The following is a 72,089-nucleotide window of genomic DNA, read 5'->3' as shown; positions in this document are numbered from 1 at the left end:
CTTCTGAAGAAGAGAAAGTTGTTAACATTGAGTATAGATTTAAGTGTCAGGAAGTCTCTTCTGAAAGTATTTGTATGGAGTGTAGCCTTGTATGGAAATGAAACGTGGACGATAAATAGTTTAGACAAGAAGAGAATAGAAGCTTTCGAAATGTGGTGCTACAGAAGAATGCTGAAGATCAGGTGGGTAGGTCACATAACTAATGAGGAGGCACTGAATAGAATTGGGTAGAAGAAAAATTTGTGGTACAACTTGACTAGAAGAAGGGATCGGTTGGTAGGACATGTTCTGAGGCATCAAGGGATCACCAATTTAGTATTGGAGGGCAGCGTGGAGGGTAAAAATCGTAGAGAGAGACCAAGAGATGAATACACTAAGCAGATTCAGAAGGATGTAGGTTGCAGTAGGTACTGGGAGACAAAGAAGCTTGCACAGGATAGAGTAGCATGGAGAGCTGCATCAACCCAGTCTCTGGCCTGAAGTCCACAACTACAACAAATTGCCACATGTGGAAAGTTCCGCCTTTGGTGTGTCATTTGACGGTGGATTTTTCATATGACCCAGCATGTGATCGGCGCCCTGACATTTGAGGTTTTCGGGTCATGTCTACCCCGACTGTGTACGCAGTTTGCTTAACACAGGCGGGTCGCGTCTCATTGATCGCCGGATTGCACCACATGTATGTGTGTGTGTATGTATGTGTATGTGGGCACGGGTAGCCAACGGGCAATAGGCGCAGGGGCCGTAGGCGCTAGGCCTACCACCACCACCAACAACTGTAGTCCCCTCCGTTCACGGAACAGTTCTCACTATTGTGTGTGACTTTGGATTACTGGCTTGCTGACAGTGACGCATAGTCCTTCAGCTGATTTGCTACCGTACCCAATCTCTTCTTCTTCTGCAGTTCAAGATTTAGGCAGTCACGTCCGTTCCGCCTTCGTTACCGACTGTCACTTCGTTGTGTATCTTCCTGCGCTTTATTCCCGACAGTCGTTTCATTAGTTTTGTTATATTCTCATTACTTATGTGGTCTTACCCGGTAAACTTTTAACTTTCCCGAGAAAACTCGTTTCTGCTGGTTGTATACGATTATCCAGTATTTTTGAGGTCCATGGCTCACTTCTGTATAGGAATACAGGTGTTTTCATGGTTTTATAAAATTTTAATTTTTTTCCTTCCGTATTTTCTTTGCAACGTTTTGTTTAGCATTTTTATTGATATTTATCGATCTTCTTATATATCTCTTTGTCCATATCATATCTTATATCGCATGTAAAACAAACTAAATCACGAGATCTGCTCAACTGGTGTACTATACATTATTATTTTTGAGCTGTTTTGATATTTCCTACGACGAGCTATGATTTTGATTACCCTAAGTGATATAGATTCTACCCCGCTTTTTGCAACTTACCTTCACTTCCTCCCAAAATTATTAAATCACTTGCAAACGTAAGGAAATTAACATATTTATCTCTATTAATCTGTATGCCTAGAGATTTACTTCCTGTCTCCAGTTCTTAAACAAATCGTTTATACACGCATTAAGTATGGTTGGTGACACGACACAGCCTTCTTCACGGCCCTTGTTGATGGTGATTTTTTCTGAGTTATTATAGCCAACTACTATAATTATTTCCGTGCATTAACTTTTTATACAGTAGTTCCAATAAAATGTATGAAGTAACAAGATTTGGTAATTATGTTCCATATTATCTTTCCGTTTGTCTCTCTCTGTTTCATATTTAACTTTTCATTCATCTGTGACTACCCCACCAAAATCATTTCTATCCGATTGTTGTGTTGTAATCTGGGTGTACCGCTGTATCTTTTGTCCACAACTGATGAGTCTAGTGCCTTGGTAGCAGTAGTTAGAAAATTCAGCTAATGTCTTGTCTTATTTCTGCTTCTTCCAAACAAAACGTTTACTGTCTACTTCTTTTAGCGCTTTTACAGTAGTTTTACATACTTTCCTGTGGTTCAACATTGACACGCAAATCCTTACCTCCATTAATAATGGATTACTTGTACCTGTATTGCCGGCCGGTGTGGCCGAGCGGTTCTGGGCGCTTCAGTCTAAAACCACGCGACCGCTACGATCGCAGGTTCGAATCCTGTCTCGGGCATGGATGTGTGTGATATCCTTAGGTCAGTTGGGTTTAAGTAGTTCTAAGTTCTAGGGGATTGATGATCCCAGATGTTTAAGTCCTATAGTACTCAGAGCCATTTGAACCATTTGTACCTGTATTCCCCTTTCTTAATCTTCTGTGGGAGAAAACGTAGGCTTTTTTCCGATGATAATTCTTTATCATTAAACTGCATTTCAATTATCACATCCCTTAAAGTGGAAATAATCGACACTTTCAGACCACGATAAATTCTATGTCACGACGTGTAATTTCCTATTTAAAATAGGTGCTCCACACATTCTTCTTCATAGTCCTCGGGTTGCTGCGTCTGTCCTGGCCTGGCAATCATTACCAGTGATTTTCCGTTGAAGGAAACATTGAAAATCTACCCATAGAACCACGAGAAAAATGGAAATTAAGGGTTTGTAGATTTGCATGTGTGTGTGTGTGTGTGTGTGTGTGTGTGTGTGTGTGTGTGTGTGTGTATGTGTGTGTGTGTGTGTGCATGTTGGGGGGATAGGTGATGGGGTCTGGACGTTAGGCATCGAGTACTTGAGGTAGCAGCAACACAGTAACAACTTACATATTGAAATCCAACATAATAACGAGAGAGACTACTGTATAACAATATTTCGGTCCAACACTGCTGTTTTATGGTATCTTAGGCACAAGATGAAACTTTGGTTGTCTACCGGCTGATTCTCCACAGAACGGTGCTATAAGAAAATTTAAATTATTAGTTATAACTCAAAAATTTATGTTAGGGTTAGTCATAAAAGTCGTTTGTATACCGAATTTATTGAATACTGATTGCAATAACGTTTTCTTATGGCGAGTTTGGGCTCCTTAGAAGGAAAGAAAACGCTTGGACACAGAGTAAATGCAGTGAATATTTCTGGCAAGTTCTCAACTAGGTATCATGGATATAGCACAGTAACGTTTACTCTTTGCACTTGAATTTATTCCATAGGCATTAATCAAAAGCGCCCGCTCGTCTATTCACACAAAATGAGAAGAAACAATTCGAAAGTGGACAACAGTATTTATACAATGGACAACAATCACATTGACTAAAAGTACAAACAGCGAACACAGGGGCACTCACTATGGAAGATAACGCTCCTGTTTGATGGAAATGGGAGGAACGTAAATGTACCAAAATAGCAGCAATGAAACGCAGTCGCTTAGAGGAAAGCTCAGTCATAATACGAAGCCAATGAAGACTGACACACTAGCAACAGTGTGGAGCAATATGGTAACAAGATGTAAGAAGCACTTATGCCGATTTGATGTCCGCATGTAAAACTGTCGGTGACTCGTAGTTTCAGTGGTGAATGTGATGTGCTCTAGCTCTGCAGCAGTCAATAACTCATATTTGGTAGACTGTACGGGTGCAAACAGAATTCTTCAGCTCTGCAGCAGTCAATAACTCATATTAGGTAGACTGTACGGGTGCAAACAGAATTCTTCAACCTCTTGAGCTTAACATACGAGTATATATGTGTATATTTGACTATCTCGTGAAAGATACAGTCCGGTGATATATTCGTGGTGAATTTTTCGCATAGGCCTATAACTAACTCCAAAACAAACTGTACATTAACGTCTTCCAGTCCAACCTCAAGCCTCTCCGAGACAAGCAAAAATGTTGTCAAAAGTTCCTGCAGTTAGGCTGTGCCATAATCCTTCACTTACCGAGACGGTCTTCGAAGTCATGAGTCCACGTCTACGGTAATTATCACGTTGCAGTGTACAGTGGGCATTCAAACGAGTTACCAGTTCCCTCCGCACCGGATGTTGTCCTAAATCGCTGTATGCATTAAATTACAATTCCTGTAACTTTATGCCTATGGACAATGCATAAATCCATCATCTTTAATAGAAGACGTCTGCTATCGAAAGTTGATATCAAAGTAAGACAGAGTTTCCTGCAAGTGTTACTCTGGAGCGTGACACAGAATAAAACTAAAATACAGAAAATTAATTTAAGTTAGAAACTTATGAAATGCTGTACTGCAATAGGATGAAAAGTAGACAGATGAGGAACTAACATCACGTATGAAAAACGACTTCGGCTATGGCGTCCAAGAACAGTTATCTGCACGACTGTTCTGCAGTTCACATTCAGCTCCCTGGCAGACGGTTCATCGAATCACTTTCACTCAATTTCTCTACCGTTCGACTTTCGAACAGCGCGAGGAAAAAAGCGAACACTTAACTCATTCCGTGTGAGCTCTGATTTTTCTTTATTCCAATGATCATTTCTCTTTATTTAGGTGGATGTCAACACAATATGTTCCCAATCCGAGAAGAATGTAAGAGATTGAAGTTTCGCGAAAAATCTCGTTGCAACGATAATGCATTCGTTTTAACGGCTGCTACTCCAATTCGCGTATCATATTCATGACAGTCTTTCGCCCATTTCGCGATAGTACGAAAGCTTATAATACAAAACGCTTAAAAGTGAAAAAAGGGTAAAATCGTCGACATATAATCAATAACGCATACGAATTAGATATTTAAGAATGTTGGGTTTAATAGGTATGCATAAGTTATTCTAAGTAGGCTGGAAGAAACTGAGGACAGCATCATACCGATCAACACACTAACGACCTTTAAAAATATGAGAGACTTCTGCATCATGTCCTGCGCAGAAATTTACACCACATGCCTTGCTTGAAATGAATGTCGTTAATATAGTGCAAGTATCTAATGTGTGACGGATTATTTGGAAGTTTACAATGTGTCAGGTGCACTGCCAAAGTATTTGCGTTAGATTTAATTTGATCTTGTAGTGCTATCAAGTCTACCAAAACAGAAGAGCAATTTATTCAAAAATACCGTTGCTCTAAACTGTCAGTATTTGAAATAGCATTGCTTGCTTATGGCACGCTGAATTTAAATGAAATTACCTGGTTCACAGAATTCCCTTTCACGTCCAACATTCGTCTATGAAGCAACTCACTACTTATTTACCAGCAATTACAAACTCATTTCATTTGGTTGGGGAAACAAAAATACTCCGGTATTCAACGCCGTAAGTTGATTACCGGATGGAACAGAACAATACGAGTACCACTGAATACATCAAAGCCCGTGTATTTTTGTCTACGCCCGCGCAGAGTTCATCCTCGTTTTGAAAAGTAGAATGCTAATGTATGGTAGAGCGAAAGAGACGTTTTCATCACGTTTAATTGTATCCTACAATAACGACAATGTTTTGAATGTGAAACAATGCTCCGTTCACGGAAAGCAATCAGCGTGCCTGGAGCTGGAGAACGCAAGTCAGCTGCTCTTTAGAAACACTTTCAAAAGAGGATCGCGTATTTATTCACTATTCCGTTTGGAAAATTTATCAGAAGGCTACTGACTCCTGTACTCCAATGATGCAACACATGTACATCTCGAGCGTTCTTCACAAGTTTTTCAATCAGAATAGAATATTTAGCAGTGGATACAGCCATACACTATTATCGCTTGAAACTGTGTGGCATTTACCAGTGCAAGATCTCGGACGTGTAACTAAATATTTTCAAATACGAAAACACAATTGTGAACCCCGCAAATCATGAGCAGCACATTTACAGCCATATACTGAATTCAGGCGGCCTCCGCTTGACGGTGTTGCAGTCATTCGCAACTACACAGAGTTCAAGCAGACTCTGCTTGGCAGTCTCGTAGTCACAGAATCCTAAATAGCTTGGACGGAAATTCTAAAATCCAACATGTTGGTGGTGGGAAATTCACAGTAAAAGATTGCGCCATGTTTAAAAGCATCTGAACTGTATGAACGGAGTAAATTACTGCCATGTTCAAAAATATCTGAACTATCTGATTTTTTTGAAAACTGGGGTCGGTTTCAAAAGTATCTGAATGATCAGATTTGCAGAAACATGCACCATGTTCAAAAGTATCTGAAGTATATGATTTTGAGTAAATTGACACCATATTCACAAGGAAACATATAATCTGAACTTTTCATGTTTTACAGCTTCTGAAGAAACCGAATTTTGTGTAAATCAGCAGCATAATCAAAATTATCTGTATAAACTGAATTGCGTAAATGTGTACCATGTTCAAAGGTATCTAAACAGTCTGAAATAGGTAAATGAAACGTCCAATCAGCTTGTAGCCCAGAGCAGTCTGTAACAACAACGACGCTGTCCTATTGTACATATAAGTTAATTTTTTTTCCATCTGATTTTTCGATAAACTAGTGTAATTGATGTTCTGATTTCATTTCTTTTCTTTATTTTTTTTTTGTTTAATGCCATTGTGTTAAGAAAACGGTAAACAAGTTTTAATGTGAATGTTAATGTTTATGTCAAATGTCAAGCAATATCTTAATAGAATTGAAATGTAACAAATGTTGGGACTGTTGAAAGATGTTTAAAATTGTAACTGTGCATCTGGTCCATACGTAGGCAATGTGTTAGGATATGTAGAATGCAAAACCTCGGGTGAATACCCGGCCTGTCAGGGAGCGGTAAAAGGTGGATGGCAGGCGAGCGCGGGGATATGTACACGGGCACTGCACGGCACAACGGGCTCAGCAGTGGTAGTTGGAGTTTGGCATTGGTCTCAGCAACACCTTCTGGAGCGAGGAGGCTCTCCTGGAAGACGTAGTTTCACTGAGCCTCGGGTATGCTGTTCCAACACCCTCACAGCATGGCAAAATTCCATAGGCACTAAATGGAAAAGTATTACGACGCTAAGAAGAATTAAAGTGCCGATACGTCAAGAGCCATAGCTGTGGTGGTTGTATGTGTGCTCTGTGCCTCGCCATCTCGCCGCTCGCCAACCGCCGCGAAACTTTTAATACTGTATTCATATGGACCATAGAGTGAACTGTTCAATAATAACCCAAATTTTACCAGAACTTTCCCCTCATTTAATTATCCTCACAACTAACCTAGACAGGGTCCTTTCCAAATGTTGTGCAATCCGAGTGTCCCGAAATGAAAAATTAAATTTTGTGTTAATAATAATTACTTGCAGACCGAGTTATGTTAGAAAGGTGTTTAAAGAACTGTTTGGTTAATGGACCAGTAAATGAATAATGAAGGTCTAACGAAGTTGAAAGATAACTTTAATATTGATATAGTAATGAAGTTTAATTATTTCGAGACAGATATAAAGGTATTTAAATGAACAATAAATAAGAAAAAAAAAGAATAGTAACTCATATACTGGAAATCTTGAACGCATAATAATTTCAGTAATCAATTTTTTTTATACAGTTTCAGAGTCCCCACCCCCCTTTATTCATTTGAATTCTGAAGTGTTCTAAATTGATTTGACCAGCAAAAGTTAAAGTCAATATAGAAGTCAAAATTTATCAGTGTTTTATCTTTATCAAAATTGACATTTTGTGTGTGGCTCCAAAGTGCTATTTCTAGGGTAACCTATGCCCGATTTTAATTAGATCAATAGACAGTACGAAGTTTTGTGGTATACATTATAGTGTAGTGTTATGTATTCATGGTTTTTCCATATCAGTACAGAACGTGAAACTATCAGTTCAATAGATTTTCTGGTTCTAAAATTTTACTCTATTATGCAGTGTTGTTTTGAATGAATATACAGCAACTTGTATAGGGAAGAAGCTCAGTTAATGCCTAATTAGGATGGCGACCGTATTATTATTAAATGGGTAGCATCTTAAGTGTTGCTTTTGGTCCATACTGACGTGTAATTGCATTTTGAACTTACTTGACGGATCATTGTTATTACAGAGTGGGTGTAAGTCTGATTCGCCACCATTCAGATACACGCGGTCAATATCTATACGAAAATCCTGTCTCGTAAGATGAAACCCGCTCATTTATCATAGTACAGGCTTTAATGAGTATTGTGTGACCTACGCGCACGTACAAGTCGATGCCATTCTCAAAACTATCCAGATGTCCCAAACTGTATAACGAAATAGTAATTCAGGTACATCTTCATGCATGCGCCGTAAGCTAACTGTGGTAAGTAGACTTGCCTGAATTCGCGGAAACCTGATAAACGAATATTTTATAACGTCTGCATGCGAATATCTTTATGCAGCCAAGATCTCACTCTGAAAGGTTTTACATTGTGTAACTTAGGCAATGCATGAAGGAGACTGAATATGCTATCTATTATGGGAGTTCAAACAGGTCATGGTAGCTACAGATCATAAGAAAACATATAGATCTGTAGCTGAGTATATTATGGAACATTGCATTGTCATGAAATGTATGCAACCAGTAGGTTACAATCACATTCCCATAATATATCTACAAAATACAGATAAAAATTTCAGTCTTTCCTTTTCTAATATGGACATAGTTATCGAAATTAATATGACAATGCCTGTTACTTAAAACGTCATCATCTTCGTTTATAGCCAGGAAGCTGACACATTAAAAGATCCTCGCTCACAAACGTGCAAGCAATGCAGACTCAGTTACTGCTGTACTTTGTAATGGTTTTGAACTGCCTCGTGCAGAAAAGAGTACCTGACGAGTGGAACCGAGCAGATACAATAATAATCAAAAGTGGTCGACCTCCAGTTCAGCGAAATCGTCCCCGATATGCCTCTGTAGAAATGGGTCGGTGGTGCAGTGATGGATGTGACGATGGAACCTAATATCTCTCACTACACTCCCGATCAGTCCCAGGATTTTTACCTGTCACTTGTCACTTCTCTCATTTCTGGCAACGTTGTTGACTTGAGCAATGCTGAGGGGTGGTTCGGCGGCCACGTCAGACCGAAGGTTCTTTTGTTACACATAAAGAAATATGCAGCTATAAAACTTTTGGACAATCCACTCGTTGAAATAAAATGTCTAATAGTAAAAGTATTTTCAGATGTCGATTAAGGAGCTTAACTACTCCTTCTGGGATGGAGCTAATTAATTATTAAAATAACTCTAATGGCCAGTTTGGTCCCTTATAAATATAACCTTTTATTTTTTTGTTAGTTGTATATGAGTCTTATGTGTTTGCTGTATTGACACGTTTCACATCATAACGTTCACCGCGAATTTGGCGTCTAGACCAAATAAATAAAAGGCTGTGTAAGGCAGTGCAATAGGTCAGAGGAAGGAATGGTATAACACATACGAAGAACCATACCTAAAAAAGCACTGTAGTGTTAATAGGGTTCAAACGAAACTTCGGTTTGATGGCCGCTTACCATTTTACGTGTTTTCAATATTGTAAATAAAGTCCACGAAACACGTGCTTACTTAACCAAGATAGCTGACAGATCTGACTCGTAAATGATATCGTTGCCCGAGACAAGATTAACTGACCGGGGTCTCGGAATCTCTTACGAGATCGGCATCTCGTTAGCCCGTAGTAATTATGATCGAGTTTCGAGGGACTTCATAAACGCTATGGTGATTTTCGTCTCAGGTCAGGATTAACTGTAGATAATCGTAAGCATTATTTACCCAGCAAGATTCCTGTTAAAACTGAAAATTTTAATAATTTGCTAGACAAAAATAGAATGAAACGTCCTAAAGGCTGCAGACCGGGATCGATCTGTGAACTTACTTTCTGAGCTGTATGTTAAAATTCCATCTTGAACCCTGAAGTTAAGATCTAACCACACTTGTGGCGTGTCCAGACCTGTTGGTTATCGCCTGACGGAATTACAAAATATAGCTGGAAAATGAGTCTAGTGAAGCATCGTCCCTAAGACAAAGATAATTGTTACGCAAGAAACTACTATTTGCTACAAAGAAAAATAAGAAAGGAATGAACATTTCCGGAAGACCAGCTGTGTATGGCATGGAATCTGACTATTAGGCTAAGTAGTATGTCAATCAAAAGACTGTAGCTCTCTCCATGCAGAGTCCTGTCTTGCTGAAGGCCAGAAAACAGGCTGATTGGCCGAGTGGTTCCGGGTGCTACAGTCTGGAACCACGTGACCTCTACGGTCTCAGGTTCGAATCCTGCCTCGGGCATGAATGTGTGTGATGCCCTTAAGTTAGTTAGGTTTAAGTAGTTCTAAGTTCTGGGGGACTGATGACCTCAGAAGTTGTCCCGTAGTGCTCAGAGCCATTTGAACCATTTTTGCAGGCCAGAAGTTTCGTGTCCACATGAAAACAACGTTGAAATTAAACTAAACTTTATACACAAAATCGCCAATCATGATCTCAGTTCGTTACACTGCATGCTTGACAGAGACGGTATCATTATGAAGTTCTGACGTCTCTAGTTCCTATTGCAGCGAGTGTCTGAGCGCGTAAACTGACTCTGTAGAGCTTCTGAGAAAAATGGTGAAAGGAATAATTTTCCTCCCTACAGGTGCGTAGGGATCAACGTCGATGCAGACCACAGTTGTCATCTTGGTAACGTACGCTAGAGACCACCTGATAAGAGGGAGAAGAATCCGTTACCGGCTCCGAAGATAAAGTTCAAGAAACGTACAGACCCGAAATGGAGATTTGCTAGATGGTCTAGAAACTACAATATGGTTCGTTTATAATATGCCACATAAAGAGCAAGCACTCGGTTCGAACAACTATACTGATCCACTTCATCTCTGGAAATGGGTTCCGTCTACTTTATTCAAACTTCAGAGCAACGTTGATCAATATCACATCTACATCCTCGAAGACATGTCTGTTTACGAACTTGTGTGTTTTGGAGAATCATGTCATGCGCTGAAGTGTCTTCCATATAGAGAAGCGAACACACTCCGACGACAACGGCAGTCAGCCAGAAGATCGACATCCTGTCACTGCGACAACGCTTTGAAGGCAGTGCGAACAGCAGCATTATAGGAATGAAGTGGCTCTCACATGAGCGGAGCGCACAACAAAGTGAACCATATCTTTAAAAAAAAAGTTTTATGATTTACTGAAAGAAGACCAATTTGTTATCAGGAACGGAAACTGTACCAGGGAAACTGTTTTGACATTGAATTTACTAGTGGAAGGCAGAGTGAATAAAAACGTGGTGCCTTCCCATGATACGGGGACTTAGAGAAATCTTTCCAATATGTATGATCTTTTCACTACGTACTATGTAATACTTCATAATTTTCAGACAATTTCAGTGGAAATGCAGAACCTAGGAATAATCTACAACATCTGCAGAACCTAAATTGGAGCAATACAAATGAAAGCTGAAGGAGGCCAGATTTATGCGTGTTAAGGACGTAACACAGAGCTGCAGCTTGTCACCACTGCCGTTCAATTTGTACTGTACGTCCAAAATGCAATAATGAAAATGACAGAAGAGAAATAAACTTTCATAGATCCCAATGCTATGGTTCACAGACATCATAGCTTTTATGGCCGGATTCGAGGATGACTTAGACATATGTAAATATGGTTTCTGGAAAAGAGAGCAAAATCGAAGTTTATGAAGACTATTTGACATGAGAGTAACGGCTTGCTTATCATCAATTCTCGAAACGACAAGTTAGTGGAAGAATTATGTCCTCTAGGAAGTAAGATTACACAGGGCTATCTAAGACAGAAACACTTTCTTCAGTGAATGAACTACTGGCATCACTTGTTGATACGAAACCGAGGAAGAAGTTGCTGGAAGTGTACTTTTGCGGTATAGTACGAAATGAAAATGAATCGTGGACTGTGGAATTCCGGAGAAGAATATACTGGAAGCATTTTAAATGTGGTGCTGTAGAAGAAAGTTGAAAGCGAAGTGGATGGTAAAGTATGGAATGTATTAAAAACAATGGATGAGAAAATAGTTTTACCAGAAGATTGAATAAGTTAATCAGACAACTGCTCTATGGCGTCATCCAGGAGGTAGAGATGAAAAATAGTAGGGGAAAGATCAAGACCAGGATGTGAAAAAGAGGTTTCTGGCATCCACTCCCGATGGCCATACTCGTATTTAATTGTATTGTAATAAACTGGGGACCTAAAAACGACGGAGAGGCTTCGTCCCGCCGTAGCCCTCAGTGCTCAGTGGTTCACAACCCCACAACAGGCCACAGCAGTCCACCCACCGCACCACCGTCCCACCCCACACCGAACCCAGGGTTATTGTGCGGTCCGACCCTTAGCCCCCCAACCCCCCCCCTCCCCCCCGCAGGAATCTCTCGTACCAGACGAGTTTAACCCCAAATGTTTGCGTGGTAGAGTAATTATGGTGTACGCTTCCGTGGAAACGGTGTTTGCGCAGCAATCGCCTCACAGTGTAGCTGAGGCAGCAGAAGGGGTACCAGCCCGCTTTCGCCGAGATAGATGGAAAACCGCCTTAAAAGCCATCCACCGGCTGGCCAGCACACCGGTCCTCGACACTAATCCGCAGGATGGGTTCATGCCGGGAACCGGCACGCCTATCCACTCGGGAAGCAGCACGCAGACGGCGCGGCTAGCCTGGCGGGCCACACTCATATAGAACTGCCAAAAGAAAATTCTCTGCGTAAGATGTAAGGAGATGGTGACTATAGGTGGTCACATGGGGCGACTGCTTAGGAAGAACTAGGAACAGATAATGGTGATGATTGGTACGGATTTAAAGACATTATACTCTTACTCACCCACCAGAACGAAATATGTATATCTCTTCTATCTGCGTCTGCAGTATCTCATGTGCAAGTGTGAGACCGTTGCATCAGTGGCGGGAGTTGGCAACTGTCCAGTATTTTGGAATGTGAGAAATAGGCTAAAAGTCACATGCAAGCTGGCCGTCATCGTTAGTCCGAGAGACGAAAACTGAGAACAGAGCGGAGTGCCTCCATTCTAATTACTCTACAGACGACGAACTCTTTCATGTTCACTTTCATACACCACAGTCACGTGGCACTATTGATATCATAGACCGTGTACTTTAATCGACGAACGGAATGTACTGGAAAACTCAAAAGTCTATCAAATTGACGTAATCGGCAGAGTAAGTAACAAATGAGGAGAAATATTCCCAGAGCGGCATATTGATGTGCGCAAGTTAAGATTGTGTTTATTTTGAAAGTATGCGTTCTACCATTACACTTTGTTTTTTATTTTATTACGTATTCAATCTTTGTAACTTGTTTCGTGGTCACAGTCTCATTCTGAAGCAATAATTCCTGCACTCATCTTACTGGCATCCGGCACCACCAGTCTTCAAAGGTAATAGGGAAGATCATGAAGAGACTAGAACCGTTATTATTTTATATATATACTGTAAACAAGGTAAAGAATATTATGTTAATAATTTAACAATAACAATCAGCAGTTCTGCATTCAGGCCGACTGGGTCGCTATAGCAAATGTCAAGCATTAGGCAAGGAATGACTTTATTGCTCATATGACGCCTTTCGGAATTTATCTAATATCAGATACCTACAAAAAATTAGATACAAAAATATTTTATAACATTGTAATTTATGGCTACGGCATTACACTTTGATTGAGAAGCACGTAGCACAAACTATAATACATCTAACCAGGAGCCATTTTTGCGTGTAGATATACGTTTGCAGTTGTACGTGAAACAAACAGTCGCAGACTAATGACAGAATTCTGCCGAGTGTGGGACGCGAAAAAATTTTTGCCACCAAGTAGCATTACAAAAATTTACGGCGCTTAGGCGCAGTAACTACTGCACAGTTATTATACTGTGTGTCTGATTACTGTGAACCACCTTATTATAAAATAGATATTTTCTTTGTACAAGTGACACCGACTTGGCAGTGATAGGAACTTAGACAAAATATTTGTTAAATTCAGGAGTATTACATGGCGCCACTCATCGTCAAAACTAAAATCGCAACAACTGTGCTATATAACAAGCGACATAAAGTTGAAATATACAATAGCAGTAAAAACATATGCCACAAATTTGAATGTAGCAAGTAAGACAGGGGAAGGAAAATACAATATGTTAGTTATGACAGCCCGTCTGTCAGACTTAAATCCAGTATCAGAAAATACCAGACAAGCTTTCTGACATCAAAGCTAAAGACAAATTTCTGCTAATGAGCACAAGCAGTTTCTTATTTAACTCTTCGCCATTTCTCGTGAGAGCGGTATAGGTGGTGCAGCTTGTATCCCCCACGATCTGGCTCATGTATTCTAGTCTCGGTCTGCCTCTTGTATTTTTCCCTTCTACTCTGCCTTCAATGATATTTTTAATGATACCATCATGTCTCAGCAGATGGCCGACCTATGTGTCGCTTCTGTTTGCCTTACCTTCAGGAGCCAAAGCTTCTCTTCCTTCGTGGAGTACCTCTTTGTTTGATATTTTGTCTACTCAGGAAATTTTGAACATTCTGCGATAGCACCAAGTCTCGAAGGCTGTTATTTCATGTTTTTCTGCTTCGCCGAGTGTCCATGTTTCACTTCTGAACAGTAGCACAGTCCAAACAAATATCTTTTTCAGGCTTTCCCTGAGATGTTTGTCTGTGCTGCTGGAAGTGACGAGTTTTCTTCTCTTTTTAAAAACATCTTTCTCGTGGTGTATTCTGCTTACAGTATCCTTTCTTGACCTTCTGCCTGAGGTAATTTTACTTCGTAGGTAGTCAAGGGATTCAACGGTCGCCAGTCGCTCATTGTTAAGTAAGCAGCGGTGTTTTGTCTGCTTACCGATAAGATTTCTGTGTTACCTTTATTAATTTTCATTTTATAGGAAGAGCTGAGGGTGGTTTCCATCTGCGCCAGTATCGCTACTTATTGTTTTGCGTCTTCACTTAACACTTCAGATACCATCAGCAAATCTCAGCATGTCTATTTTCTTTCCATTACGTTTAATTCCTCCTATGTCTCCTGGTTTCTATCTAACTTAATCCATCCATTAAACAAGACAGAAGAGAGTGAGCAGCCCTGTCGTGCACCCTGACTAACACTAGCTTCTTCCTGACGTTCTCCTTATTACAATCACCTTTCCTCCATACAGTCTCCCCGTTGCTCTTCTGTCCATATACTTTATGCCAGTCTGTATGAGCATCTTAAAATGCTGTCACCAATCTACCCTGTCGAATGCATTTTCTAAGTCGATGAGGGCAATATGTGTCTTGACCCTTCTTTAGTCTTTTCTCCAGAATTAACTGTAAGCTGAGTATTGCCTATCGTGTGTCCAGATCTTTTGTAAAACCAAACTGGTCGCCTGCTATCGTTGACGACAGAGGTCAATATCTTCGAGGCGTTTGTTACCAAACTGAGTGTCCTATATTGTTCACATGTGTTTGCAGATACTTTCTTTGGTGTTGGCAGTGTGATACATTTTTCAAAATGTGTTGAGAGCTCCACGGTTTCATATATAACTTGTGTGAGATGGAATAGTTCTTCATGTACCTGTTCTCCAGCATCCTTGATCTCTGCTGGTATATGATCAACTCCAGTGACAATACCAGGCTGCCTGACTGCAAGGATGAGTTCATTAAGCAAGATATAATCCCCCTCTTATTTCGGATCGTTTTCCTCAGCCTTCTCCGGTTCCAGGTTTTCGTAATTTCCTTCACACAGTTTTTGAAGGTGTTGTTTCCACTTTTCTACTATGTCTTTTTGCTCATACTATTTCATCTTCATCCTGGAATCCACTGCATTTTACTTGTTTCCAAAGAATTATAGAATTATATGCAGGTTTCGGCTTTCCTACCTTGACCATTTCATTCCTTCTTTGCATTTGTCCTCCAAATATTGCTGTTTAGTCTTTTCTGACTCATGGTTGATTTCATTCCTCCGTGCTTTATATGCCTTTGTCCTTCCCCAGTGTTGTCTTGTTTCAGGTTAGTCTTAAATTTATTTTTGTTATTATTATTTCTGTAATACATTCTTTTTTATGCTTTATCTTCTGTCTCCTACTGCTTCGTTTGCTGCTCGTACGATGTTGCTTTTCTGAGGACTCCCATCTTTGTTCAATATTTCTGATGTAGCCATTTTTGCTTGTTCCTCGTATGTTGACCTAACCATATCATCCTTTAGTCTATTCAGACCCCTTTTCTCACAACCTCTTTTCTTACGGTTTCTGAATTTCAGATCACATAACAATTTCCCCTATCACAAGTTTCCTTCTTAAGCATTTGAATATTCAGTCTTATGACTCCAAAGTCTCTTCAACTGGAACGTTTGTATACAAACTGGTTATGTTCAGGGACGCCATTTACTGTCTTATGTGGAACCGTGGTTTGTCTTAACATCTCCATCTCGTAACTATTTGTGACGGATCACGATTGCTCAGAGGTAAATAAATGTAAATGTCGTGTGACTAGGGCCTCCCGTCGGGTAGACCATTCGCTGGGTGCACGTCTTTCGATTTGACGCCACTTCGGCGACTTGCGCGTCGAGGGGGATGAAATGATGATGAATAGGACAACACAACACCCAGTCCCTGCGCGGAGAAAATCTCCGACCCAGCCGGGAATCGAACCCGGGTCCTTCGGATTTACATTCTGTCACGATGACCACTCAGCTACCGGGGGCGGTCTGCTCAAAGGTGAATGCAGCTTTTTGCTCGGCATGGCAAAAATTGTTATGTTTATAATTAGGATCTTGGCATCCATCCACAACTGGACGTTTTGGTAAATCATTGTTGTATTGCTTTACTTTTGACCGAAGAACTGGTAGTTTAGGATGCATGGGGATTTGTCTGCGTTTCGTATTTTCGAAGGCAAAAAGAAAGATGGGACCTTTCACACATTTATTAAACTCAGTAACAAATTTAGGAAGAGGATTTCTTAAGCTTCCACTACGTCATTAGAATGAAAGAAATCGAGTGTCTTACATACAATCGGCACCCGATATAAGCTTTTTGCGATGACTACCTTACTCTCAAACAATTTTGAACTCAACGTTTTTACACTGCCAGAGAGAGAAAATGAGGTCCAGCCTGTTACATCAGATTTACAGCGTTTTTCGAGTAGCCTGGCCACGCTGTGGCACTTTCACCATCTTGCTTACGTCTTTTACTTCAGCCGCAGTACTTTTAGTGGTACTGGTATCTACTTTTGTGGGAAGATCGAAATTTTTGCATTCTTGAACAAACAGTTTTCATCATGAGGAGGATTCATGTCGGTATGATTAACTACACTATCTGCAGTAGAGTGTTTGCTGGCCCACAAGTGTTCACAGTTTGCTGTCATGCCTTTTGGCGATAACATTTTCTTCAACGAAAAGACAGTCACTAACCAAATCACAAGGATCATGAAACAAAAAACCAGGAAGAATGTGTGATAAGTAATTAGACTAGTCAGTACCTGCAAACTCAGTCAGGTGTTTGGATCTGTACGCTATGCGGATTTTACTTTTTATCTTGACACTAAGTGCTCTTAATGCCACAGAATTAAGTTCTAGCTTTGCATATTTTGGAATGACAACACTCTGTAAATAGTTTATATTTAAATAAATTAGTATTAGATGGACAACCTCTTTTCTTGTAAAGTATACAATACTAAGTTAACCTTTTAACGAGACACTCAAGTAATTAAAGATCTGTACAAGTTATTATCCTACAGTTAATTATTATCACAGTGTGCTGGACCGATATCCAGTTGCCTCTCATGACAGAGTACAAACTATGGTATAAGTATTTGTGAACTACACGTTATCGATTGTTTCAAAGTGTACACTACCGTAATGCGCGTAGTTGGAGGTGCAAAAGGGGAAGAACGGCTTTAGAAAGAATTCCAAAATGCGGGAGTGTACACAGTCTTGCCGTACATTCCTCCTTGCTTACACATCAACACAAATTTCAGTTTTACTTGATTCAGGAACATGAGAAAAATATGTGTTTTTAGCTCCATGTATGTCAGTGTGCACGAATTTTCTTTTCCGCATTGATGATTCACCCTTATTTTTCCCAGTAAATTGAAAGTACGTGCGTGCACTTCTGGCTGAAGAGCCATTTTGCCTGCAACCAACTAGACAACGTGGGAACTGATATCAAAATTAAGAAAAAAACTTAGAAATCAGTTTCCGACTCGCTTTGCCAAGATTATCAAGTAAACTAACTGAAGAATAAATAATTACGTTCCAGTTGCACACCCGAAAATTGATAACAAGTTATTTCTTCGGTAAAAACCGCAAGAATCACAATCATTGGCACATTTGTTAAACATTTACTTTCAGTGTGACCTTGGTTCATTTCGGTGTATATGCACATGTGAATTGCTTGAGAGGAAATTCTTTGCCGTACGAGTAGATCAGTTATTTGTGTTCTGCAGTGATCTTAATTCTATATATGACTTCTAGTATTAACATTGGTGTGGTTCTAAACCCCATTCAATAGTACTGCTTTACATTTACCTTCTTGACGAAAGTCGACACTCTTGAGCAAATAGTGAACTTTATGCCGGATACAAGAAACATAGCAACAATGCCGTTGTAGCGAGAGTAAATCGTACCACCCAACACAAAAGTTTTCTACTAAGTGAATAAGAGACAAAACAGATCCTCCGTGGTACACAAAATCGGTCAGGACAGTGTTGTGGAAGCAACGGCAACAGCATTCCAGTGTAAAAAGAACACAAAATATCTAAAACTGTTCACTGTTTGCAATATTCTTTGTATGACGTGGCACAACTTGCACTACAGCGTGCAGTGAATACACAGAACTGCCGAATTTGGGGTACTGCTAAACCGCGTGTTGTGCACGAAGAGTCATTATACTGGCCATATGTGAGTGTGTGGGGTGGATTCTCAAGCATCTTTATTCTAGGTGCGCTCTTCTTTGAAGAAGGCACACCCAGAGGACGTGTTAGGTTTGTCTGCACGTTATCGAGACCTCCTTGTCAGGCATGTGATTCCTGCTTTGGAAGGCATCAAGTGTGTCGACACCAATGTTTTCGTGCAAGATGGTTAATAATAGAATCAACACTATGACTTTCTCACCTATTTGACCTTTTCAGCCCGTTACATTCACAGGGCCAGATTTGCACCTGGAGGCCAAAATTGGAACAAATTTCTTTCCTAGCGAAAATCAGTTCTGCATTAACGCATTAACATATTTGTCTAGTTTCCCTGCAATACGATAATTACAGGCCACAGTGTATCTCCATGAGTAGCTGCAATTTAATTACAATCATCCGGTACTTTTGAAAATCCCTCTCCTGGAAACACGGCCTTGTCTGTAAAAACACGAAAGCAGGAAAATTGTGGTTTGCTGAACACTGCTGTGCGAACCAGTTCGCAAAACCTTATGCGTCATGGGACATCTGGTGGCTGCAATGACTTTCTTGTTACAATTCTGTAAAGTGTTATTTATCTTTTGTTCTGAACTCGTGGAACCATCCGACTACCGTCATAAACTGCTTGTATCACATTCTCTTCCGTCAGCTTCCAATTCAACAAGAAAGCACAAGATGGCTGTTGTTGCTGGGGGAACTTCTCGGCATAAATTCGTTGTGTCGCTGTTCCATTACATTAAGTGAATTCGTAGACACAGCGTGTACAGGTCCACTCTTCATCAATACAACTATCCATTCTGCAGTGTTAATGTACAAATCAAACTGCTGCGAAACAAGCTCGAGGCAAAACCGAGTAGTACTGACTGCAAGGTTGAGGGCGAAGAGTGTCAAAAGCAAGAACCGCGAGTGAACCGAACAAGTTTGTTTCCAAACAACTCACTCATCTTGCTATGGTACTTTCGCGTTCTCGTCAATACGGTACCAGAACGTTTAAGTTCTACCACTGTAAAGACGGAAGATCCGCGATTCGGAGTGTCAGAACTGATTAGTAATTAGCAGCAGCACCACCACCACAAAATCAAGCAGCACTAACACTCCAAACCATCGACTCTCGGAGAGAGATTTTAACCGTGTTGAAACCAGTGGTGAAGTATCGAACTATTTTTCTCCTAATCATACAGTTTGGGGGAAAAGCAGTGAGAATAATTACTTTTTGGAAACCTTTTATCAGACGAAGCCTGTTATAACAATAAACTGTTTCGCTTAATAAAACGGCCACCAGCCCAAATCGGGCACAGTGTCTACACAAAAAGATTAAGTCAATTTTCGACACTGAATAAATAACTACTTCCATTTACTACAGTCACTTGGCAGTAAGTACTATTAATCCCACTTTCTGTTACTTATGGAATTTATCGCTATACTTCGGTAATTATTTAAAGAAGACACACACATGTTTCAACAAGGATACCAAAAAAATATTAAACTTATAGCTCTCATTCATATGGCCAAAAGTATTATTTAACACGCCTAATTTCATTTCTTTAGGACTGTTATTTGTTAACGTTTTACTAACACTAATATTTGTCTGGCTTTCTTTGACATGGAGAAGCAACAAGAACAATTACTGTTAAGACTGTTGCAGTTAAACAATTATGTTACTTCACTTTCACAAATACTATTGAAAACTTATCCTCATTCCCACGCAAAGCGGTGGCCCTTAAAGTGATATGTGCAAACTTTAGTATTTCATAATGATTTTCAGAATTTACTACCAAAACAGTACTCTTGCCAGTAATTTACTATTACTATTTATTATTTAACACTTATATTCCACTGATTGAAGATGGATGGTTCATACTGTGATACACTTCTAAATAAAGTACTTTGCCTGTCACTGATGTCGAAGGTGGCGTGAGGCGGTGTTGCGTAGTAACACTGCGCAGGTACAGCTCTTGATGTACATAGCTCTGTCTTCCTCTTGGTGGCGACGATAAAATTACAAATTTCTGAGCTATTAATTTATTGCCGTACTGCGCTAATCATGTAGAACACGTCCGAGGCCAAAACCTCAGTCTTGCAGGTAAATTCGAGGCATCTAGTGCTTGACCAACGTAATGCGTGTTCACCACTTGCAGGGCAGCTACCGACTCTGTGCCACTTGCGCACCAATTCTCACTCGCGCGCCCCACCACCTTTTCCATTCTACCACAGAACGGAGTTCCGTTCTACCTATGATCCCTACACCTTTTCAATTTACACTTCTGCTTACAAAAACCCTAAGTATGAACCATCTACAATTGCATGACAGCACACAAATACAAAATTTACATAATTAATTACAGTTGTACTTGAAATATTATATAATTATTTACAAAATATGTTTTAATACATTTATTCCACCTACGTCAAAGAGATTATTTTAAATAGAGAAACTACACTTGACAAAAGCTTACTCTCGTTATAGTAGTTTCTTAATTTCTCAAAATTATTATGGAACAAAAAATTTTAAAATATATAGATTAATGACAGTATTATATTTAGAATAGCATTACAGTATCTTACTGTACTGTTGTACAGATATTTTCACTGTAATAGAAGCACAAAGAGGATAATAAGTGAAACGAAATATAATTGCTCTGGAATGTGTCACGTAGACCACGTTTTCCTAATACAATAGTAAGCAGAAAACATCCCTCAGGAAACCTTTGAAATTTTATCGGTGAAATTCGAGTTGGAGCGATCGCGGATTCTCCCTTCATCTACGGGAGAACTCACGGCTTTTGAAGACTCGTACGCCACTTAGATACAAGTTGGTTCACCGAACTTACTAGACACATTCTACATCTACATCTACATCCATACTCCGCAAGCCACCTGACGGTGTGTGGTGGAGGGTACATTGAGTACCTCTATTGGTTCTCCCTTCTATTCCAGTCTCGTATTGTTCGTGGAAAAAAGGATTGTCGGTATGCCTCTGTGTGGGCTCTAATCTCTCTGATTTTATCCTCATGGTCTCTTAGCGAGATGTACGTAGGAGGGAGCAATTACTGCTTGACTCCTCGGTGAAGGTATGTTCTCAAAACTTCAACAAAAGCCCGTACCGAGCTACTGAGCGTCTCTCCTGCAGAGTCTTCCACTGGAATTTATCTGTCATCTCCGTAACGCTTTGGCAATTACTAAATCATCCTGTAACGAAGCGCGCTGCTCTCCGTTGGATCTTCTCTACCTCCTCTATCAACCCCACCTGGTACGGATCCCACACTACTTCCTTTGTTTCCAGATTGCATTTCCTTAGGATTCTTCCAATGAATCTCAGTCTGGCATCTGCTTTACCGACGATCAAATTTATACGATCATTCCATATTAAATCGCTCCTAATGTCTACTTCCAGATAATTTATGGAATTAACTGCTTCCAGTTGCTGACCTGCTATATTATAGCAAAATGATAAAGGATCTTTCTTTCTATGCATTCGCAGCACATTACACTTGTCTACATTGAGATTCAATTGCCATTCCCTGCACCATGCGTCAACTCGTTGCAGATTCTCTTGCATTTCAGTACAATTTTCCATTGTTACAACCTCTCGATATACTACAGCATCATCCGCAAAAAGCCTCAGTGAACTTCCGATGTTATCCACAAGGTCATTTATGTATATCGTGAATAGCAACGGCCCTGCAACACTCCCCTGCGGCACACCTGAAATCACTCTTACTTCGGAAGACTTCTCTCCATTGAGAATGACATGCTGCGTCCTGTTATCTAGGAACTCTTCAATCCAATCACACAACTGGTCTGATAGTCCATATGCTCTTACTTTTTTCATTAAACGACTGTGGGGAACTGTATCGAACGCCTTGCGGAAGTCAAGAAGCGCGGCATCTACCTGGGAACCCGTGTCTATGGCCCTCTGAGTCTCGTGGACGAATAGCGCGAGCTGGGTTTCACACAATCGTCTTTTTCGCAACCGATGCTGATTCCCACAGAGTAGATTTCTAGTCTCCAGAAAAGTAATTATACTCGAACATAATACGTGTTCCATAATTCTACAACTGATCGACGTTAGAGATGTAGGTCTATAGTTCTGCACATCTGTTCGAAGTCCTTTCTTGAAAACGGGGATGACCTGTGCCCTTTTCCAATCCTTCGGAACGCTAGGCTCTTCTAGAGACCGCTGCAAGAAGGGGGGAAGTTCCTTCGCGTACTCTATGTAAAATCGAACTGGTATCCTATCAGGAACAGCGGCCTTTCCTCTTTTGAGCGATTTTAATTGCTTCTCTATCCCTCTGTCGTCTATTTCGATATCTACCATTTTGTCATCTGTGCGACAATCTAGAGAAGGAACTACAGTGCAGTCTTCCTCTGTGAAATAGCTTTGGAAAAAGACATTTAGTATTTCGGCCATTCCTGTTAAGGTTAGAGTGTTCATTATTATGGAGCATACCATGGAGCTGTAGGTCACAATAAAACTTGAGCCAGATCTGAGCTAACAAGTGTCCTGCCTCGCCTTTCGCTGCGCCATCTCCAGCTTTAATCATACTCATAGACTTCCCACTGCCGACAAATTTCAGTCGCAGCGGCACGTGGCAGATTTAGAGACGGCTGTAGTAAAATTCGTTTCACGAAGTAGTCCAGTCAATCGCCATTCTTCTTCGCAGCCAGTGGCGAGCGCGCCGTATAAAACAGCTTTCCAGTGCTGTCTGTACAAAGGTCTGAGAGGAGAGCGAGGACAGCGGGGTCCTTTTCACTCGCCGTCGCTCTCACCCGAAGGGCCCCGCCGGCCCACGCGCCGCTCGGACCGCTTTCCAATTAATCTCACGGCGCCTCGAGAGCTGTGCAGTCAACAAAGCCGGCGCCCGAAACATAAAATTCTGTTTGAGCTCTCAGGGGCGGCGCCTCCGCAGAGATCTCGGCGGGCCCTGCGCCTGGCGCCCTCCCACCACCGCCCCCCCCCCCTCTTCCTACCAGGCCCTCCATCTCGGCCCGCTCTTGGCCGCCGATAAGATTAAAGAGCTCGTTACCGAATGCAGCAGCGCCGAAAATTGTTTGTTCCACTTGAGCCGGGCCGGCCGGCCGGCCAGCGCGGACGCTGGCTATAAGGAAAGCACTTGACGGACGGCGGTGCCGCGCCCGGCCCGGCGGTACACCGTCTGTACAGAATGCCCTTTTCCAGATACCGAGACTCTGGTAACTTTTCCTCTCCGACCTTCACCTTTCCCCTTGACCCACGAGCAACTGCTTTCTAATTTGACTTTCCCTCTCGCGTTCGTTTAAGATTCGTGTCTCCGCTCAGTCGTAAAAACTATGCGTCTCCTACCGTAATAAGAAACACTCTGAGTTGCTAAACCAAATTAAGAGTCATTATACGGGAGACCCTCAGCATCTTCTATTGCTGAAATAATTATAATACCTTCTTCAACTTCTCATCGCAGTTTGGGATAATTTGTTTCTAGTTATTTCATGATATTCTTTCCTACTTTTGAAAGGGCAGTGTTGTCAGATCCCAGGCTGAGGACTGTGTAACTGCAGGAATAATTGCTAAAAAGCCGGCCGCTGTGGCCGTGCGGTTCTAGGCGCTTCAGTCTGGAACAGAGTGACCGCTACGGTCGCAGTTTCGAATCCTGCCTCGGGCATGGATGTGTTTGGTGTCCTTACGTTAGTTAGGTTTAAGTAGTTCTAAGTTCTAGGGACTGATGGCCACAGATGATAAGTCCCATAGTGCTCAGAGCCAGCCAATTGCTAAATAGTACAATTGCACTAACGGAACAAGTTATAAGAATGAAAGAACAACACAGTCTGAGAAAAAAAATCAACAAAGTAATTATCCGAACTGTACGGAAATCGGTAGATACTTTTTACATGTGCCGGTAAACAAATTATTACAATTTAAGATAAATTGGATTACTTATTCAATAGACCAACAATAACGCGTTCTTCCATCTCTTCCCCTTATGCAACCACTTATTCGGCTTAAAATATATAGAAAGAGTTGTTGGACTTGCTCGAGAAGGATATCGTGCCACTTTCTGTCCAATGAAAAATTCTGTCCAGCTGTCGCGTTAGATCGTCCGATCTGGTTGGAAGCCCCTGCCTATAATGCTCCAAACCTTGGCAAATTGCTGACCAATGAAGGGCTTGGGAAGCGCGAAGACAAGCAGTAGAAACTCTTCCCGTGAGTGGGCAACCATTATCTTGCTGAAATGTAAGTCAACCATGGTTTTCCAAAAACATGGCTCTGACTTAACATCTGACATCATCAGTCCCCTAGAACTTAGAACTACTTAAATCTAACTAACCTAAGGACATCACACGCATCCATTCCCGAGGCAGCATGGCTTTCCATGAAGGGAAAAGAAAAGAAAAAAATGAAGAAAAAGAAGTGTAGAATTTCATCAACATACCACTGCGCTGTAAGGGTGCAGAAGATTACAACCAAAGCAGTCTTTCTATAAAAAGAAATGGCACCCCAGAACTTCATTCCTGGTTGTTAGGTCTCACAGGGAGGTTGCTACCCCACCGCTGTTCAGAATAGTAGTGTAACTAGACCAGTAACAGCCCACTGACATCATCCAACAAGGCGGCCGTGACGTCAGCTTATGACGCGAGTACAATTATCCAATAAGGAGGCTGTGGAGTCATCTGATGATGCGAGTACCATTACCCAAGATGGCGGCTTTTGGTGTGAAAGTGCCATACCTACCTGCCATGCCCTGCTGGCAGCAAGATTATATTTTGGCGGGGAAATTGAATTATCTATTTCTACGCGTTCCCACACCCCCTTCCTTTCCTACTTTTTGCATGATGTTGCGTCATGCTCTTAGAAAATGAGCAGGAATTTCGAATTTTGGAGGGAATTTTGCTCTAAGAGTTTACTCAAACAGCTAAGGGGAGTGAGTATGGTGTTGCCTCCCTAGAGGCTGCTCATGATCTCATTCGATTTCAATATCATTTATTTAAATTTGTATATATTAGAATAAATTTTTAGAAGTTTGCTTAAATTTCTTGAAATTTGTTTAAATTTATTATCTACCTACAGCATTAGTGGCATAATGTAGTGTTACTACCACAAGAGGCTGGGATATCAGCGCTTGTTCAGTTGTTGGTGTGGAAGGCGCATGAGGAAATTTTCGTAACAGACAGGGGGAGTTCTAATAGCTGTATTACATGCACTCATTCAGTCGAGGAGTACACCCATAGCCTCCTACATGAAGAATGGAAGCGAGGATTAATGCTTGAAAATATGAAGAGGAAGAATACGGTCCTCCAAATAAATACTTCGCTTTGAGATGCATTAAAGATGCATTACACACTGCATTGGAACACCTGTCTCTGCTGAAACTGTCTGTCATTTCTAAAACCTACGTATAAGCTCCCACCACACAAGAGACAACTGCCTCTGATCCAACAGACCAACGAACCGAGCTAGTTGGCAAGCACATCACTAGGGGGCCCCACAATAGGTCATGTGATCGTGCAGTTCAGTCCATAGGAGCACAGCATCATGATAACGTCACATGTTTTTCTCAGCTGCACATGTGCCGCAGCCTCCTCATCCGCCCTGGTGGTCTGGAGGGGAAAATTGGCATATCAGCCTGTTCTGGGCTGCTGGAAAGAAGAAGCAGTGAACTTTATTTATTTTTTCGAACAATTTGTTTAGGGACGGATTTCACCTGGTTTATTTATCACGCTAATGTAAAACACTCACCCTGACGTGCCTGGGGTCACAATATACAGTTTACAGACCTAGAAACTACTCATAAAAATGCAATACACAGATGTGTAGAGACGCAAACAACTCGTAAATTACCGAAATAATAAAAAACACACAGCATACAGATGTGCAGACTACTCACAGATCACCGAAATAATGCATGTGCAATGCTAAACAGACATACTCACAATTCACACCCAAAAATGATGCAGTGCACAAACATTCCACGCCAAAAACGCAGCGTGTCAACAACTCGAACCCTGATTCTACTCTATGGAAAGCTTAAGTGCACTCCCCAACACATGTAATCTGTCCAGATGCGGGTGAGGAAGGTTAGCTTAGTGTACTTTATTTATTTTGGTCGGGAAAATGACTCAAATATCGATACAAATGACGTAATTATTCACAAAGATCGGTCCTAATTACACAATTATAAGCATAGCGCTGCACAAGTATGGGTTAAAATTTCAATACAGCTCAAAAGCTAGCGATACCATACAACTGGTATTATCCTGCTGGAAAAAAATTTCGCAATACCACTCGAAACTGACCTAAACATCGATCCTAATTACGTAATTAATCACAAAGATCGGTCCTAATTACTCAACAATATGCGAAGTGCTACACAAGCATGGCAAAAAAGCACAATATGCTACAAAAACTATAGATATAATACAACTGCTGTTATACTCCTGGGGAACTAATTTCCTAACACCACTCGAAACCAGCGACAGAAACAATCAAACTCTACCCTTCACCTACAAGCTAGGGGGGGAAAGGCTGGGGTGTAAAGGTACTGTCCTTATTCTGTTTGGTGGGAAATATGTTCAGCTGAGGAGTTGTCGGTGTTAGACAGAGAGGAGTTAAAAAAAGTGTATTACCTGCAAGCATACAGGATCTATCGCTGTTTGATGTCAGAATTCACTACGCATGTATACTCAAAATCACGCTACAGTCTATAGCACTGCAAATGTATTTACGTAGCTCATGTAATCAAATACCAAATTTGGTCTATTGCGTACTATGCCCCAACAGAACAAATAGTCCTGTCACGGAAAAGCCACGTATAACACTATGGTCTGCTACTGTTGTACCATAACCCTAAAGCTGGAGGCAGGTTGAGAAATAAAACTATCTTGTTAAAGCAATTATGGCATAACGCAACAGACCAGTGTTACCCTCTGAAAGGAATTTTGTTATATTGACCGCGTTGTACCTAACGTAGGTGGCTTACCGGAAGTGAAAGAATTGCGTAAAATTTTAAACGGTAACAAAGAATATTTTTGCCTATCTACACTGTTTAAAGAATAAAGAAAACAGTCGCCAGCCTAATGAGGCAAAAGAATGATTAACATTTTTGTTTAAGAAAATAGGTATGACTAACTTCAACGGACAAACACAGCCTATATTTTGCCACACGCGAGTGCAATGAACTCTGACACCTGCATATGTTCACGGTTAAGATTAGAAGCTAACAGACAGAGCAGCACAAACTATTTGCAAAAGTATAACAGATAACGAAACACACTTTCAGGGCTTATTCAAACTGAATGGTCTTTATAACATTACTATTAATATTCACTGCAGAATCATTAATTGGACATAGGTTCAGTATTATTCTTTAAATATTTTCCTAGTTGACATAAAATTATAAATGTAGTTCACTGCAAAATTATTAACTGGTCACAGGTTAAATATCTCTCAACTAAATACTATTCTATTTAGAATGAAAGTTAAATGGATTTCACTAACAGGTTACTTCTCACTGTCTTTTGAATAAAGAAATTATTGTTTTCATATATAGTGGTAAAGGATAACCTGTGTGTGTGTGTAGTTTGAGGTTTACGGGCGCTAAACAGCGTGGTCATCAGCGCCCAAACGCATAGAAACAGGAACACATGCAGTGAAGGGACGAAGACGGACACCGAACAAGGAGAACGGCTAAAAGACACAGACTTGACGCAGTTCCAAATCCTCACATACAGGGGCAAAACAAGAGGAGAAGAAACGCACTAAAAAAGGAAAGGAAACACAAGGAAAAGAGAACAGAAATCGAAGTGAAACAAGTAGGTAATCGTGACTGGCGGACCTCTTACCTAAAGCCTGGGTGAGCCAGTCACCCAGCAGCACATTAAAATCCTCTCCCTAAAATCCGAGGCAACAAATTGGACAGGACACAAAACCGTCAGACCTTAACCACAGTCGTGTCGTCGTCTTGCAAAATAGAGGGCAAATCCGGTGGCAAGGAAACCACCGCCCTCTGGTCAGAGAATAAAGGACAGTCAAGTAAAATGTGGCGGACCGTAATCTGGACGCCACAAGCACTGCAGATTGGGGGATCCTCCCGCCGGAGTAAAAAACCGTGCGTTAAGGGACTGTGCCCGATGCGGAGGCGAGTGAGGAGAACCTCATCCCGCCTGCATGACTGGTAGGACGTACGCCATGGCCGCGTGGTGGCCTTGACCACACGCAGCTTATTTTCACCGACTGCCAGCCACTCCTCTTCCCATTGACGCATAACACGAAAACGCAAAAGGGAGGTAACAGCATGGAGGGGGACGGCACATTCAACAACGTGAGGGAGGGAACATGCATCTTTGGCAGTCACATCCGCCAGTTCGTTTCCCCTAATTCCCACGTGCCCCGGCACCCAGCAGAAAGAAACCTCCTTCCCCTGCCGTTGCAGGTGGAGTAGGGCATCATGGATGTTCTGGACGACCGTATCCGCTGGGTACAAGTGTTGCATGGTCTGAAGGGCACTCAGGGAGTCAGAACAGATGAGAAACTTAAGACTGGGAACACATCTCATCTGCTACAATGCCCGCAAGATCGCAAACAATTCGGCTTCAAAGATGGTAAACGCTGCAGGAAGCCGTAACTTGATAACCTGTAGATCTTATTACACTATTAATGTGCACTTTCAATACCCAAAAGAAACAAGTACTTAGCAAGCATCCAACTTTCCACAACTGAAATTTTCCACTTTTACTACAGTGAGACACAAAATTAACATACTTGTAAGATACTGACTCACCTTCTCCGATTTACAACAGGCAGCAATGTGATCATTTACTAAGCAAAACTTTATAACCCTCAGTCTTAAGAACGTTTAATTTTGAAGTTGGCAACAACATATTAATAAGCAGTTATAATAGGAAAATTATTTTCAGCAAGCATTATTTACTTTAACTCACTCTCTTGCCACATTAACTTTAACTTTCTCTTTACTATGTTCAAGAGGCATTAATTAGCAAAACACTGGGCTTTAATGTTCTTTCAGTAACGACACTCGGTAATCACTTTAGTTCAAACGGAGAGGAACCTGAGAGGTGTTATGATAAAGAAAAAAATCAAGGTAGGTACATAAATTCAGTTATAAATTACCTTATATTTGAGTACACTAACACATCCAATAAGCTGACCCTTCATTGTACATTATTATAGTGTTCCGTTACAGTGATTGCGCAATGTGGTGGCGATTGCATGTTAGTAGGTGGATTTCCAGGCAGAATTGCTGGACTTGGTGGCGATGATAGATACCAATTCCAGAATAGTTCCAGCTATTTATCCATCCATCCGAGGCATTGGAAAGCGGCAGGAAAAGCCTCTCTCGGAACCAGCACAATATACAAGTTTTACATGGGCAGTGCACAGTTTGGTAGCTCATCCCCGACTGACTCTTGGTTCCACCTTTTCTGCCTAGGCCAACCACAATTTGCGCGCGCTACTAAGTTCCGTTCCCGAGGGGACAGCAAACAAACATTTTAAATAAAACAGAACATTTGCACATATTAGTATTTCTACAAAAAATTATTCACCCAAATTCCAAATGTATACAGTAAGTTTTGTCTCCCTCCAATTGGGACAAAGAATTTAAATGACAGATATACTACATTGCATAGAATCATAGAACTATGGCATCAAAGTTTTTACAAAGAAAGGAGTATTCAATTTTGTGTTATCTTGTCAATCAAACACATTTACAGAAGCTCAACGATGTAACATTAAATAAACCGAAAGGCAAAATAAATCAGTAGAGTATTAAAGCTATGGTGTTACATGTCCAGCTAAGCAAAGCGAATACATACTATTACTGCTGATGGAAACAAAATGCTTCACAAGTCCAATTACACTTCGAAATTGTCGTGATAAAAACAGCGCTTGTATTGAATGGGTCATATCGCAGCACATGTACTGTGGAAAATCGTCGCCCTAAAAGACTGCGGCCGGCCGAGGTGGCCGTGCGGTTCCAGGCGCTACAGTCTGGAACCGAGCGACCGCTACGGTCGCAGGTTCGAATCCTGCCTCGGGCATGGATGTGTTTGATGTCATTAGGTTGGTTAGGTTTAATTAGTTCTAAGTTCTAGGCGACTGATGACCCGAGAAGTTAAGTCGCATAGTGCTCAGAGCCATTTGAACCATTTGAACTAAAAGACTGCGGTACAACATGCGTTCTTCTCCATGTACATTTACAAACTGACTAAGATCCACGTACAGGACGGAAGGGCATAGGGAGGGAGCTACTCTGTCAACAGCTTCACACGTGCTGGCCGCCATCCACCTTAAAGTGGTGGTCGTCCGCTAACACAAAAGCGGGTATAGATACCTCAACAATAAGAGATAAAAGAACGGCTTTCCCAAATGCATCTTGTTCGTCTAAAGTATAGTGACGCAGCCGCCCCCAATGGTTAGGAGAAGCCGCTGTGGCGACGAGCTGTCACAGACTAGACAGGTCCCCAACGCCGCCAGTAGGTCTCTCATTCTGAGATGGATAACACTTTTGTTTAACGTCACATAGGACGCTCCAGCTGAGGCCGGTCTCGTAGAGAAGTCGCCGGCAGCTCTGTACTGGATTATTTAACATCAACTCGACTCCTATAAGAAAGAAACTATAAAGAAGAGGGAAAAATATTCACAATGATAATAAATGTCCTCTTTCCACGAAAATACACAAAGTCCAATCTTCATTTAGTTTTATGAGCAAAATCGGTATAGTTTTTTACGTTCGACTGAATAAACTTATCCCGTCTGAGAAGACCATTACATGAAAACTCATAGAGGAAGCTGATATTTCCACTTGCCAGTACCGACGTCAGCGATATAAATGATTCCAAATCATCCTTATAATTAACAAATGAAACTAAGATGTTTCTCATGTCTAGAGAGCCATCAAACGTGTCCTCCACCCGTCTTTCACCTGCTAGATGCACTCAACACTCACCACAATCGATATTCTCTCAACCATGGAAAGATGGGAAATGTGAAGAAGCAGTCAACGGGGGAATTTACATGGGAGGATATAATGGTCCAACGCAAACACATGTCCATATTGAATCTTCTCAAATTTCTACGCGATCACGAAAGTTGTCCAACACATACTAAGCACTAGTCGACTATCGGCCGTCTAGAGAGCGACATGTTTAAGTCAACTACACCCATGCATTGCAACAGGCCTCACCATTCAGACAGCTCCTGCCATTAGTGGGAAACGTAAATCATTCCCACCACAGGCCAGTACCACCGCCGTGCCAAGCACACATAGAATCATCCTACAAAATCGGTCACATATATAGTTTATCGCTATACTTACAATTAAATGTCAGGATTGCAGTTTCAGTTGATCGACATTCGACAATGAGCGAAGTATCGGAAAGGCACCCTGCTGACGGCTGTGGCTTTGGAAATACAAATATGTGTACCATTCTTATGACTTGACATACTCTTCCCTTTGTTATCATGGTATTCCACGTCAAACAGAATGAGATTTTCACTCTGCAGCGGAGTGTGCGCTGATATGAAACTTCCTGGCAGATTAAAACTGTGTGCCCGACCGAGACTCGAACTCGGGACCTTTGCCTTTCGCGGGCAAGTGCTCTACCAACTGAGCTACCGAAGCACGACTCACGCCCGGTACTCACAGCTTTACTTCTGCCAGTACCTCGTCTCCTACCATCCAAACTTTACAGAAGCTCTCCTGCGAACCTTGCAGAACTAGCACTCCTGAAAGAAAGGATATTGCGGAGACATGGCTTAGCCACAGCCTGGGGGATGTTTCCAGAATGAGATTTTCACTCTGCAGCGGAGTGTGCGCTGATATGAAACTTCCTGGCAGATTAAAACTGTGTGCCCGACCGAGACTCGAACTCGGGACCTTTGCCTTTCGCGGGCAAGTGCTCTACCAACTGAGCTACCGAAGCACGACTCACGCCCGGTACTCACAGCTTTACTTCTGCCAGTACCTCGTCTCCTACCTTCCAAACTTTACAGAAGCTCTCCTGCGAACCTTGCAGAACTAGCACTCCTGGAAGAAAGGATATTGCGGAGACATGGCTTAGCCACAGCCTGGGGGATGTTTCCAGAATGAGATTTTCACTCTGCAGCGGAGTGTGCGCTGATATGAAACTTCCTGGCAGATTAAAACTGTGTGCCCGACCGAGACTCGAACTCGGGACCTTTGCCTTTCGCGGGCAAGTGCTCTACCAACTGAGCTACCGAAGCACGACTCACGCCCGGTACTCACAGCTTTACTTCTGCCAGTACCTCGTCTCCTACCTTCCAAACTTTACAGAAGCTCTCCGGGCGTGAGTCGTGCTTCGGTAGCTCAGTTGGTAGAGCACTTGCCCGCGAAAGGCAAAGGTCCCGAGTTCGAGTCTCGGTCGGGCACACAGTTTTAATCTGCCAGGAAGTTTCATATCAGCGCACACTCCGCTGCAGAGTGAAAATCTCATTCTGGAAACATCCCCCAGGCTGTGGCTAAGCCATGTCTCCGCAATATCCTTTCTTTCAGGAGTGCTAGTTCTGCAAGGTTCGCAGGAGAGCTTCTGTAAAGTTTGGAAGGTAGGAGACGAGGTACTGGCAGAAGTAAAGCTGTGAGTACCGGGCGTGAGTCGTGCTTCGGTAGCTCAGTTGGTAGAGCACTTGCCCGCGAAAGGCAAAGGTCCCGAGTTCGAGTCTCGGTCGGGCACACAGTTTTAATCTGCCAGGAAGTTTCATATCAGCGCACACTCCGCTGCAGAGTGAAAATCTCATTCTGGAAACATCCCCCAGGCTGTGGCTAAGCCATGTCTCCGCAATATCCTTTCTTTCAGGAGTGCTAGTTCTGCAAGGTTCGCAGGAGAGCTTCTGTAAAGTTTGGAAGGTAGGAGACGAGGTACTGGCAGAAGTAAAGCTGTGAGTACCGGGCGTGAGTCGTGCTTCGGTAGCTCAGTTGGTAGAGCACTTGCCCGCGAAAGGCAAAGGTCCCGAGTTCGAGTCTCGGTCGGGCACACAGTTTTAATCTGCCAGGAAGTTTCATATCAGCGCACACTCCGCTGCAGAGTGAAAATCTCATTCTGGAAACATCCCCCAGGCTGTGGCTAAGCCATGTCTCCGCAATATCCTTTCTTTCAGGAGTGCTAGTTCTGCAAGTTTCGCAGGAGAGCTTCTGTAAAGTTTGGAAGGTAGGAGACGAGGTACTGGCAGAAGTAAAGCTGTGAGTACCGGGCGTGAGTCGTGCTTCGGTAGCTCAGTTGGTAGAGCACTTGCCCGCGAAAGGCAAAGGTCCCGAGTTCGAGTCTCGGTCGGGCACACAGTTTTAATCTGCCAGGAAGTTTCATATCAGCGCACACTCCGCTGCAGAGTGAAAATCTCATTCTGGAAACATCCCCCAGGCTGTGGCTAAGCCATGTCTCCGCAATATCCTTTCTTTCAGGAGTGCTAGTTCTGCAAGGTTCGCAGGAGAGCTTCTGTAAAGTTTGGAAGGTAGGAGACGAGGTACTGGCAGAAGTAAAGCTGTGAGTACCGGGCGTGAGTCGTGCTTCGGTAGCTCAGTTGGTAGAGCACTTGCCCGCGAAAGGCAAAGGTCCCGAGTTCGAGTCTCGGTCGGGCACACAGTTTTAATCTGCCAGGAAGTTTCATATCAGCGCACACTCCGCTGCAGAGTGAAAATCTCATTCTGGAAACATCCCCCAGGCTGTGGCTAAGCCATGTCTCCGCAATATCCTTTCTTTCAGGAGTGCTAGTTCTGCAAGGTTTGCAGGAGAGCTGCTGTAAAGTTTGGAAGGTAGGAGACGAGGTACTGGCAGAAGTAAAGCTGTGAGTACCGGGCGTGAGTCGTGCTTCGGTAGCTCAGTTGGTAGAGCACTTGCCCGCGAAAGGCAAAGGTCCCGAGTTCGAGTCTCGGTCGGGCACACAGTTTTAATCTGCCAGGAAGTTTCATATCAGCGCACACTCCGCTGCAGAGTGAAAATCTCATTCTGGAAACATCCCCCAGGCTGTGGCTAAGCCATGTCTCCGCAATATCCTTTCTTCCAGGAGTGCTAGTTCTGCAAGGTTCGCAGGAGAGCTTCTGTAAAGTTTGGAAGGTAGGAGACGAGGTACTGGCAGAAGTAAAGCTGTGAGTACCGGGCGTGAGTCGTGCTTCGGTAGCTCAGTTGGTAGAGCACTTGCCCGCGAAAGGCAAAGGTCCCGAGTTCGAGTCTCGGTCGGGCACACAGTTTTAATCTGCCAGGAAGTTTCATATCAGCGCACACTCCGCTGCAGAGTGAAAATCTCATTCTGGAAACATCCCCCAGGCTGTGGCTAAGCCATGTCTCCGCAATATCCTTTCTTTCAGGAGTGCTAGTTCTGCAAGGTTCGCAGGAGAGCTTCTGTAAAGTTTGGAAGGTAGGAGACGAGGTACTGGCAGAAGTAAAGCTGTGAGTACCGGGCGTGAGTCGTGCTTCGGTAGCTCAGTTGGTAGAGCACTTGCCCGCGAAAGGCAAAGGTCCCGAGTTCGAGTCTCGGTCGGGCACACAGTTTTAATCTGCCAGGAAGTTTCATATCAGCGCACACTCCGCTGCAGAGTGAAAATCTCATTCTGGAAACATCCCCCAGGCTGTGGCTAAGCCATGTCTCCGCAATATCCTTTCTTTCAGGAGTGCTAGTTCTGCAAGGTTCGCAGGAGAGCTTCTGTAAAGTTTGGAAGGTAGGAGACGAGGTACTGGCAGAAGTAAAGCTGTGAGTACCGGGCGTGAGTCGTGCTTCGGTAGCTCAGTTGGTAGAGCACTTGCCCGCGAAAGGCAAAGGTCCCGAGTTCGAGTCTCGGTCGGGCACACAGTTTTAATCTGCCAGGAAGTTGCATATCAGCGCACACTCCGCTGCAGAGTGAAAATCTCATTCTGGAAACATCCCCCAGGCTGTGGCTAAGCCATGTCTCCGCAATATCCTTTCTTTCAGGAGTGCTAGTTCTGCAAGGTTCGCAGGAGAGCTTCTGTAAAGTTTGGAAGGTAGGAGACGAGGTACTGGCAGAAGTAAAGCTGTGAGTACCGGGCGTGAGTCGTGCTTCGGTAGCTCAGTTGGTAGAGCACTTGCCCGCGAAAGGCAAAGGTCCCGAGTTCGAGTCTCGGTCGGGCACACAGTTTTAATCTGCCAGGAAGTTTCATATCAGCGCACACTCCGCTGCAGAGTGAAAATCTCATTCTGGAAACATCCCCCAGGCTGTGGCTAAGCCATGTCTCCGCAATATCCTTTCTTTCAGGAGTGCTAGTTCTGCAAGGTTCGCAGGAGAGCTTCTGTAAAGTTTGGAAGGTAGGAGACGAGGTACTGGCAGAAGTAAAGCTGTGAGTACCGGGCGTGAGTCGTGCTTCGGTAGCTCAGTTGGTAGAGCACTTGCCCGCGAAAGGCAAAGGTCCCGAGTTCGAGTCTCGGTCGGGCACACAGTTTTAATCTGCCAGGAAGTTTCATTCCACGTCAAATTCATACTATCCTTACGACTGGACATGGTCATTTCCTTTGCACATGTCAGAACACAAACACATAATTTATAAGCCTGTTGCTCAAGGCGAACCTATTACACTACTACTAAGTATAAAACTTTGTCAATATCTGATTGCTGGTGATATGAAATAATACTGACTGAAAATCAGTGTTGGGTGGACATGTCTCACAAGTTTTCTTCTGAGTGATACCACTGTGTCCTAGAAAGAGAGACATAATCGTCATACAAACAGCCAGATGCTAAAACAAACAACCATATTACCACCACAAGCGGCCTTGGTTCTACAGGTGCATACAAGTATCCATGTTAAAAGCTATATTCGTTTTATAAATCTACATACGGCATTACCTCTGAATGAAGTGGGTTTTTCCAGACAAATACCGTGGACTGAATATGGACGGTGATCGCCACAGTGTATAGTGGCAGACCAACAGTGCGGTTACTCCTCCCCGATGGTGCAAACTCGTAATAAAATTACCGAATTTTGAAAGTGATTCGGCTGAGGAGCGTGGTATGAAACCAGTATTTGCAACTGCATCAAGCCGCCACCGCTAGATATTTCTCCAGTATTTGTAACGCTTTCTGTCTGGATGCCATGTCAGAGGTTCAGTGATATATCGATTTCGTTATAGGCGACGGTAGATCGAGAAGGATCACAAACAGCAGTAGATGATGTGCTGATTGAGGTCGTAAGAAATGAACACTAGCGTTTCTGATCTCTAGAGCTAAACTATCCGCTAAAAATGCTGTCTGTGGATTGGAATCAAGTCTCCCCATTCGAGCACATACCCGCGTTGCATCCTATGGGGAATTCCTTTAATGATTACAGCCACTACTGAATCATACTTCTGGCACACTCATATCTCGAAACGAGTCATCTTTCTCGAACCTATCTGCTACAGTAAAATTCCAACGTCGTTTTATGTAGTCCCTATCCATATTGCTACTGCAGCCTTTTTTGCTGCTTTACGGATGGGATCGTTCCAATTTAAGTCGGAACTGAGTCGAAGTCGGAGAAACTATATCTGTCGTCCTCTGCAACCCTTGTAGAAACAGACTAAGCTGCGTCACTGCGACTGGACTGTGTTTTGACCGTTTGATGGAAACAGGAACTGGGAGAAGGACGAGGATTTTTGCTACTGCAGTGGTGCGACCCCAAACTACACTCCTGGAAATGGAAAAAAGAACACATTGTCACCGGGGTGTCAGATCAACCATACTTGCTCCGAACACTGCGAGAGGGCTGTACAAGCAATGATCACACGCACGGCACAGCGGACACACCAGGAACCGCGGTGTTGGCCGTCGAATGGCGCTAGCTGCGCAGCATTTGTGCACCGCCGCCGTCAGTGTCAGCCAGTTTGCCGTGGCATACGGAGCTCCATCGCAGTCTTTAACACTGGTAGCATGCCGCGACAGCGTGCACGTGAACCGTATGTGCAGTTGACGGACTTTGAGCGAGGGCGTATAGTGGGCATGCGGGAGGCCGGGTGGACGTACCGCCGAATTGCTCAACACGTGGGGCGTGAGGTCTCCACAGTACATCGATGTTGTCGCCAGTGGTCGGCGGAAGGTGCACGTGCCCGTCGACCTGGCACCGGACCGCAGCGACGCACGTATGCACGCCAAGACCGTAGGATCCTACGCAGTGCCGTAGGGGACCGCACCGCCACTTCCCAGCAAATTAGGGACACTGTTGCTCCTGGGGTATCGGCGAGGACCATTCGCAACCGTCTCCATGAAGCTGGGCTACGGTCCCGCACACCGTTAGGCCGTCTTCCGCTCACGCCCCAACATCGTGCAGCCCGCCTCCAGTGGTGTCGCGACAGGCGTGAATGGAGGGACGAATGGAGACGTGTCGTCTTCAGCGATGAGAGTCGCTTCTGCCTTGGTGCCAATGATGGTCGTATGCGTGTTTGGCGCCGTGCAGGTGAGCGCCACAATCAGGACTGCATACGACCGAGGCACACAGGGCCAACAACCGGCATCATGGTGTGGGGAGCGATCTCCTACACTGGCCGTACACCACTGGTGATCGTCGAGGGGACACTAAATAGTGCACGGTACATCCAAACCGTCATCGAACCCATCGTTCTACCATTCCTAGACCGACAAGGGAACTTGCTGTTCCAACAGGACAATGCACGTCCGCATGTATCTCGTGCCACCCAACGTGCTCTAGAAGGTGTAAGTCAACTACCCTGGCCAGCAAGATCTCCGGATCTGTCCCCCATTGAGCATGTTTGGGACTGGATGAAGCGTCGTCTCACGTGGTCTGCACGTCCAGCACGAACGCTGGTCCAACTGAGGCGCCAGGTGGAAATGGCATGGCAAGCCGTTCCACAGGACTACATCCAGCATCTCTACGATCGTCTCCATGGGAGAATAGCAGCCTGCATTGCTGCGAAAGTTGGATATGCGCTGTACTAGTGCCGACATTGTGCATGCTCTGTTGCCTGTGTCTATGTGCCTGTGGTTCTGTCAGTGTGATCATGTGATGAATCTGACCCCACGAATGTGTCAATGAAGTTTCCCCTTCCTGGGACAATGAATTCACGGTGTTCTTATTTCAATTTCCAGGAGTGTATATACAAGTACTACAGATCAGTGTCCCTCAGGGCCCATTCACACCTATCACCCCAACATGCTATCTTCGTTATTCTTTACCATCCTACAGAGAAATATCACGAACTATAAAAGCTCCACTAACCTCATCCGATGGAGAACTCGATAAGATTTTTACTGCATCTCTCTTCTCCCATATAACGAAAACAAATGCTGCATGCATGCTGGTATTGAGCACATGTGACGATCCTATTAAATATGCAGGTATTGATCAACTGCACAGACTAGTTTAGTTTCATCATCCGTACTGTAGGGGGATGATCGTATCCAATGGACTATACTGTAAGTCACAAGAGATTCTCCCTGTGACCCTCTCTTGTTGTTTGAAGCATTGTTTTTTTTTCTGCTGTAACACGCTTTGTACACTGCCAGGGTAACACCAGGTGTATGGTATCGTTAGCTTTTGAACTGTATTGCGATATTAACCCTTCCTTGTGCAGCGCAGTGCTTATTGATGGGTAATTAGGACTGACCTTTGTGATTAATAACATAATTAGGATCGATATTTGAGTCAGTTTCCCGACCAAAATAAATAAAGTACACTCAACTACCCTTCCTCTCCCGCAACTGGACAGTTTTCATGTGTTAGGGGGTGCACTAAAGCTTTCCATCCAGTAGAATCAGGAATCGAGTCGGTGATAATTTTCGCTTTTGTACATTGCATTATTTTCGAGTGTTTAAGCGTTGTGAGCCAGTTTGTTTAGCGTTACACATGCATTGTTTCGGTGATCTATGAGTATTTTGAATGTCTGTATGCTGTGTACTAGATTATTTCGGTAATTTACGAGTTGTTTGCGTCTCTACACATCTGTGTACTGCATTATTTACGATGTGTTTCGAGGTCTGAAAACGTATATTCTGGCACCAAGCACGTCAGTGTTAGTGTTTTATATTAGCGTAATAAATGAAATAGGTGAAATCCGTTCCTAAAGAAATTGTTCGAAAAAATAAATAAAGTATACTCCTTCCTCTCTCCAGCAGCCCAGAACTGGCTGATCCGCCAATTATCCCCTCCAGACCACCAGGCGGGATGAGGAGGCTGGAGCACAGGCGCAACTGAGAAAAGCATGTGAGGTCATCATGATGCTGTGCTCCTATGGATTGAACTGCATGATCACATGACCTATTGTGGTGCCCTCTAGTGGTGTACTCGCCAACTAGCTCGGTTCGTTGGTCTGTTGGATTGGAGGCAGTTGTCTCTTGTGTAGTGGGAGCTTATATATAGGTTTTAGAAATGACAGACAGTTCCAGCAGAGACAGGTGTTTCCATGCATTGTGTAATGCATCTTTAATGCATCTCAAAGCAAAGTATTTATTTGCAGGACCGTATTCATCCTTTCATATTTTCAGGCATTAATGCTCGCTTCCATTGTTCATGTAGGAGGCTATGGGTGTACTCCTCGGCTGAATGAGTGCATGTAATACACCCATTAAAACTCCACCTGTCTGGTACCAAAATTTCCTCATGCTCCTTCCACACCAACAACTGAACAAGCACTGATATCTCAGCCTGTTGTGGTAGTGGAGGGGAGGAGGAGATTAGCGTTTAACGTCCCGTCGACAACGAGGTCATTAGAGACGGAGCACAAGCTCGGATTAGGGAAGAATGGGGAAGGAAATCGGCCGTGCCCTTTCGAAGGAACCATCCCGGCATTTGCCTGAAGTGATCTAGGGAAATCACGGAAAACCTAAATCAGGATGGCCGGACGCGGGATTGAACCGTCGTCCTCCCGAATGCGAGGCCAGTGTGCTAACCACTGCGCCACCTCGCTCGGTTGTTGTGGTAGTAACACCACACTATGCCACTAATGCTGTGGGTAGATAATAATTTGAAACAAATTTCAAGAAATCTAAGCAGACTTCTACAAATTTATTCAAATTTATACAAATTTAAACAAACGATATTCGAACTGAATGACATCGTGATCATCCTCTAGGGGGGCAACACCATGCTAAGTCCCCTCAGCTGTTTGAGTAAACTCTAAGAGCAAAATTCCCTCCAAAATTCGAAATTCCTGCTCATTTTCCGAGAGGATGACGCATCATCATTCAAAAGTGGGAGACTCGTTTGAAGCACATAATTCAATTTCCCAGCCTAAATTCAAACTTCCCGCCAGGGGGGCGTGGCAGCGGCGTGGCACTTTCCTGCCAAAAGCCGCTATCTTCGATAACGACATCAGCTGAGGTAGCTGCCGTCATCTTGGATAACGGTATTCGCGCTGTCAGCTGACGTCACGGCCACTGTCTTGCATAACAGTACTTGCTTCATCAGCTGACGTCACGGCCGCCATATTGAATGACGTCAGTGGGGTAGCACCAGCCTAGTTACACTACTCAGGACGCCTCCAGAAACTTCTTTGGCTTGATGACTCCCACTTCAAATTGAGCCCTCATCTTTGGCTTGGAATCTCATTATTGATGACTCCCACTTCGAATTGAGCTCTGACGAGCATCAAAGAAGTGTCTGGAGATGCCTCAGACAGAGGTTTGATTCGGACCTGACTGTCGCCTGCCTTACGATCTGACAACCAGGAGTGATGGTCTTGGGTGAAACTTATTTTCATAGCTAGACCCCGCTGCACCCCTTTACAGTGCAGCGGTTCGTCGTCGACGTCCGCCATTGCTGGGCTTCATGGCAAGCCTACATTTCAGCCCCAACCCCGCACATACATATGAGGACTGTTTCTACTGTTTATCTTCGTGCTTGCCAAACAGAGTATCTTTGCCAGTAAGGTCACTGAATCTCTCACCAACTGGGAAAGTTTGTATCATTATAGGTAGGGCCTCAACCCACAACGGGGTTTTGACGATATGGGGCGAGAATTGGCAGAATTTGGCCCGATATCCCACAGGAGGACATTGACTATCAGTCAATGCCAAGCCATATAACTGCTTGCATAAAGACCAGAGGTGGATCATCACATGTTGAGTTATTGTCCGTCATGGTGCATCAATTTTCTTTCTCCTTTTTTTTTCTTTAAGTTTGAAAGAGAAACAAAGTGTAGCAGTACAACATCTACTTTCGACGCAAACAAATTCTTGACTTGTGTATAGTAGCATAGCGTCCTGGAAATATTTTACCTCATTAATGATTCACTGTGCAGATTATGTAAATTTGGTCAGTTTTGGAAGTTTACGGGGCTTACTGTTCGACGATTAAAACACACAGAGGATGTTGACACTGTCACGTAATCAAGCTGTATTAAAATTAACATAAAGACTTTACATCTTCCCTTAGTGTTAACAAGACGTGGCCAGGTCTCTGATTGTAACAGACTACCTGTAAACGCGAGGGTTGTCGTTGGAAATGAGCAATTTCGTCACATTCCCCGATTGTTCTTCTCTAACCACTCGCCTTCCTTCTTCTAAAGATTCCCCCTTTCTGCAGATTTTTTTTTAATGCATGGTCTTGGGCTCGAATAGAAGTAGCACTTTAATTGTGATAATCGAAAAAAATCCTTAACTGCTTTGTTAAAGAGCACACAGCTGTTCTTTTTCAAGGGATGCATTTTATTAACTCCTGTTTTATTCTGATAACAGCACCGATAACACTATAGTCAGTGAGTTACGCAACATTTTGTTTACTCTTAAAATTCTGAAAACGCGCTCAGATGAAATCTTTGATTAGTGTTGTCTCACGTATACGACAGCACGAATCACCGGCCACCGAACAGGTCTTTTCAATGCAATGACTCACACAATTTTAGCTAACAGTTGGCAAGTGCCACCACCGGTATCATCGTCTATCTTGGGACCCGGTCCCTGACCTCTGAGTTTCTGTCGACAAAAGAAAGCTTCTGGCTCGAGCGTTCTAGACAATCACGTCAAAGAGGATTTCCTGCAACCGCATATGAGAAGCCTTGCTGAATCCGTAGCAAACGAGATCTTGGTTCCCAGGTGGTCGACGCCACATCATGTCTTCAAAGTGCCACGGTATAACCTCCAAACGTTGTCCTGCCCAAGGTCTGTGACCTATGCCACACCAGACTATATAAAAAACATTCAATGCACAATGCACATGCATTTTGCACAAGAGACTCGCAAGCTATTTCAGACACAGTATTTTCCACTCATCACAACATTGCAATCATTTAAGGTTTCCAGGATACTGAGCCATTGTCAAATGGATTTTATTGGTAAAACTGCAGATTCGTCCCAGTCTGCAGTTTACAAGGTGGCAGGTTGGTCACAAGTTTGATACATTGCACATAGAAACCGTACCGTACAGTCTCCTCCTCTCGTAATCACACCACACAAAAAAACTTGTGTACAGGACAAAAAGAAAAATATCACCACCGTGAGATATGACGCTTCTACGTTTAACAGCGTTTGTAGCCTTGATAATGCCCACATTTCGGGAGGGAAGAAAGTCTACAAATTTCTTCACGAATTTCACATTCAGTTGGAGCCACTCATTGAAGAATATATCCAACATTGCGGGGCTGCTGATCACTCTGTTTCATCCAGGATTACAAACAGAACAGACAGTTTCTACAAGATTAAGATCGGATAGTTTAGCGGGCCACTCGGGGTGCGAAGGGTGCCTCAGTGTCCGATAGATCAAGAACTTATCCATATAGCGCTATGAATCAGGTTTTTGTAGTCTTGGAAGATGGCAGTATAGAGAGCACACTGAGCATGAAGATGTAGAAACAAAATTTTGAAGCGAGTCTCGGTCAGCGAGAATGCTCAGATAAGCCGTCTGATTCAAGTTCGGTGTAACCTGAGAGAGTGGGTCCAAGTCATGGTACAAGAGACACCCGCAGGTCGTAACAGAACCACCTCTGCCCCGAACTACACTCTCCACACACTGCCTGTTAAAAGCCTCGTCAGGCAGCCGATGCACACGTCGCCTTGGATCATTTGAAACCTGGCAAAATCGTGAACATGGCGCACGACACTGAACACCTGCCGTCAGCTACTATCTAGTTTTTGTGTTGTTTGGCCGACTGAAGATGTGCAAGTTTATTTGACACACATAACATCGAACTTTTGAGAGGTACTCGATTCCAAATGTTGCTGCATTTAGGTCTTTTGTTCTACTTTGGACTTATAATTAGTTTTGGGACCTACCTCGTGCTTTTATGACACAAAAAATAAAAACTTGGTGTTTCTAATCACCGCGAAGAGAGGAGTTAATCTTATTATTTACTATGTGTTGGTCTTGGACTGAATAGTAGCATGTCTGAATATGTTTTGGATCCAGTAGAGACTGAGTTTATCTGATTCATAAAACGTTTTACTGAATACAAATGCTTTAAAAATATTACATGAATTGTGGTTTTTTATCCGCTTTCAAAATTAAAATTGTTACACGAGGGCTATTCGGAAAGTAACGTCCGATAGGTCGCGAAATGAAAACCACAGAGAAAATGCAATCAATCTTTGCACAGGTATGTTGGTCAATATCTCTCATATGCTCATAGATATCGTCACGCTACTGTTTTCAGTTCTGAGCGCACAGTGAGCGCGAAAGTATGTCTAGAAAGCAATGTCTCCCGCCAAGTATGAAGGCCTCGTGAGAGATTTCGCCTGATGTGCTGCAGCACACATAACCTAACTGTCATCTTTTCCTTCTTCATGACACTTCTCGGCTGGACCCTGCAGAGACAATATTGATGAACCCCACTACAGCCCACAACTGGCTCACCTCTGATCACATGAACTGCTGTCCATGAAGAGAATGATCACAGACAATGAGCTTCATTGTAAGTTACTTAACGCAAGCCTTCATAATGAAAATTACGGGGAAAGCAACAAAAGTGATAAACGGCGGAACAAAACAACTGTATTAAATAACAGGAAATCCAAGAAATCCACAACATGAGGTAACAAGAAGATAACAAAGAACCCACTGATGATGCTGAAATTTCAGTGAAACATGATTAGGGGGGAAAAAAGAGAAGCAAATATAAAAATTTGGTTTTACTCAAGGCAAATGCTATTCAAAAACAAGTCGATTTGTAAGCAAACACGGACAGAAGAGCTTCAACTTCAAGATGATAATGTATTTACTTTCTCGTTTGTTTCAAGGCACTTGATTGCAGTTCTGGTTCGCACTGCTATCGACGGAGCCGATGTACCGTTGTAAGTCACTCGACGAGCCGAAACAAAGTGCAGCCTGTTAGTGTATCCTGCGGTAATGCGGTAAATCGTTTCCTGTTTTTGAAGGCGAACAACGCCACAATAATCCGTACTGAGTTGGTGAAAGTCTACTGAACCATTTTATGACACAGTTGTTAGGTTCAAAAGTTCAAATGGCTCTGAGCACTACGCGACATAACTTCTGAGGTAATCAGTCGCCTAGAACTTAGAACTAATTAAACCTAACTAACCTAAGGACATCACACACATCCAAGTCCGAGGCAGGACTCGAACCTGCGACCGTAGCGGTCGCTTGGTTCCAGACTGTAGCACCTAGAACCGCACGGCCACTCCGGCTGGCAGTAGTTAGATGACGTAGGATGTTCCATCATGGTCAAGCAAGTCTGAATGATGAAGGACAGAGTGGCATACGATCTCTCTGTGAAGAACCAGGAACAAGAATAGGAGTTTCTGTTGCTTGGAGAGGAGCATATCACACTCTGGGGGATAGTAAAGAAAAACGTGAAAATCAGTCATGGATCATATTCAACATTTTGCATGGTATTTTTAAAATGAGTATCGCCTTTGACTGCTCAATCCAACCAACTGCTCACACCCATTCACAAAGCTCACTAGAGGAAATATTGCAGTTATGCCAAAATTAGAGAGATATCTTCTTTCACCGCGTAACCTGGACGTCCACTCGGGACGTAAACAGTTCGTTCGCTTCGTCGTACGACTGTGGCCGACCGCTGAAGCTCGACTACTGTTGGCGAGTAACAGCCGACATTCGGTAGCGAGGCAACTGAGTTGCTTGATTGGACAAAAGACAGTGATGCGTACTTTCTAGAAAAAGCATACCTAACGGGCCTAAGAACCAAACCATCTTCCGTTTTACTAACACGTTCTATGTCACGGTTGTTGAGAGTACTAGCCTCAATCCAGCACATTCCAGAGTTGTCGCGGAAGCATCCACATGGCAACAGACTCACTTGTTTATCAAGGCCTTCGATACATGAGGCCTAGGCACTATTGTGTTTGTGCTTTGTCCGTCTGCTGACGTTTGTGATACCAGGCATACTACAGTAATCCCAAAGCTGCAAACGACATCCCTGAGTGTTTCTCTCTACAGTCCGTCCCAAAGTCTGCAGGATTCCATGACGTATCACCACATTTCCTTCGTCTGCCAAATTTTTTTATGCAGGGAAACAATTCTCCAACGTATCACACCCAACGCTTTCCGCACCGTCTCTGCATTGTTCCGGAAGCTCTTATATCTATGCCTTGTTGGCTCAGGGTCTACAATTACGTTGTCATGACGATGTCCTTTTCCTCATTTTGACTTTACCCCAGGTAGTCTCTCTCAAGCGGGCCACACGCAGTCAACTACGCGCCCCTGAGTGAGGTACGGTCGCACCCTTGTCCACACCTCCGGCGTCCACCGACAGCAGTCCAAATATATCTCTCCTCGTCCTCTCCTGCTACGGCACCCAGTGGCCACGTATTACAGTAGATACCATCTACATGGCATGTAGCCATTAGAAGTCGTACATTTTAAAAACTTTCCTGACAATAGCAGTTATAAATCAATACAGCGACAGCTATCTGTTATTTCAATAGCCCTAGAGCTTACGAGAGGAAACAGCGTATGCCGTGATTTGTAGGTAAGGGAGTTTTCTAGAAATAAAGTTTACATAATACAAAATAATTCTGAAGAGCAGTATTTCCATATTACCTACGTGTATGTTTACAACATATCTTCTGTTACTTTTCCCCAGAAACACCATTGATACTCGTACAGTTGGCATACTTTTTCACTCGTCTTAGAACTTCATCGAAGTGATTCCGCTGCTCTCTGTGACACACCATCTTTGATCCTCATCGTCATCTTTAACACGGCATTCTTGCAGCTTGTTTTCAAGTAGAAGTCACCTGCTGTGAGAACTAATCTGTTTGATGGACACAACAACCGAATCCCAGGGAGGCAGTCGGTCCTACCAGGTCAATATGGATGGGTGAAGCAAAGGACATTGCACTAAACACCGCTAGCTTTTTGTTTCTACTAGCCCGTCAAATGTTTATGGACATCCTACCGTTCGTAATGACAGATGTCCACGACACAAAAATGTAACGCAATAGGCACCTATTTTGTCCTGATACACTTGGAAATCAAAAAAAGAACAAGAAAAACATTTTAAATATGACCTTGATTGCCATGAGTTTGGTTGTATTGGGTGTGTTAAAATCCAGTCGTTTTTTCTTCAGCAAATGGTTTCATTTACCTGTCACTCCATAGCAATGAGAATGTTGCTATCGCCCTGTGCGTACAATATTTTACATTTATTCTGGCCTCCAGATCATAACGACGACGCCACATTGTAACGTGCAGTGAATTAAAATTGCTGTTGCCTTCTGACAAAGCGTTTAAAAGTGGATAAGCGGCGCGAATTTAACCACGAGTAAAATGCGTACGAGGCAGTTGCTTTATGGGCAGACCTGTTCATTTAAAAGGTTTGCGATTTTTAATTGATCCATTGACAGTAATTTCTTCTTTGTGTCACAGGTAAAGTGTTTCATTTTATATGCATTTTGCGAGCGGCGAAAGCTACCACATGTGAAGAGAGAAAATGTTACAAAGGATGCACTATGAAATTTATGCTAAAGAAATTATAATATGTCATAGGCAGCAATTAATCGAACACCTCATTCTGGATGAAAAATTCCGCAGTGCATCTAAGTGTGGAATATGTAAGAAACTGTAAAATTATGGTAGAATATATGAGCCACTGAAGGAATGACAAAATATTTCTTCAGGAGCTGAAAACTGTACAGAGGCTCTCACGACAGTCTTTTGTTTACAAGTGTTGGACACTAAATATCAGAAATTAACAAATTTTCAATAAGTAATGGAACCTTCCATCCACACCCTTTCTCATCACCAACCCTCTTCAGTACTACAATTATTGAGCGAACGGAAACTGAATCATAGTAATGCTTTTCGCCAAAATCTTCTTCATTGAGCAATCCGAGCAGGACTCGCCGACAGAACTCTAAACCTCATTGGGAAATGAGATAAGTACCGAGCTGATTTATCATTATAAATGATTAACAAGATTTCCACACAAAAACAAACAGCGCAGTGTGTATACGAAACGAGTAGTCCCTCCCCAAAATAATAAAGTCAATTGATCATAATGAAAAGCAAAAGTTAGCATTATGTGACAAACTTCTTTGCATTTATGTGAGAAGAATGTAACCTGCTTCTCAAAATTGTAATGTAGAAGATCTATTTGTACTGACTGCTGCATCGAGATAGATCCGTTGTGATGGCTGAATATGTCCTCCACAGATGAATCAGGTAATATTTTAACCAGTAGACAACTTTTCTGTGAAAATTGCACATAATTGGAAACTGTTGGTTTTTATTGTTTGAGTTATCGGTCTTCTGACCTGTTCAATGCAGGCCGCTACGAAATCTTGTCTTATGGTAAACTCTTCATGTCGAAGTAGCACTTGTATCTAAACTATGTGTTTGATGTATTGCAATCTCTGTCATCCCCTACAGTTTTTACCGTCTAAAAGTGGGACCAATGTAATCACAAAACATCACCAAGAGAATCCAGTTTGGTGGTTGTGGGATGGGCATATATAAAATCGGATGAACATTAACAATAACTATGTGTTTGATGTATTGCAATCTCTGTCATCCCCTACAGTTTTTACCGTCTAAAAGTGGGACCGATGTAATCACAAAACATCACCAAGAGAATCCAGTTTGGTGGTTGTGGGATGGGCATATATAAAATCGGATGAACATTAACAATATGTGTAGCTTCTCAGAAGAGCAGTTGGTCCATACTTCTTTTGACGGACGATAAGATACTGTTCGCATTATGCTGAATGAAATACTCATAATTGATGAAAAGAATTAGTTGGTACATTTTGTCGACTGTCGGATCCATTTTGGAGGTTAACAGCAGCATTCAGGAGCTACCAAATACTCTTCTAAAGATCCCCACACACTTTGCAAAAATGTGAGCAAGAGCCCATGCTGAGTTTCTTGTGACCTTTGTTACCTGCGTTTCAGAAAACGACTGCGCGAAAACTACAAAGCAGACAGAATCTCTTCAAAATTCAATTCGTAATACGTAACGTGGCGAAGTTGGAAAAAGTCCCATCGAGGGGTAGGCGTGTGAGAATATGCAGAGAAATCATCTGCTTCATACTGTCGCATCGAATTGGCTTTCAGGGTGCAGACAGTCAAACCTGTGAACAGATATAAAAGCAGGCTGAGTTATGCCTTCCCGTAGCGCGGCGTCAATGCGTATATTGAATTCTGCCAGAAATAGTGCCCATTTAGGGCGAAAGTCTTGCTTGAGGGAAAAAGGTTGACACAGGGCCGGTCGTTGTCACCGAGCAGTTCTAGGTGCTTCAGTCTTGGAACCACACTGCTACTACGGTCGCAGGTTCGAATCCTGCCTCGGGCATAGATGTATGTGATAGGTTAGTTAGGTTTAAGTAGTTCCAAGTTCTAGGGGACTGATGACCTCAGATGTTAAGTCCCATAGTGCTTAGAGCCATTTAAACCATTTGACACAGGAAGAGATTCGTGGCGGACGTTAACAAACAAACCTATAAATTTTCCCGTCGAATTATCACTATGGTTTCAAGTGAAACTAGTATTTGAATGTTCGATTTTCACCAGAGATCTTTCTTTAAGAATGAGCTATCCGCGGAAGCCTAACTGTAAACCACAAAGCTTAATATGACCCTGGCTGTCTCCCAATTTCGAAGCCACACAGAGGCACTTCTGCGTACACTGATGCTCAACTATTTGTATGAGGTAACGTACTGCGTACAACTGCACCGGTCTGTACATCTTCCGTTGCAGGCCGGTCATCTTTGCTACACAACAAATAATTTAAGAAAAATGAACACGTAATGCGTAATCAAAAAATGAGCACATTAAATTCACAACCACACTCTTGCACTTGTAACATTAGGTTATCTAACTTTGAATCTTTATATGTAGGTAACTTCCTATAAATTCCAATGCATTAACTGTTTAGCGTTTTAATTTGGATCCTGTCATTTCCGTTTCTATCTTCTGCTTATGTACATGAACATATTTTGTTAACAAGCTGTCCCATTTTTCTACGAGGGTTGCCCAGAAAGTAATGCACCGCATTTTCTTTTTCTTCAACAATTCCTTGTTGAACATAATGAGAATTACACACACGAAAAGAGGGTGTTTTATATACGCACTTTATTTTTCCACGTAACCTCCATCCCATTCAATCGCCTCCTCCAGCGCGAAACAAGGGCTTGTATGCCGTGTCGGTACCAATCCTTGTCCTGCTGGCGGAGCCAGTGCATCACTGTGTGAATCACCTCCTCATCGTCCTCGGAGATGTCAGGGCTGTAGGGTGTATGGGGAAACACCGGCCAACTCAGTTTTGTGACGTGTTCAGCAGTGTTATCGTGTTGCATCAAAACATCTCCTGAGTTGCTGTGGCGCCGAAGTCGCCGGAAGCGCGTCTTGAGTTTTGTTAATGTGTTGACATATACTTCTGAATTAATGGCACAGCCTCCTGGCATCAAATCAATGAGAATCACATCTTCACAGTCGCAGAACACGGTGATCATGACCTTACCGCAGGGAGTAGTTAATTTAAGTTTTTCTTCTGTGGGGAATGGGAATGGCGCCATTCCACCGACTGTCGTTTTATTTTGGGCTTAAAATGGTGAACCCAGGTTTCATCCGCTCACTCAGCTTCAAAACGCTGCAACAAATCAAGACTTGCGATTTGTGACCCACAGTCAGACACCGCGGGACACATCTTGCACACACTTTTGAATATCCAAGAGTGCGGGTAGTTGCATCCACACTTCCTTTGCTGATTGATAGGCGCAGCGCCAACTGCCGAGTCGTAACGCCTCTCTCCTCGCAAATGACATCAGCTCGCTGCAACATGTCACGTGTGACAGCCTTGGATGATCTCACTGACCGCGGTAAATCGTGGAGCTCTGCCGAACCGCCTTCTGATGACCTCACCCTCCGTGCCCAGCGACTAACCGTACTTCTGTCGACAGCAGATGCTCCATAGACTTTGCACAAGCATTTGTGAATATTCCGCACAGTTTCTTTCTGTGCAGTGAGAAATTCAATGGCGGCACGTTGCTTGTAACATACATCTACTACCGACGCCATTTTGAAACTGTCCTGCAGCTACGCTACATGTCTAAAGTGACGGAAATTTGGCACACTCACTCAGAAGACTTCAGATAATACATACGTCAAGTTTCGCGTTCGTAGCATTGTTTTCGGCTGACAAAAAAAAATGCGGTGCATTACTTTCTTCGCAACACTTTCTGCGCAACCCTCGTAATTAAGATATATACGATGATTGTAATCAGAGTTCCGGTTTCAAAACGATGTAAAATACGGAACGCTGCTCAAAATGACGTCAAATTTGAACGGAATATTATCGAAGAACGAGGAAACATCATTGGAACCAAAAAAAAAGTTAGTTAAAATTTTATTACTAAATGGCAGTAAAAGCTTCTTATCGTAAATAGGGCTGGCTGCGAATGACAGACGAATCACAATATTACGCCTATGGTGCGAGTTACATACTGCACCTACCGTGCTCTGCAGTTTGCATGACCGCATAAGTGTTCCACTTAACAGCTAAGGCACTGTTAGTTACGCAATCCCGTACAAAACGACCAGGTGGTATCGCATAGCGCATAGAAAAATTGATTTCTACTTTCCCTGAGGCCAAAAACGCATGAAAAGCAACAATGAAATCGTCTTTTAACTATCGTAAGACTGTCGCTAGACATTTTCAGTATGACGTCCCTCGTTTTCTGCCCCATGTTGAAATAAAGAAATGGGATTTTGGACAACAGATCGAAGTGTCGCAGGAGTCACGTTCAGAATCGGTTGCACAAATTGTGCCTTCAACTACACTTGCATTCACAGCACTGAACGCAGCATCTTTCAGGTAACAACACACGCAGAATCCACATTGACTAGGATCAGGTGATCTGGAGGGCCGGGCTGTAGGGAAACAACCTGATAGTATAGCATTTGCAAAATGTCAGCGCAGCAGCCGCTTCACTTGCGACAGAATCGGTGCATAAACCAGTGCAGATCGTCCCAGTCCCACGGCGTCTTCATCCCAGTGAGATGGTGTAATAGCGGTGTTGCTAGTTTCTTCACTCGAATGAATCTCTTGTAGAAATTTGCGGCACCGAGAAAGACAAGGACTTGTTTCTTAGTTGTTGCCACTGCAAATTTTCCTATCGCCTCTATCTTGTCCGGACTGGCGAGATTCCTTCTCTGGTGATGATACGGGCGACGAATGTTACTCGTGAGTTTCACGTCTTTGTGATGTTGCCAGTTACGCCGCATTCCATCAAGATCACAGTATGTCCCTTCCACGTCGGTTCCTCAATTAAGAGAGCATCGGCGTAAGTGGCGATTCTTTGCTTCACGAAATACTTTGAGATATCATCGAGTCCCCTAATGAAGGCAGCTTAGGACACGTTTAACTCGAATGGTAACCATTTGAATTGGTAACAACTACCGAAGGCAAGGAATGTGGTTTACTTCGTGCAGTCTGGGTGGGGTGCAATTTGGCAGAAATTGGACCGTAAGTTGAGGGACAAGAATACTCTTATGCAATGGAAGTTTTGATGGAGATCCTCCGGCTTCTTAGGGCGATCAGTTTCTGATTCAGTAATGATATTAATTTGGCGTGAATCCAGAACCAAACGGATCGCGCCATAGCACTTCTCTACTACTGTGAGGAGGTTGTTGTATATGGAGGTCATCGTCTAGCATCTTATTAATATGTTAGAAAACTTTATAACGGTAGTCCAGTGGGATCTGGTTAGGTGGCATCAGGATTTTGTGTGCTCACACATTCGAAATTATTGATAGCTCCAGTTTCCGGTAGAAATACATCCGCATTTCCTTGTCGTTAACTGGAATGTTTTCTGGGTTCTCTAACATGTTATCAGTCTCATTTTCCACATCTCTACGAGTTTGTTCATCTTGTTGCTTGGTGCGGCAACGCGCAATACTCAACAATTGATTACTACATTAATCCCGTTTTATGGTGCAATTTAGGTTCTGACATTCGGTAGGAATTTGCATCCACACTGTGTTATCAAAAAATGTAATTTCCTGACAACATCGTTTTGCAACGTGAGCTGTCTCCATGCCGAATATTATTTCACTTGTCAGCATGGAGATGACTAAAAAAGCTCGCCTCGAGGTCTACGTTGACAACTGAATATCAAGCACACCAGTGCACCAGTGATTTTCGTTTTCTTCAGCGTGAGTGCTGGTCATGGTGATTTGCAATGCATCTCTTGTAGGCAAATTCCGAGATCGCCGAAACGTGGCTTCCACTTTGCACAATTCCAGTCAGATTGATGTTGCCTACGGTGACGTGAACAACAGGATGTAGTTCATGTTGTGCCATGACTTCCTTTTCCTCAAGCAAAAACTCCATTGTGTCTTCAAATTCTAGGTGTTGATTTGCTCATTCCGATTGTTCCTGCGACATTGTTTTGAGCTGTGTCCGCAACAACCGAACATCATTTTATATCTGAACTTCTGCTTCGTTTCCCCTGTGACAGGTTGGGTGGCCTAACCTGGATATTATGATCTTGTTGGTTTTCTTGCTGCCATCGACTGTTGTTCTCCCAGTTGTTTCTTTGCTGCTATGGTTCTAAAGTATCCCGCTGTAAATGATTTAGATTTCGTTGTTCTCTCCAGTTAATTCTTTGCTGTTCGTTGCAATTATCGCTGTAATTGCGTAGTCTACCTCTGTTCTCCCATGGTGGTTGCTGTATCCCTGCGACAGATAATTTCCACCCTTTCGTTTGTTGTCGTTCCTTCTGACGAGCCTTGCCAACTGTGGTCATTGTTTCTATCTCTTGCGTTTCGTATCTCGATGACATAGTCTAATTCGCGCAGTACGCTCTTGAAGGATTCAGCGGAATCGTTGCACCTTACGATGAGGAGTTCTGGTAGTGCAGATGTAATTTCACGTAACAGTACCTCATAATTTCCTTAGGACTGTATGGCTGGTCCAAATATCGATTCTTCTTAATTAGCGACTCAAAGAACTTCATCGGACTAAGGGATCCTGATGCTTCTACATCTTTGCCCAGCATAATCTCTTGCTTGATTCTTTCTTGCGTGTCTTGCGACCAATATGTGTTAAGGAACTAGTCGCTGAACTCTTTATACGAAAGATAACTCTCAGCAAAACTGCGCATGTGCTCCAAAATCGAACCCTCTAAAAATCCTAACATAAATTCCAGCTGTTTCAGTGGGTACGATTCCGGTAGCACCTTGTCGTACTGGGCTATCCAAATTTACGGGTGTAAAGTACTGTTATTCTCCTTGTACACCTGGAAATTTTGAATGGATAAAAAATGTTCGTGTTCGAACGGTTCAACATTTCCTGCGTACGAATTTTCCCTAGTTTCTGCAGCATGCATTTCCGTAAATCGGTGTCAAAACGATCCTTGTCCAATGTTAAGGCCTCCTCTTATAATAAAATTCACGGAGCAACGTTTCTGTTCACCAAAGACATACACAATTGTGTTTCTGCCATACTCTGCGTCTCCGGCGGCGCATTCTCTGTCGAGTGAGTGTGGCGCCTGGTGTGTTCTCCTCTAGCATCCGTTTGTGGGCAGGTGAAGCAGCATCATGTTCGCATCGAAAAGTCGTAAAGGCTGCTCTTCCCTCCTTAGCTGATAATGTGGGAATGCTACCGTACCAGACCGTGATTATAATTGCACGACCCACTGACGCACTTTTGCTGTGCGGTGATCCGAGTCTGCTCTTCTTCAACTTCGGCCATTTATGCCTGTTTGCTCCCAATCTGCTCGATGCGCTTCGCCTTCTCGCTAACTTTTTCTTGCGTTTCCTGGGCACCATGGGAGAAATTCTTGGGCCCAGCATTCTGTCCGCAGTCAGGGCTTCCAAATGTTTCTTTCCCCAATAGCTGCATGTGGCTTTGAAGCCCACAAACGTTCACCGCAAGATTTACTGTTAAATGATCAACTGCCTGCTTGTTCTCAACTTCAGAATGCCTGCTCCTGCTGATAACTTCCTATCGTCTCGCAGACGCGATGTTCTTGGTGAAAAATTATTAAATAATACCCTTGACTATGGAGAATAGGACCTTTTTCACTATCACACTGCCCCCCCCCCCCGCCCCCTTTCTGTAATGGTTCAAAAGCATGGCGCACTGTGACGTCACCCTTGTGCTCGGTGATGCTTCAAAGCAAGTAAAAAGACCAGAGTTTGAAAGTCCATGTGCGGAAAGCTGGGTTGTTCATGTCACATTATTACCAAATATCACCACACTTCTGCCCAACGCCACCGCAAACGTGTCATACTACGGGACGTCTTGTCTTGACGACCTTTGACATTGCTCACACCCCCACAAACGATTCAACCTTCCCCATAATTTCAAACCTTTAAGAAACTCTTCTCGTTTAGATTCCCAAACAACGATGAAAGGGAAAAATTTTGTCGCTAACTACATTTTCGCTGTCCATGCAGTGAAACTACCACATGAACCGTGACGTTTTCATTTATTTATATTTTACTGATATCTCTGTTGGTGATATATTTTGGAGTCAGTGTTCGCATGTACTGCTGAACTTACCAGAAAAGTTACAATGTTGAACGACTCTTTGCTCATGCAATACCACGTCAGAAACACTGAATGTGTGAAAAACTACCGCATCATGTAGGCGTTTAAATTTATTACCTCGTTGCTACTAACTCTGTTCACGACACTTTTCGCAGACACTAGACACTCATCCCACCGGATGCATCTGCAAAATTATATCATTGTACATCACAAAGTTCAGGAGATACAACGTCGTAAACATTAAGATGTGTGAAAATGAAACTGGACTAAATTCTCTAAATATACAGGTAAAATACGTGTACAAATACGCTAAAATTTTTGAATATGTATGAAATATATTTGACCTGTGTATATGCGGGCAAAGCCACGGTAAAAATCTTATGCTAAACACCTGGAACACTTTCAATCAAATTTGGTACACACATTAGTTACAATCTGACGACAGGAGAAGAAGGGGCAGAGACAGGGAGGGAGCGAAATCGATAGAGATAGAGAGATAGAGAGAGAGACAGCAGAGGAGGAGACGGACAAATAAAGGAAAGAGGAGGAGATAAACAGAGAAAGGAAAGAGGTGTAGATGGACTGAGACGGAGGGAGGAAGAGACAGGCACAGGCATGGAGAAGGAGGAGATGAACAGGCAGAGAAGGGAGAGGAGATGAACAGAGAAAGGAAGAGGAGGAGATATAAAGGAAAGGGGAAGAGATGGACAGAGGAAGGGGCAGGACGAGATGGAGGACGGTGGAGGAAATGGACTAATGGAAGACTGGAATAAGTGAATACCTCTGAGAGCCAGGTTCCTCAGCTAGCATAACCAAATAACTAACCTCTATCAGTTACACCTACCAGCTTATTACAAAGAGAGCCACTTGTACGACGTGTTTCATCTTTCTACAGACTAACACCTCATGCAAAGTGAAAATTACGTGCAACAATTAGCAGTACACAGCTTCTTTATGATTTTTCTTTATCCTTAGGTAAACATTACTCTTGCGTAATTCAAGTTTAAATCTTCAGCACTGCTGTTTCCACTGAAAAATACCTTTCAACTACCAACAAAAGCCGAAATTAAATCAGGTTTTTACTTGGCCTGATTCTGTAAAAAGGAATCTGTGCTCCGTAATAATGCGAGGAATGTAACTTACCCTCCGAATTTATGATGTGAAACATCGAAACGTGTAGTCGTACAACAAACAAGCGTCTGATGTAAAAAAATAGTTTTTGTCATATTTATCACTTGCATTTCTCATGAGGCCGTCGTTTATGGACTAAATGATTAAAAAATGGAGTCCCAAGAGTTTGCTATAAAGTCGGCTGCGCCATCATTCGTCTTCAGACTTCCTATGTGATATATTCACTGTTCCACTACCGTGGGCTAAACCGTTCCCCGTCAGATTGGTTTGTTTAGTTTTTGTAATTATGGGAAGACTGGCCAGAAAAGCATCGTTGTGTATGAAGCTACAACCCATTTGCGTCCACGAGAACTCTAGAAAACTATTAATCGATAGCATAATGTTAGCGAAACACACAATAAAAAAAGGGACTCAGGTGCAGAGCTGCTGACACAAAACTCGACACTTTAGTGACGTTAGCGGGAAATAATATATCATTTCTAAAAACTCTCATATACCAACAATACACGCAATACCCCAAGAAAGCAATACGACAACTCATGAAGTGTTTGTCAATGATTTGAGAATTCCCAACAAATTTTAAAAGTATTGTAGAAGTTACTGCAACTATTAATAACAGTAGTACTACTGCTAATACTATCACAATCGCCAACATTATTAGAACTACTACGTATACATGTGGCTGACTCCATCATTACTACTACCGCTACGATGACGTACAGCCACAGGAAACTACCTACGTATTTAACAATTTTTTCCATCAGATATTCATAACAGCTGATGGTGCCTCGGTCTGCAGGTTCACAAACGTGACGAAAGATCTAGAGAAAAGAAATTGCAAATCATTTTGAGGTAGCTGCGATGAACACTTTAGCAGTAACAGCAACACACAACCAACCCAAATGGATCCTGAATTATTTACGATGACCAATAAATCATTTGAATTGCCGGTTTGCGGGTTCCCGATTCTGGTGTTTCACTTTACCGTTGTTGTGGCAACACAGCTGTCAGCACGAAGTGTTTGTGTGAGTGATTTGTAACTATTCTTTCCAATTAACACATTTCTCGCTTCATCAGACTGGAAACAGTAATTATTAATTAGTCTAATTAAAGCAGGTTGCCTGTTTTCCATTTTGTTTAACATGCGTTGACGAGAACGGTATAAACAAGGACTCAATTAACGATGCCTATGCGTTACCATTAATTTAGAGTAGTGTAAATTGTTTGTGATACATTTACATGCATGGACTGACTGCATGCCTTTCCCAGTAAAAATCAAGATTAATTTTCGATACATCTGCTCAACATTCAGTTCAGATATAAACTAAGTTGATTCGACGAGTTCAGTGGCTTCTGATGCAATGTTCTTCGTGTTTCAATTACATACGTAATTCCTTTATAATTTTATATGAATGTCTGCAATTATGATTGTAGTAGCATTACACATTAGTGAAGCAAATACGTGACTTGAAGAATTAAAATATTTGTCTTGGTCGGTTTTCTGTGGTTCTAGCTCTCAAACTCATCAACAAAATTTCAACACTTTCTTATGCAAGTGATTTTTTAGTCATATTTGAACATATTTTTCGATAGCTGTCGGTTTGAAACCCAATGACAGATTTATCATAATTTCCACTCTATACAATTATGCGTACCAGGAAGTACACAATTGCCAATTATATTAAAACCGTCACGTTACAGCCAGGAATGACTCCAGGAATTGAGATAATCAGATATTTCATTCGAACTGAGAAAATGTAAGGAATTCTCAAAAATGATAGATTTCTTAAGAAACAATCTGAGAAAACGCCGTGTAGACAAAATACTTAGTTTTGATAGATTCTTAAGTTACTGCGTTTTTCTGAAGTTACTGCGTTTCCACATTTCATGCTATTTATCTCGTTTTGATTTTCTTTCAGAGGAATGTCGTTTGAGTTCAATTCTTCAGGATCAACTAAACCATTACGTAGATATTACCACCACTGTCCACATTGTCTGCATCCCTACATACCTATTCTCTTGGGCATTGTTTGAGTCCCTGCCCTACATACCTATTCTCTTGGACTTAAACTGAGAGCCCCTTATTCTTGATCCTCCTACACCTTCTCAGGTCTCGGTAATAAATAGCATGCTGATCTGCACCTGCTGTTGTAATTCTTAACACTTCAGCTAACCTTAAAAGCCCGCATCGCTACATATGTCTCAGATGTAGTTTGGATGCTAGTAGAGCAGTACGGTAGTAAAGACTGCACTACATGTTACTGCTGACAACTGTAGTACATCGAACTGTTGAAGTTTAAGAGTAGGATGTCTAGTTGTGGATAATGTATTCAATAAGTGCCCGATGGGCGGCTATCTTGACTTCGATGTTAACGAAGCATCGCTGCCACTTGAAATCCTATCTACTGCTGTAACACTTGCTTGGACTCTACTTCACAGTGAGATCTTGTACGATGCCAGTTGCCATCTTTCGTAATTACTTAATCAATGTCTCAAATCTGTTATAATACTCTTTCTTTTCGTTCTCTCCTACAACCATTTCTTTACTGAATTCTACTTCTCCGTTACAATTAATTGTAACATTAACATGTAACAGACTCTCGTTCACGAGAATGACTTCGTGTACAACACAATATTTACTTTGTGAAATGAATAATAATACGTAAAGTATACCAGAGCATCAGGGTAAATAACCGTAGAAGTAAATAAATGAAGCGTATGCGACATTCCATACAGATTTCACCATACTAGTATATAACATAACGGATTAGATGTTATTGAGCAGCATGAAAACAGAAATTTTTACGCGTTTATGTTGCCTGGTGACGTGTTACACTAGTTATGTTTTTTATGTATTGTTTCACACGCAAAGCTAGGATCCTCTGAGGATACTGACCATTTCAGGTCGTTATAATACTAAAGGCCAGCTGTCATAGTCCCACAGACCCAAGTGTCTAACATCATTTACAACGATTCAAATTTCTCCCCGACCATCCAGATTTACGTTTCTTGTAACTTTCCTAAGCTTTCATTAAGGCCAATTCCGAATGTGTCCTATGACAACGGCACAACTGATCTTCTTTTCCAACATAACTGCGAAAAATGAGGTAGCACTCCGTCTTAAGCAACCCCGTTGTCGATGGCACTTTAACCTGTAACCTTGCATATATTTTTCAGTTAGACTGAAAAAACCTTGAAAGTTTATCAAAATTATCCATATCTATCCTCTATGTCCGAGAGACTAATGGTTCAAATGGCTCTGAGCACTATGGGACTTAGCATATGAGGTCATCAGTCCCCTAGAACATAGAACCACTTAAACCTAACTAACCTAAGGACAACACACACATTCGTGCCCGAGACAGGATTCAAATCTGCTACCGTAGCGGTCGCGCGGTTCCAGACTGAATCACCTAGAAACGCTCGGCCACAGCGGCCGGCCGAGAGACTGAACAACGACAGTTTTCACCATACAGACGTCTTTGATTAGTAACAAAACGTCCACGGTCCCAGGTTAGAAATTCAACACCGCTTAAATTTTGATTAATAATCAGCACTGGCGGCCGAAGACTTACGGCATAAGAAGTCACCCTCATTCTGTAAACGACCTTGTCAAAGAGGGCGGAGGAGCGGAGAGAAGTTCAGGGCACTCTCTGGTCCTTGGGGTGGGAAACTGCCCCTAAAGGCAGAAGTATCAGCAATGATTAACGGTATGAGGATGTAGAAGGCAATGGCAACCACTCCATTAAAAAGCAATATCATGTATCCACATGAAATGTGGCCTGTAATCGAAGAGTGTAATGATGATCTCCCCATTGGCCAAAGATTCCGAAATAGTTCCCAGTCGGATCTCATGGAAGGGATTGCCATGGGGAGGTGACCATGAGAAAAAGATCTGGAAAGAAAAATGCAAGAGCTCAATCTAGATACAGTAGGGTCAGTGAAGTGAAATGGAAAGAAGACAAGGATTTCTGGTCAGATACATATAGGGTAATATGAACAGCAGCAGAAAATGGTATAAGGGTGCAGGATTCGTTATGAACTGGAAGACAGGGCTGAGAGTGTGTTACTGTGAACAGTTCAGTGATAGGGTTGTTCTTATCAGAATCGATGGCAAACCAAGGATATTGAAAGGGTAAGACAGTATGTAAAGGGAGATGAAAATCCAATAGTCATGAGGGGATTCGAAGGCATTTCTAGGGGAAGCAGTAGAAGAAAAAATTAAGGAGAGTATGGGTTTGGGACAAGTAATGAGGGAGGTGAAAGACTAATTGAGTTCTGTAACAAATTTCAGCTAGTAATAGTGAATCCTCTGTTCAAGATTCACAATAGCAGGAGGTATATTTGGAAAGGCTGTATGAGACATGAAGATTTCAGTTAGATTACATCATGATCAGACAGAGATTTCGAAATCAGATACTGGACTGCAAGGCGTACCCAGGAGCAGATGTAGACTCACATCACGTAGCAGTGATGAAGGATAGCTGCAATATGGCATAGCTCAGTAGGCAGTACAGTTGAAGAGGAATGGACATCTCTGGAATGGGCAATCACAGAAGCTGGAAAGAAAAACATAGGTACAAAGACGAAACTGCAAAGAACGATTTATCAGCGGTTCCCGTACTCGAATCTCGATAGATTCTTTAATGACATAGTCCCGGTATTTAGACATCTGTGTCAGAACCTTCGTCTGGTTGTAATTCATTCTGTGTAATACCGAGAGGCAATATTCAGCAACCGCTGATTGTTAGGCTGCTGCAGTCTCGTGTGCCGTTGATGTTTTTGGCAATGATCTTCAATAGTATACACCGCTTGAGCTGTGTAAGTCAAGAAACATTCGCAGGGGAGCTGGTAGACTCCGGATTTCCGTAGTCCTAGATCGTCCATGCCATTACCAAGCAGTGCCTGTATCTTAATGGGCGAAGGACAGTCTTCACTTGAAGTTTTTGAAGAATTAGACCAATCCTTACTTATAAAGCGCCACAGAAAGGAAGAAATGCTATGGCCCCAACCTGATGAGCTTCCCCTTCTGTTTCCGCCATTTTACAGTCGGTGTGGGACATAGAGCTCTCCGGCTTTGCTTCTCTGTGTCGCCGTTTTTCCGGAAAACCGACCTGAGATGTTCAAGTTCTTGGTTAAGGCTCTCATTGTCAGGCAGGGTACGGGCCCTGTGAACCAGTGTTTTGAGGGAACCATTCCTCTGCGCTGGATGCTGGCAGCTGTTTGCAAGTAAGTCTTAATCTGCATTTTATAGCCAATAAATTACGGTAATAATCCACATTTGCTCCTTGAAATGGTTCTTTGTTTAAAACTATATTTCTAAAACCTACTGTACCATTGTATCACGAATCTGATGCAGTCTGACATCTCTGTGTCTATTCAACGTATGCCACCTTCTTTACAATTCTTAAACGAAGTATTGACCACGATTAAATTGCAAGATTTGTAAAATAGCACCAGGCAGTTTCCACTTTTATTCCTATACTACTTACTTGATTATTTCACTAACACATGTGTTGAGTTGTAACGCAAAAAGATACAGTTGCATTAAAATAGATGTTTATTCAGTAGGCGAACAGACGTGGGGTGGTAACCGTTTTCTTACCAATCAAGGCTTGCAGAATTAAATGTACGTCAACTCTGGCTGCCTTTTTTCCATCATAATCCAATAAAAGTTGCTGTTCCATTCTATTCAGAATGCTGGAAGTATGCTCACATGTACAGAGTTGTTACCATATATAAAATAAAATGTAATGTATGACGACTGCAGAGAACTGCATTTAGGTACACCAGATAGAAATATTAAAAGCTTTTATGAGAGCGTAGCAAGTTGTTGTTCTGCAGCGATCGATTTTCTAAATGTTTTCGTCTACATAATGACATAGCGAATCTCGCCAAAGAAGAATACAGGATCTTGGCAAACATTAATATTTACGATATTCTACGTGGGTTACTACGAATGTATCGAAACATGTTTGTTGTTACGTCACAAGTTGTAACTGATAACTAAGTTCATGTTCTAATTATTTCGGTTAGCTTCGAAGCATTTGGAATATTTAAAACCTTCAAATGCTATATAACTACATGTCATGACTCAGTTGCCAACTAAACTATCCAGTATCGCTATCAGTCTTCACAAACAGACGTCTGATACTTAAGTTTCTTTTATCGAAGTAGTATGCATCCTTTCTGTATCTTCAGAATCCACAAGACGAGTGTTCCCTCTGACAAAAGATTGATTAGAATTATTGTAGGATCGTAATTAGCTTTAACGCTTCCACATCAACTTTAATGATATGACGTTGGATTCGCAACTTGATTGCCAAAGTACCGAATATACTGTTTTTAAGCCTGCACGCCCATGACAGATAATAATGAAAAATAGTTCCATATGAAGTCGGTCCGCCCGTTGATCGTCCTGCTTCTGACTGCATAATGTCCGGAGTCAGCATAAAAGCTCCTAAGAGCAAAATACATATGGTAGTTTTTGCAGAACATTGCATTACGTTATGTCTACCGACGACCCCTACACAGTTTGAGAACTCTCAGGATACAGTGATTGAAGGGAAAAAAATCGTAACATCAAAAAAATTAAACTAGAGTAATAAAATATCGGGAATAAACTTTTATAGGTAACATATTTAAGCGAATAACATTTGCACCATCATAGGCTAATGTAAGCGCATTGATAAGCCATCGGAAATGTGAAATGCTAGTACATAGACCATGTAACCGCCGTTAATGCTGATTGTGGATGACGCTGGAGCTCTTGTCCGATGGCGTGCCCCATCCCGTATGTTCTCGACTGGAGACAGATCTGGGGATCTAGCTGGCCGAGGCAACATGTCGACACTCTGCAGATCATAGACACATGGTGGCGAGCGTTATCATGATGTAAAACACCCCCTGGAGTGCTACTCATTAATGGCAGCTCAACCGGTCGAATCACCAGACTGACGTACAAAGCAGCACTCAGGATGCGTAGAATAACCACGAGAATCCTCTTGCTGTCATACGAAATCGCCCCCACATCATAAATCCAGGTGTAGGTCCAGTAGGTCTATCGTGCAGACAAGTTGGTTGCAAGCCCTAAACTGTCTTCTTAGAAACCAGCACACGGCTATCACTGAAACCGAGGCAAAACCAGCAGTCATAAGAAAACGCAACTGCTCTGCATTCTGCCCTCCAATGAGCTCTAGTTTTCCACCATTGGAGTCGCAAATGGCTTTGGTTTGGGGTTAGTGGAATGCACGCTGCAAGGCGTCTGGCTCGGAGTTGTCGTTGAGATAATCGATTTGTAACAGTTCGTTATGCCAGTGTGGTGCGAAATGCTGGCCGAATTACTGCTGCAGATGCAGTACGATGCGCCAGAGCCATACGCCGAACACAACGGTACCGCCTCTCGGTAGTGGCAGCTGACCATCTGGAGCCTGGTCTTCTTGTGACCGGACACTTTCGTGACCACCGCAGACAGCAATCACGTGCAATGGCTACATTCCTGACAAGTCTTTCTGAAATATCGCCGATGGAACGTCCAGCTTCTCGCAACCCTACTGCACGAACTCATTAAAACTCAGCGAGTTGTTGATAATGGCATCCCTGTCGTCTTAAAGGCATTCTTGACTGACATCAGCTCACCACGTTCTATCTCAAACGTAACTAACGCTCACGAGCCTACAAAGTGCATTTGAAACAACCCTAATTTGCATTCTCATAGTGGATCTACTGGCGCCACTCTTATTCGACTAGCGCGAAATGTGAATAGACATCATGTTTCTGGTATAGAAACACGCCTATCAACTTTCCTTTATGTCGCAAAACTGCTTCTTGGTGCTGCGATTATTTCCAACAGTGTATTTTTAAACTGTTTGGCAATACATAACTAGTTACTGATTGTTGTGAAACGGGTATTTTTATTAACATGCATGAATAGACGTGTATGTACAGTCATTTGTTGATTCTAAAATTTTATTCTGAATAATTTCGGTCATGTTGTTAACTTATGTTGCGTGACTAATTGTAAGATAATATTAGCTTTTTTCAAATGCTTATGTTGTAACTATAATGTTTTACGTCGAAGATAAATCAGGGTCAAGAATTGTTGCTGAAAACCAAGTATCTGAAAAACAGAATGGTTTCAGATTAGTGATATCTTGCACTGATAATGTTTCCACGCCAATATATTATAGAGAGACGAAGAGAGTTCAGTAGGAATACAAACAGCGCATTTAGAGACAATGTAGATAGGAAAATATTATGGAAGCTATTAACCAAGAGCCGGCCGGAGTGGCCGAGCGGTTCTAGGCGCTACAGTCTGGAACCGCGCGACCGCTACGATCGCAGGTTCGAATCCTGCCTCGGGCATGGATGTGTGGGATATCCTTAGGTTAGTTAGGTTTAAGTAGTTCTAAGTTCTAGGGGACTGACGACCTCAGAAGTTAGGTCCCATAGTGCTCAGAGCCATTTGATTTATTAACCAAGAATGCATATCAGGAAACACGAAGCCTGTATAGAGGGACAAAAATAAGAATGAAGACTAACCATGCTATATCAGAAGATAAGCGTTTAAACGAAGAGGCTCAACAGATTTGTAGCTTATCACCCACATTTTTAATGCATTCATTGACGATATGATTGGTGCATGGAAAGCAAAATTTGATCGAGACTTGAGATTACTGCGTGGCATATTTTTCAATATAATGATTTTTGTAGATGGCATTGCAGATACACAGCGGCGTTAAACTTCACTACAGAGATCTACAGTACAGAGATCTATTATATTCTAAGGAATATAATATGAAAAATCAGTTCCAGAAAAAAAGTGGCGGCTTTCAAAGGGACAAAGCCACCAATAGCGTACAAAACGCCAGAACAATTTAGTCACTTTAGTTACCTGGGAAGTATTATAAGCTACCACAATGAATTCGATGTTAACAACGAACTGCAGCAGTCAATATAACATTCAGAAATAACGTTAAAAGTGAAAACAAATTTAAGTGTTATATGGAAATGGTCAGCCCCAAGCTGTGTTTGGAAGCCAAAATTTGGACAACTACTAACGAAATGGAATTTCTAAGTGGAGTGAAGGGATTCGCAAGGTTAGGTAGACTGAGAAACGAATATATGAGGACAACAACAGACTTTGGGATATATGCTACAAATGAGAAGATCCAGTCTCATCAACAAAGCTGCCTAGGATATCTACAAAGAATTCCAATTCAAGACTACCAGAATAAGCTTTAAATTTCAGGCTTTTAGAGATCCGTAGGAAGATCAAGGAAAAGATGGCTGGACTTGTCAGACGGAACAGGCCTGCGACGTAGAACATGATGCAAGACGAACACGAAAAGAGTAAAACATTTGTAAAGGGTAAAATATAAAAAATAATTCATGTACTGTAGAATATTACACAGTTTCAAAAACCAAAATGTCAGCAGTGAAGTAGTTGGTTGACAGGTTGGCAACATCATTCTACAACGTCGATGAAGTTAAACATCCGACAAACAACTCAGAACAGAATATCGCTGCAGCAAATTGTATTATTTTGAACAGATCGCTAAAACAAAGAAAAAAGATTGTATGTTTATTAAGGAGTTCTGGAGTACGATAAGTTAAATATCTCACAGAACTGCTTCTTGCAGCCGTCTGCTACCATGAGTCATTACACAGAAAACTGTCACCATTACATTTTAGTTGCTTGCATCACTAACGTCTGTTACTTTAAAACTGGAGCATGTTATTGAATTATTATGTAACACAAATTAGAGAGGCGCACGTGGCAGTTACGCTGGCCTCCTACAGATAGTAAGAGAATACATCATTTTGATAGAAAATCGATTTAGTTGCGGAAAACAGCGTGTCTGACACTCGCTAATATTCTGATGCGTGTAATTCATTTTTGTACACAAACTACAACAAGCTGGAGGCACTCACAGTCTCATGGAGCTTGCTGGATGGTCTCCAGCACTTCAAGAATACATCTCAAAGAAAAAAGAGAATATAGTGGGAGATATCTTGTCACAAGTTCTTGAAGACATACGCAAAATACCGAATGTGAGTGTGTAATCTTCGTATTTGACAGTACTGTTGATGAAAGATGGAGTACGTAGGAAATATTATTTGGTTTTGTGGAGAAATACGTCGAAGTTGCAAGATGCAGATCTTCGTTGGAATAATAGAACGCAGCAACTACAGCAAAACCAAAATCAGAGGCTTACAGAACACTACGTGGCAGTCAATGATGTCTAATTCTTTCGTCGTACACCAAAATTTGATCAGTGATGCATTTGCATCTCTGCAGACCACGAAAGAAAGCTAATGTGGTACACTTACTATGCATAAAGAACAGTTGGGCATTAGAAAATGTGCAAAGAAAGTAGGTACTTATTGTCATTTTCCGAACATTTGTGGGAAAGCGTAAAATTTCTTGGGAAAAGGAAGTGTGACAAGCTATATTTTACTTTGCCTGACAAAACTGGTGAAAGGAAAAAATATTCTAATAAGACGCTATCTAAGCAGAACCATTTACTTTTGGTAACAGAGTTCAGACAAGAAACCACCCAAATCACCCTTATTGAACAAAAAGAATTGCAGTTACTGTATTCAGGTCCATTTGTAATTCTAAGAATTTTCCACGCTGGAGTGTATCAACGTTCTTACCCTGGAAGTCATAAAATTAGAGGACTGTATCCCCACTAGAATTTCAAGAAGTACTTATAAATATCTGAGTGAATATTTCGTCACTTGAAGGTACTTGCACAGTGGTTTATGTAGATTAGGAGAAAACTTTATTTTCAGAGTAAAAAGAAAGATTTACGGGGATCATGTAAACCTTTCTGCAGTAGACTACGTTTGTTATGTATTATGTATCTGTACTTAAACACCTGAATAGAATACTTTTTCATATTTGATAATGAAATGCTTCCCTCACAATGGAAGACTTCAGATTTCTATGATTAATTAAGAAAAGTATTAATGGTGTTCTTTCTTTACATTTGTGTTTTCTGAGTGTGTTAATGAAGTTAGTGGTAAGAAAACTTAATTGCCCAGCAGGACAACATAAAAATCACATGGTGTAAATATGTGGTATATCGAAGATCAATTTAAGGGTGACACAACGGGACAGAATAGAGTATGTGGTGTATAATGAAAGCTCTTTTTTATTTTGTAAGTGTTAATTTTATATGTTGCTTAAATTTTAAGTTATATTAAGTGCCCACGCAAATGAGTAATACTGTTTTGTGTCTATGCAGTATACATTTTGTTGAAATTTGAAGTTAAGATTTCAGTAAAACTGTTTCTAACGAGTGAAGTCTAACAGTAATTTAGAATTTACATGGATTTTGAACGAGTGAAGTAAATAGATTGAGGTGGACTGGGTAAATTTACTTTCCTCTGAGTTTGTGAATTCACATTGATGCTTTTCTTTCATGTTAGTTACATTTGCCATAACTGACAGATATACTGAAGTTGATGAAAATACCAATAGTTCATTAAGGTAATAAGCAACGATACATAGTCCATACTGGGAATGCCTCACCCATTTGCAAAATCAAAAGTGCATATGCATACTTACCTGGCCAGAGCTTAAAAATGTTGGTTCAATAAGATTTTTTGCGTTTAGTACTACCGTTTCAAATGTAAAGAATTCGCTTACACGATTGTCTGGTGGCGTGGGGAGGGGGAGGGGGGGAGGGGGAGGGGGGAGGGGGGGTTAGCGTGAACTGTCATACCGTGGATGTCATGCAGATCATTTTCATTTTCACTTACGCAAATCCACAATATTCATTCTCTTCCATTATTGCAATGATTCACTTTTAAATAAACTGTTCCCCGAATGAACAAGTTACTGCAAGAATTGCAACTAGACAAACTTTAAACGTGAATGTTCACTTACCTTATACCAGTGACATAATAGTGTGATTGCATGAAATTTGAATGTGATGTCCGACATTTAATCATGAATATAAATTAACACAGTATCATGAAGAACATAATTAAATTTTCCATATGAAAGCACTGTGAACATGCATGCTACTATGTGTAATTAGATTGTGAGAAGGAAGTCACGATCTTGCCAGACTGTATTGTTGTTGCTTGAGGTCGATGAGTGCGTCACTTAGAGGCGAAAGAAGGACTATGTCACCGCAAGAGGTACAGATGCGAGCGAGTGTGCTGCGTCTTACCCCAGTTCACTACGACCAGTGCCAGGTCATCAGAACGCGCCTGTGCTTAACATACAAGGGACTGCACCATAGTCGAAGAGTGAAACTGAAAATTAAAATACCTTATCCATACTTTATCTGCGTACCCATAATTATGTTAAGGTTAACATTTTAAGCTCTCAGAACGATCAAAAGTAGAACGAAATTAAAAAGGACGCTCAATAATAAGACTACAAAGCTAAAAATATGTCAGAACATTCAAATATATGTCCCAATTAAGATTTACAAGTCTCAATTTGATCATAGCGACATTTTGGTCGAAATCGACGTTTTAACGAAAAATTGGAGGCCCTAAACGTTAGACGCAGAGGAATGAAAACTCGTAAATAGCGTGAATTTGATATAAAAACCTTATATCTGTGACTCCAATAAGGTAACTCTATTATTTTCCAAGTTAATTGCTAAGACAAATTTGGAACAAAACGTCCTGATTCGTTATAGGTTAAGTTCATTTGTATTTGTAATACGAAGTTTAATCACAGCACTCTCTTATATTCAGACTACATCTGGACCAAGTTTCAAGACTTTTTTTAATTAACAATAATTGCAATAAATCTTAAAGAGGCAGTTCAGGGGTCATATTCTACTGTCGGTTTCGTTCTAAAAATTCTAGCCAGTTACGATTAAAGGCAGTCGAGCTAAAACGTTTCCAGTGACTAAAGTAAACCTATCTCTATTTATATAAAAATTAAGAAGATTGTAAATTCTTATACGATAGAAATATTGATTCATATGTGTCCGAGAATGGGGCCAATTAGATACTGCTACCTGTGCCTAGGGGAGTTGATAGCAGGTGTTTCGCTTGATGGTCCGCTGCACCCGTATATAAATACAGCCAGAGAGGCAGTGGAAGAGACGCTTCGCATCGAGACATCGATCTGTCCGCGTCAGTCAAACGCCTGTGTGATTAATGCCTAGGATGACGTCAGAGCTGAACAGACATGAATGCATTTTCGGTAAAAATGGGAAGAGAACTTCGCGATATCGTACGCCGTCCCGGATCGCCTAGGTTTTTCTGGAAGTGACTGTTTGTGTGCCGCCCATAATGTTGAAAAAACCGCGTGTCTAGTGGCGAGATTATTTTCCACTTTTGAGGCGAGAAATTAATGTTTTATTACAAATAGTTAGGGCGATAGCCGATTTTATTTGCAAAATGATGAAATTAGGTGTAAAGCAAGCACATACTATTTAAAAGTCTTTTCATAACGAAACTACGAGCACCATATATGGCGTGTCGGCCGGAAAGCTGAACTGTGAAAGTGATCTGTACAAAACTGAACTCGATGAAGCAAATTGTGAATGTTAGCCACAGTAACCTTGAACGTGACGGAAGGAGGTAAGAAGACGACACAACACCGTGTCTATCACCGACGATGAGGTTTTATGAAGACGATACAGCACCATGGGGCTGCACGGACCTGCAAGATATCGGCAAGCTACTACGCGCTTTCGCCGGTGCCCAAGACCCCTGGAGCTTCCGCAGTAGGCGATACCCACCGCCATCCTCACCGCCATAGCCGCTGCTGCTGCCTGCATTACATCTCAACATGTTGCATCACATTTGCTGGTACATTGCTCTGGCGTCACTCATCGAGGTCAAGATATTAAGTCAAAGATATTCAAACTGCTTCTAACAGGCTACTAAAAATGGAATGTAATGATAAGCATGATGTGAAAGTTAAGATGGAACCAATCTCTGACGATGAATTCTCAGAATTCGAAACTGAAACTAACGAGGATACTTCTGTCAAAGTAATAAATAAAAAATCTTAAGGTGACTTGTCCAAAGTAGAATCGGAGGTAAATTTCAACGTTACTGTTAAGTTAAAACCATTTTATGGTGAGGAGATAAATAAAGTTGAAGTAAAAGAGAGAAAGTAGAATTAACAGAGTTATCAGTATTTCTAAAATTAAACCAAGTTAGGGAATGCTAGAAATTGCTTTAAAACCGGTTGAAATGACAAGTGGCAGGGGTGAGGTACCTAACTGGATTCAATTACTACTTTCCAAACTTTAATCGCACCATAAAAAACTGAAAAGTAAGATGGAATCCAATAGCAAATGGTTAAACAATGAAATGGAATTTAGCGTTAAAGAACTAAAGGATAGTAGTGAAGGAGTATGGGATAGTAATAATACATTAATGAAGAAAATACCTCAAAACTGGATAGTTTAAATTATAAAATTGATTATAGCCACCGTGGTTGGTTGGTCGATTTAGGGGAGGGGACCGAAAAGAGAGGTCATCAGTCCTATCGGATTACGGAAGGATCCGGAAGGAGGTCGGCTGCGTTCTTGCAAAGGAACCATTTGAACCACCATGATCTGCAAGTCTAGGTAGGGCAACAGGTAACTAAGTTGTATAGTGTTTTCAGAATTGAAATTGGTGAAGTTCGCAAAGATTATAAAAGACGCAGATCATCTTATGGAAGAGAGGTCATCAGAAAGAATAGGCAACGAATCCAGACTTTATTGTAATCGGTTTGAGGAACTAACTAATAAAGTACTTGCTTTTCACAAGGATGTTACGATAGTGAAATCTGACTGTGTGAAATTATATGAGGACGCTCATAAATTTTTTTTCCGACAGAGTGGAAGCAGTAGAACTACAAGAAATAGATACTAGTATTACTAACACAAAAACTGAGTAGCCTCTGGCTGCTCTTGTAATACTACTGTATACCATTTTGGTTCAGCTAACGCCGCTTTCATTGGATGTTGTCAGTTTTTTGGTTTTGATCCAGACAAACAAATTTACCCATAAGAGTTCTGGAATGATTGTGAGGATATTTACCCAAATGTATGGCCAGAATCGTGAGAAAATTTATTTAATAAGAAGTCTTTGGCCAGGAGATGCTTTACGATGGTCAGCTTACATAATGATTACATCCAATACTCTCGGTGAGTACTGGTCACTCAATAAGAAAAACAAGCGCCTAGAACCGCTCGGTCACCCAGGCCGGCCCGTAGTGTTTATGCCACACACCATTACTCTCTAAATACCTTGCAATTCCAGTTGAAGTTAGCGTAAGGAATTTGTAGAGAGTCATTAGCCTTGCCTACGAGAATAATGTGGTAAAACTATGTTTAGCTTTCAGGAAGCGTTTACTTTATTTCTGAAGTCTGTTGTTCGGCTGCTTGAAGTGATCCTGCCATGTACCGCGCAGGATGGCATTCTCTGAAAGCTATTTTCCTGT

This window comes from Schistocerca cancellata, chromosome 2 (genome assembly GCF_023864275.1).
Source record: "Schistocerca cancellata isolate TAMUIC-IGC-003103 chromosome 2, iqSchCanc2.1, whole genome shotgun sequence".
NCBI lineage: Eukaryota > Metazoa > Arthropoda > Insecta > Orthoptera > Acrididae > Schistocerca > Schistocerca cancellata.
Note: the sequence above shows the minus strand (reverse complement) of the source record.